Below are 69,371 nucleotides of genomic sequence, written 5' to 3' on the forward strand. Positions count from 1 at the left end.
AATAAAGATTTTTAACACCTTACAAATTTGCCTTTAAACATGCTAACTATTAGTGTCAAAGTTTGGCGTGCAATTCTTTAAAACTTGATGATTATAAGAACTTATCAGCAAAACTTTAATATTATTGATTATCATCAATTTGATTTTAATATAATAAATATACGTCATTCATCGTGCTTAAACTTGACTCGGCTTTATATTCTGAACAATAAAAATAACTTTTTGAGAAAAAAAAGAAGGTAAATTTCTTTGAAAAATAGGTGCTAAGACGAGACATTTGTTTTAAGTCTATTTTAAACTTCAAAATTCTTATTTTTTTCTTAAACAAAACAAAGTCACTGGTTAGTTTGTAGACATATATTTAATGTAGGTAATAAAAAATTATTACTAAATGGACTCCTAAGTGGAAGTACTGGAAACTAAGTTGAATTAAAAAAAAAACATAGCAAAGAAGTTGCAGTTGAGTTTAAGCAAAAAAAGAAAAACATAGAACAAATGCTATAGTACGGTTTCAAACCCAGGTTACCTGGGTGCTAAATCTTTTGACCGACTGCCAAACTAGCGCGCCCGATTGGGCCTTCTGTCTGTTAAGGGCCACGAAATATATTTAAGGGATCCTCTATGTATATACAGATATATAGTAATATATATACACACAGAGTTTTTCCCGAGGCTTGGGGTGGCACATGCCCCCAACCTACAACGTAGGTCCGTCCTTGAATATATAGGTCAAATGTTACTTAATATACATATTAGATTGAATCTTGACTATCCTTATAATAAAATTTATGGGTTCACCACGACATGACACGTGAATATATTGATTTAAGAGAACTATTTATTGTCAATTGCTTTCAGCACTTTTTTTTAATCTATATATATGAATGTTTATTTATAAAATTAGTTTTAGCACATTCTGCAATTTAAGCGGAATTAGTATAAGCAGCTGAAAAGATAGAAGCTCCACGATTAGAGCCATGCGGACCAGTACTCCTTATAAAATCGTGAGTTTGACAAGACAGAATAAAATATAATCACATAAGGGATGTAGTGCTTGAGAAATCGTCTGAGTAGAACAAATTGGTTGAGAAATGAGTAACACAGTCTTGGAGAGAGACATTTATTGAAAGTGCAAAAATTCTATGATTGCCATTCAAAATTGCCAAATGCAACGAAACACTTGGATGTTGGGATCATGACAAAGTCCTTTGCACAATCATATTTGTGGGGTAACATGTCATTCTCGCTGCCCTTATGAAAATGCCATGGACGTTACTTAAAAAACTTGACCAAAAATAAAAGGGAATAGGAAACTTGGCATCCATTGTAACGTCTGAAAAAGCAAACAAAACGTCATATCCGTTATCCCATGTGAGGTATGCAGGGCACGCTATTCAATAAAAACCGACGTCATACACCAACTTTAGCGGTTCCACACACTCGCAAGTTGCAATAAGTAGTGGCGGAGTTAACAATGTTACCGAGTGAATTCAGAATATAAAAGAAACAAGCATACGAAGAAATTCAGGAAATTTAATGTCTATTATATTATATAAAAAATATTTTTGAGAAAAATTTTCGGTGAAGAAAGTTCAGATTAACCCTCTTCCGCTACCTTTGTTCCGGCTATATTTATAAGTTGCAACCTCCTTTTTAATCAAATCGTAGTAATGCATTGTGATAAAGTCATAAATAAAGGTGAAAATTATAAGCGTATATCTGTCACAATTTATGTGAAGATGTTCGGACTATGAGGATCAAAACATTTAACACTGATCAGGAATTCAGGCATAGATTTTTCTATATTTTAAAATAAAAATTTACATATTTGAAAACTACACAAAAAATACTACTTACAAGTTAACATAGCTAATGATATAGAATATTTTTTAAAAGTTTGAGACAGGTAATAATAAAAGAAATTATTTGGCTTCCCAAATACATAAATTAATAACATGTTTGGCCAAGTTTATTTTTCCCCAAAAGTACTTACTTTTTCCAATAAGTACTTATTTTTTAAAAAAGTAAGGTGTTTGACCAAGCTTTTGGAGAAAATAAGTGCTTCCGGAGAGTAGAGTAATGTGAAGCAGTTTTTCATAAGCTAAAAAAATGGTTTTTGTCCAAAAGCACTTTTGAGAAAAATATACTTAGAAACACTTTTTAAAAATTTGACCAAATATTAATTTTATTCAAAAGTGCTTTTAAAATTAATTGGCAAAAAATAAACTGGTTTCCGCCAAAAATACTTTTGGTAAAAACTACTTTTTCAGAATAAATTAATTTTAAAAGCTTGGTCAAACAAGCTATAAGTCGAGGGAGTACATAATTTATCTTTTGAGTTATCGTCAAATTTTTATTATATACCTCTTTTTTCAGGAGAAACTATCACATATCAAGCTTTTCTTTCGAACATGTCTAAAACACACAATTTTTTCTCCACCTAACGTCAATTTGAGGAGATAAGGGAATCTTTATTTAATACTCAGTTCAGTAGTTATCCAAATGGGGTAATTGAGAATTTTCGGCGTTAAAAATAAAATAGTTGAACGGGGTACAAAGCCAGCTAAGCCCTGATAGCAGAATATTTAATTTCTGTTGAGATGGGCCAGAGAAGCCGTTCTATATGTTTATTGAATTAAGCGCCAAACTTTTTAAAAAAATAAAGAAGATCTCTAATCTTTAGATTTTACATTAAAAGTATACATTGTGTGGCTCTTTGAACTTTGAATCTTAAATATACCAAGAAAGAAATTCTATATAAAAAATTATTTAATATAAAATTGATATTTTTCAAAAAAGCTTAATAGCCTGTTTGGCCAAGTTTATTTTTCCTCCAAAAGTATTTATTTTTCAATAAATGCCTATTTTATAAAAGTGAAGTGTTTGATCAAGCTTTTGGGAGAAAATAAGTGTTTTTGGGGAGTATGTAACAATTTTTTCGGTTTAAAAAAATAGTTTTTGCGTAAAAGCACTTTTCTTAAAAGTACTTTTGAGAAAAATACATTTAGAAGCACTTTTTAAAAGTTTGGTCAAACACTAATTGCTAGTCAAAAAAGTACTTTTTAAATTAATTGGCCAAACACAAATTATTTTTCGTCAAAAGTAATTTTTTGAAAAGTGCTTTTAAAAAAAATATTTTTTAAAATAAGCGGATTTTGAAAGCTTGGCTAAACAAACTATAGGTTGGAGAAGTAAGAAAAACATGTATTGAAACACATGGAAATTTTTGATAGAGAAATGATTAACGACGGTGGAGAGAGATTTGTTAAAAGTGCAAAATTTCATAATGCGAAGACACACTTGGAAGTTTGGATAATTACAAAAGGCCTTTCACAATCATTTGTGGGATAAAAATATTATCATTGTCACTGCAATTTGCAGCCCTTAAGAAGCACAGTAGTTCAATAAAAAGTATATATGAAAATTAAAGTATGATAAGGGAACAGATAAGAATGAGAAAACTCGACCATAACAAAGAAAATACAAAAAAAAAAAAAAAAAAAAAACTCATTTGTTTTCACATGATAGAAGTGTGAATCTTAATTATGCCGGTCTTAATCATTAAATATGTTATTTTTATTGTTACAACCATTTAATGAGTCGGAATAAAATCTCTAACAAAGTGCTAATAATATCAATGGAGTGTCTATTCAAGTACTCCTACAAAATTGACAGTTTGCCGATTTCACCCATTCACCGGTACCGCCATCACCTACCATTATCAGCTATCGACACCGTTTACATTTCAACTGCCACCACCCATCATTCTCTGCCATAACTGCCACCGCAATCATTCACAACAATTAGTCGTCATCACCACTAGCCACTGTTTACAATCATATTCACCAGCTACCATTACCACAACATTCAAACATCACTACCGACAATCACAACCACCAACCACAAACCACTAACCACCGTCATCAGTCACCACTATCATTAACTGTCACTATTACTTACCAATACCATCCCCAATAGGCACCTACAATCACCACTGCTACCCATCACCGCCACCCAACCACCATATATATATATATATATATATATATACTAGATGGGCAGCACGGGCCCAACACTTTGGATTAGAGTATATTTATGTGTATGTAGTTGTGTTTGGATAGTGATAATATATATATATGTATATATATATATATATTGATAATAAACATACATACGTTTGTACTGTTTTTATGGATATATATATACTATGTTCAAAACACGATTAATATAACATTGTAGTTTGTGCTCCGCGTCTAAAACTTTATTATATTCGTGTTTGTTATAATAAAAAGTCGGCAAAAATTTATTAATACTTTTTAAAAGAGAAGACTTGTTTAAAAGGAAACTATTTTCCTCTCTTTGAGATAAAACAATAGCAATATTTTTTAAATTTTTGGTAAATATTCTCGGTTTAGCTCATTTTACTTGTTATGTTGTCTTTTGCATGATTTTTTAAGGAAACGTGAATTAGAATTATAATTTGACTAATTTACTTTATTCATTATTTGATCTCCATTTGATATAATCTCTTTTCACATTTATTAGAGTAAGAATAAAAATGAAAAAGTAATTAAATTCTATCTTATTTTAAAATATAAATATTTTAAGTATATTTATTTTAGTAAACATAACAAATAAATGACATGGCGGAATAGCAATTACAACAATTAAATATCTAGATTAGATCTCAGGCTAATATAAATAAAGAAAGAAAATTGTATGTATTTGCCTACTTAACCTTTTGAAGAAAAACAATAATATGAGGTCCATGTGTTTTGCTGTGCAACTAATGGGTTGATACGCATGCGGCAATGAATCCATTATTATTGACTTGATGGGGATACTTTGAGAATTACATGAATATTGTTTGATTTTTTAATATATGGGGTGCACGTTTTTTTTTTTTTTTTTTTTTTTACATTGCTTGTTTTTTTATATGGGGTCCACTTTTTTTTTTCCATGAGTTTGGAGAGGGTGGGTCCACTTTTTTTCCTTTTTTTTTTTAATATTGCTTGGCGTTTTTAGTATGGGGTCCACGTTTTTTTTTTTTTTAAGAGTGACTGACGACGAAGCATGGGTAAACCAATGCTTCTATATAGTAGAAAAATAGAAATATAATAAAGTATTTCTATCTACTTTTTAGAAGAGTTGGTAATAGTATAAAATGTCATTTTTTTTGCCTTTAAATAAAAAAGTGGGTGGGATCACAAAGGATTTTTTTGCCTTTAAATAAAAAAGAGGGATCAAAGGACGGACGACGATCTTGCTTATAAATCGGCTCTTCCATTTATATATATATATATATATTATGTTCAAAACACGATTAATATAACATTGTAGTTTTGTATCCAAAAATTTATTATATCCGTATCTAAAAATTTATTATATTAGTGTTTGCTACGAATACAAAGTTGGCAAAAATTTATTAATACTTTTAGGGATCGTTTGGTAGAAGGTATAACCTGGGATATCCCAACACTAATTTTTATATCATGTTTGGTAGAAGGTATAAATTTATCCCTTAAAAGGAATAAATTTATACCTTGTAGATAAAACAATAGCCAAATATGGTATAAAAATTAATGTATGTGACGAATATCCTAATTCAAATTATTATACCTTCTTATCTCTACTTACTACTATATAGTTTTGGATTATTTTATACCATCTTTTAGATGGTATAAAATAATCCCAATAGATGGGATAATTTATTATTTATTTATATCCGGGATTATAATCCTTCGGATAAATTCGACTATCTACCAAACGACCCCTTAAAAGAGAAGATTATTATATTAAGAGAAAATGTTTAAAACTATTTTCATTGTAGTTTGTCCTCCGTATTTTTTGAGATAAAACAATAGCAATATTTAAGCATTAGTTGAACTTTAAATTTTAATTCGATTAGTTTAAAGGTGTAAAATATTCTATTGTTAATGTATGTAGATGGGACCTAAACAATACCTATTATTTTTTATCAAATTTTGATTTGGATAATTCTAATTCATATTATTATATTAATTTTACATGTTTAAAATGAAACAAAGTAGAAATTTGATTTTCTATTTAAATGAAGAACTACTATATAGTTTTGATATTGCTTGATTTTTTTTTGATTCATTTTTTTTTTTTATTAATGTCAATACTCGATTAACTTTTTTTTTGACTTTATTATATTAGTGGAGATGGTGGTATTTAATATGGGGCCCACATTTTTTTTTTTCACATTGTTTGTTTTTTTAAAAAAAAATATTGGTTGGTGTTTAATATGGGGCCCACACTTTTTTTTAAAATATTGGTATATTTTTTTTTTTTTTTAGTATGTACTATATTCAAAACACATTGATTTTTTATTTATTTATTTATATACGGACGGACGACCCACTTTTTTTTAACATGCGTTTTTTAAACCCATGCTTCTATATAATTTAATATAGCCCATAATTTTTTTAAATACGGTTTAATATATATGACAATTTTTTTTTTTTTTTTTTTTTTTTTTTTTAGTGTTTAATATAGGGCCCAAAAAGCGACGACGAAGAGGGTCCAAACTCCAGTAGAAATATATATATCTATATATATATATATATATATATATATATATATATATATTATTTTTATAGACATAGTATTAGATTAATTTAGTATTTTATTGAATTTTATAATAATTAATCTTAAATTAAAATAAGATCTACACATTCAAATGTGAAAGAAAACAAATAATCTTAATTATTCGGTATTCATATCTTAATGTTTAAATTCAAACCTCTAAACCTTAATATTCAAAATTTTATTAGGAATTAAACGTTTTAATCTTAATAAAAATTACGAGGCCTTACCGTCTAAATATAGTACGTTAGTTCTATATTTATCAATTATTTACTTTACAAACTCTAGCAGTATAGAAAAGGAAGCTTAACTCTGTTAATATATACTATTTCGCTTCATTTTATATGAAATTATTACTATTTAAAGAGTTAAATAATTGTTCTTGTGATCATAACTTAATACTACCTTTCATCTAACTTCAAAATATGCAAATCTATTTTTAAAAATTAAAATATTTCAAAATAATACTTGAATTAGGACTCGAAAATAAAAGATTTAACCCGCCATCTCCAAAGCTGTATATGACTTTTGAAACAAAGGGCATCCTATAAATTACCATTCCCATTTAAACGTGTTACTTTTATGTTCTACCTAATCCTTTCCGCTATTCGCGGAGTTACCAAGTTCAAGGTAATTTTTTTAAAAAGTGACTTATTTTAATATCTAAAAACAACAAAATAAAATATAAAAGCATAGAAAGGGTATATCCGATGAGGCATGCACGCCATTCAACGCAAGCGGACGTCAGGCACCATCATTTTAATTTATAAAAAATTCACAAACTTTATTGTAAAATTGAAATTGATTTTGTGATGACATGAGTGTCACATTTACTATTAAATCCTTTAACTTAGCTAAACTGTTTTAGTACGATTTATTAAATTTTAAATCTTCTTAATAAATTGAAGAAAGGTAAAATATAATTAGCTAGGTGATTACTTTCTCTTAGTATTATTTTTTCTTACCAAAGTTGTATCTTAATCCTACACGTTTCCACCTCATGAACGACACTAGATTTATTTGGATAAGATTTTGGTTAAAATGGAACTTAAGTGTCACAATGTGTAATATGGAAACTGTATCTCTTCAGGCTTGCTTTTTTCTCTTTGTTCCTAAAATATTTTTAGGTTTAATACTTGCGACATGGTAGTTTTATATGGAATGAATTTAAGTTACATGTAGTATAATTTTTTTTGATAATAATAAGATAGTTATTTTTCTGATAAGTTAGTATTTATTACCATTTTTATCAGATTATAATTACTTTAATTTAGTTGATAATTATTTTAACACGATCAGTACATTAATCTTATGGAATAGATTCCTTATCCCAGTAACAAGAAAACAACGAATAAAAAGAAAGAAAAAAAAAGAGGTTTTAATGAAAAGAATAATCCAAAGTAAGCTCTTTTCTCTTTCTTGTTAAAATAGAATTCCCGCTCAACCTTCAAGTCCCTCGAACACCGGTTCCTCAAGTATATGCCGTTGATCATCACTTAGATCATAAAATCCAACGGTTACAAAACGAAGGCACATCATAACTACGATAAATCCGATCACATTTCACAACATCCTCAATCCTCCTCATTTCTCAGTATATAAAAACAAGTATACCTCAGTTCCTCCTACTTAGGAAACCCTTGGAAAACCAGTGCAGTATTCTTCACTTAATTTCCTTGCCATTATTTTTCTGGCGAGTTTTTTTAGGGTTTAGGTCATGTCGACGTTGTTACCAGATCTAGGTACAGAGATAGTTATTCCAGTATGTGCTGGTATTGGAATCGTTTTCTCTTTATTTCAATGGTTCCTTGTGTCACGTGTCAAAGTCTCATCTGAACGTGGAGCTACTTCTCCGAGTAATAATAATAATAAGAATGGATATGGTGATTGTTTGATTGAAGAGGAGGAAGGAATTAATGACCAGAATGTTGTTGCTAAGTGTGCCGACATACAGAATGCTATATCCGAAGGTAAAAAAAAAAAAAGAAGCTCTTATGTGGATCTTTTTATGCTGTTCTCATATTTAGCTGCACCCGTACTTGTATATATGTGTTCTTTTCTCCTTTTTTTTTAGTATAAATCTTTGTGTTGCTGAAAAAAAGAGTGCAAAATTTCGCATTTGTTAAATTTTTTTTTTTTTTTTGTCTAAATTGCGTGATTATGAATCTCTTTGTGCTTGAAGTCTAGTTTCTTATTCACAAGTTTATTTATTTTTTTGAAAATAGCATCTTTTTCTAGCTTTATTTCCTTGTTTTCGAGTATACTACTGTTTATTTTTGTTTGAAAGTTATATTAAACCGTACATGTTGTAGATGCATTAGCTGGGATGATGAACAAAAGGGTTTAGGGTTTATCGTGATAGAATATACGGGTTTAGGGTTGCTCTGTTCAGCTCTTCGGTGTACTGGCGGACAGTGGATCTACCTTTATTCATTTTTAATATTTATGAGCTTGCTGGATCTCGAAGAATATAATCATATTCTATCCATGTGATGTTCAGTCAAGTAATTATAAGTGGGAAACATTGCTGATGCGTTGTCCTATTTTAATAAAGCACAATGACTTTCTTGAGTTAAGTTGCAGTTGATAAATTGAGAATATTTCATTGTCATGCTGCTTAGTTCACAAGACTATTGTGGAATGGGAAAAGTCAGTTTGGCAGCTATACTAGTTGACTTATGCTTTCTTTCTTTTTTCGTTTTGCTGGACCAGTAATTTGCTAAAGATTTCTTTTAGAACTTTTTTTTTTTATTGCTGTTTGAACCATTATGATTTGCCTGGCGTGTCTGAGTGGAACTACTTTAAAAAGTTGAAAAGTCAAGCGGTCAATTCCTGAAAATTTAAGTGTTACTTAAACATTCTTCCCTTTTTCATACTCTCTTACATGGTTTCATACTTTTTGAACTATGCCATGTATATTATAATTTGTGAGAACAATGTGGTTTGTTAGCTTAAGCGTGAAGCCTGTTGAACATTTTGCATAATATGCGTGTTTATCCAATATAGCTCTGACAAAATTCAAAACGAGCACACACAAAAGTCTGTCCCCAGTTAACTAGCATATGCAATGGAGTAAGTTTAGATATTGTTCTGCTGCCAAGCTTCCTCGATGGTTCTATCCGCAACGTCTTCACCTGTTTTGATCAGTGTTTTTATAAATTAGATTGTCTAGACTACATGCACGGTACCTTTTGTTTTTTAGTAGTACTATCTAATATCTGAATTGGTTTTTTATGGCAGGAGCAACATCTTTCCTTTTTACCGAATATCAGTATGTGGGTATCTTCATGATTGCTTTTGCAATCCTGATCTTCCTTTTCCTGGGCTCAGTTGAAAGCTTCAGCACTAAGAGCCAGCCATGTACTTACAACAAGGAGAAGATGTGCAAGCCAGCCCTTGCAACTGCCATCTTCAGCACTGTATCGTTCTTGCTTGGTGCTGTCACTTCTGTTATTTCTGGTTTCCTTGGGATGAAAATTGCAACATATGCAAATGCAAGAACAACTTTGGAAGCGAGAAAAGGTGTTGGGAAAGCTTTTATTGTTGCATTCAGGTCTGGTGCAGTGATGGGCTTTCTCCTTGCTGCCAACGGCCTCCTGGTTCTTTACATTACCATTAATCTCTTCAAGCTTTACTATGGTGATGACTGGGAGGGTCTTTTTGAGGCAATTACTGGATATGGGCTAGGTGGATCCTCTATGGCTCTTTTTGGTAGGGTTGGTGGTGGTATTTACACCAAAGCTGCTGATGTTGGTGCTGATCTCGTTGGTAAGGTTGAAAGGAACATTCCAGAAGATGATCCTAGAAATCCTGCTGTAAGCTAAACTTTCCTCTTCAGGTGTATTTTGTCATCTCCTGTAGAATTCTTGTCAATAATCTACTTTCAATGTCTTTGCAGGTGATTGCTGATAATGTCGGGGATAATGTTGGGGACATTGCTGGAATGGGTTCTGATCTTTTTGGTTCATATGCTGAATCATCTTGTGCTGCTCTTGTGGTGGCTTCCATCTCGTCTTTTGGAATTGAGCATGATTTTACTTCAATGTGTTACCCCCTGCTTATAAGCTCCATGGGAATTCTTGTTTGTTTGATAACCACACTTTTTGCTACAGACTTTTTTGAAATTAAGGCTGTTAAGGAAATTGAACCAGCATTGAAGAACCAACTTATTATATCAACTGTTCTTATGACAATTGGAATTGCAATTGTTACATGGACTTGCCTTCCGTCTTCCTTCACCATCTTTAATTTTGGCACTCAGAAAGTTGTCAAGAATTGGTAAGTGTCAACTTAATGTTTGGAGAATATTATATATTGAATCTGACACCCATTGTTACCAGATGTCACTGAATCAGAAGTGGGCTATTTTTTAGATTATATTGTTAGGTTGAATACGTCTCATAATTTCTTTTTCTTGTCCAGTGTGTGAGTATGTGTTTGCGTAAATAATGTGCACTTAATTATTAAATTGATTGGTTTGATTGTGCAGGCAGCTCTTTTTATGTGTGGCTGTTGGTCTTTGGGCTGGACTTATCATCGGCTTCATAACCGAGTACTACACTAGCAATGCTTACAGGTAAAAGTAATGGTCTGACTGCATCCTATGACTTTGTGCCTGTTATGATGATAATCTTCATATTTGTCTTATTTCCCTTTTCTGGTTGGCTCTGTTTGCAGCCCTGTCCAAGATGTAGCAGACTCCTGCAGGACCGGAGCTGCGACGAATGTTATTTTTGGCCTTGCTCTTGGATACAAATCTGTCATCATTCCTATCTTTGCCATTGCGATAGCTATCTTTGTCAGTTTTTCTTTCGCTGCCATGTATGGTATTGCAGTTGCTGCTCTTGGAATGTTGAGCACCATTGCAACTGGATTGGCGATTGATGCATATGGTCCTATCAGTGACAATGCTGGAGGCATTGCTGAGATGGCTGGCATGAGCCACCGGATCCGTGAAAGAACTGATGCCCTTGATGCAGCTGGAAATACCACTGCTGCAATTGGAAAGGTTTGTAACTTGTTGGTCTTGATTTTCATCTTTTGAGCATTTCTGGATCCTTTTTTTTCCCCAACTTTTCTTGTTGATACTTGTTAACAAGTGGTTAAATCTATGTGGACATTTGGATATTTTTCAATTATGCATGCTGTCTTTCACCTCTACAGTCAATTCTTTCTGTTATTAGATATCCTTTTTCTGCAATCCACATGATGGAGATCTTTCCCGGCATATTCTCTTTTCCTAACTTTGGACGTTTATTTCTTTCCAGGGCTTTGCCATTGGATCTGCTGCACTTGTGTCCTTGGCTCTGTTTGGTGCTTTTGTGAGTCGGGCTGCAATTTCAACAGTTGATGTCTTGACCCCCCAGGTGTTTATTGGTTTGATTGTTGGAGCCATGCTTCCCTACTGGTTCTCTGCCATGACTATGAAGAGTGTGGGTAGTGCAGCTTTGAAGATGGTTGAGGAAGTTCGCAGACAATTTAATACTATTCCCGGTCTCATGGAAGGCCTTGCCAAACCTGATTATGCCACTTGTGTTAAGATCTCGACTGATGCATCTATCAAGGAAATGATTCCACCTGGTGCCCTAGTCATGCTTACACCACTCATAGTTGGTATTTTCTTTGGAGTGGAGACACTTTCTGGAGTCCTTGCTGGTGCTTTGGTATCCGGTGTACAGGTATGATCAGATTCTTCCGCTTTAAGATTTTGGAGTTTTAAGGTTCTTTTTAAGAGTTATATCCAAGTTTTGCTCATGTGTGTCTAATTTTTTTCAGATAGCAATATCTGCATCAAACACTGGAGGTGCATGGGACAATGCCAAGAAGTATATTGAGGTATAGAAGACAAATCCACCCTTATGTGTTGTATTTTGTATGTGTTTCATCCCACACACTCCAGCTTATTAATTTTGCTTTCTCGTTCAGGCTGGTGCTTCAGAGCATGCAAGGACTCTTGGCCCAAAGGGTTCTGAACCTCACAAGGCTGCTGTTATTGGTGACACAATTGGTGACCCCCTAAAGGACACTTCAGGCCCATCCCTCAACATTTTAATCAAGCTGATGGCAGTTGAGTCACTCGTATTTGCTCCATTCTTTGCCACTCATGGTGGTATACTTTTCAAGATCTTTTAGGGGAAGTTGGTTGGAGCTGTAGACTTGTGGCATCCTTTTCAGTCAACATAGCATGGGATTTTAAAATTAGTCTCTAGTCAGAAGTGGAATTTTGGTGAGCTGATGATGATGATAATTGTCACTGTAAGGAGGGTAGAAGAAAGTTGGTCAGACTTGTAAGATAGTCTTGAAGCTAGTGTATTAGCGTTCTTCATATTTCGTAGACATTAACTTCCAATTTTGTCTGTACTATCATTATCCGCGTTCAAGATAATGGACCGACGTTTTAGCTTTTCGTTTGTTACAGAAGAGTAAGTAGTTTTTTAATAACGTTCATAGTTAATTGTTGGTTTGTGTTTTCCATCACGTAGGCTTTTCGTCATCCTCCCCTCCATCTCTCTGATGGGCTTATTGGAGGAAAATAAGCTCGCCAGATAATAATACTAGCATTATCTCTTTGATTCCAAGAAGATGCCATCTTGTGACCCTATCAGCTCAAGATTCTGATCATGCTGAATTAAGGCGAAGTTCTATGTACAAGAATTGGGTCATTTTCCGATTGCCGATCATCTTTAGTCTGCAGATAAGTAAGGAGGATTAGCTTATTTTATGGCTTGAGATTTGGGAGTACTTCTGTACTTGAATTGCGTAATTCTTTTATTTAAGAACAGACCGAGACCTTTGCTCTTAGCTTCTGGCAAAATTTTTGACCATATTATTGATTGACAAATAAATTTTAGGCGCTTCATTCTTCCATTTTGGCAAGGTATGAAAAACAAGAGAAGTGAAGGGAATAATTTATAATACTAACTGTTTTGAATTGTCTTCGACCTATGCAAAAATCAGTAATTCTGTAGATATAGGGGTGGGCATGGTATGGTAGATTCCGATTATCATATCGACATCAAAATTTTTTATACCGCAATTTTGGTATATGGTATGCATTTTTAAAAAGTTTGGTATTCGATACGGTATTCGGTATTTATAAAGAAAATATCGATATACCGAATACCATACCGAAGTATATAATTACATATACAATTCATATATCTTAGTATTATAATACTAACAGATATATAAACTAGTAGTATTAGAAAATTAATTGTTTAAGCGTTGGAACTTTGACTACTCTATCTTGATTTAAATGTCTTTTTTATGTAATTGATTTACGAAGGGAATTGCTTGTACTTTCCTTTGAATATTTTTACATGTGTAAGGTGTTTAGTACATAAGAATTGAGATGTTTCTTAAGTAGTAGAAGTCATAATTCTCCACGATATGAGTATATATAAGTCGAAGTCGGATAAACTATGGTATCGATTTATCATACCGTATATCGAAATCGAATTTTAAAATACCGAACCATACCGAATTAATTTGGTACTGTAATGATATAGTATTTTTTAGAAATCGAAATTACCATACCGAAATTTTAAATACCGTATATATCGTACCATGCCCACAACTAGTAGATAATGTATCTCAAAATTTGGTGAATGCTTGCTGCACGTCTACTAGAACTTACCCTAGGTGCACCCTGTTGCTATGCTGTACTGCACATTTTACGTCTACTAGAACAATCAGGCCTCAATTTGTCAGTTATATCCTTAATTTTGTTACCTGTTGAATATGTCTGCTGGATAGTCAAAGCAATTCATAAAGTTCGTGCATTATCCTAGAATTTTGTGATTATACAACAGTACAACGACAACTTGAGTGATCTCCTTAAAAAAAAAAAAAGGAAGAAGTGATTGAGTATCGCGTTATTATATCCAAATATATTTACTTGTATAACATGGCTAAATTAAAATTTAAAATGTTGGCTGGTTTCCAATCGACATAAAGTGGTTATCTCCCCGTAGTCGAGACTAATGGGCAATTTGCAGGATTGCCTTTCAAAATGGTGGTCTTTAATTTTGCCCTCAAAATGATATTGCCTTTAACTTTTCGCCTTCGCGTAATTTGGGCCTTACAAGGGGAAGAATTTGCAAAAATCTATTTTTTTAAGGCAGGATTTTTTTTGCAATTTTTTTTTTTTACCGAATCGGGGTTCAAACTCACAACCTCTATTAAGATGTCGGCGCAAAACTTAAATACCACCAATTTAAAGGGAAAAAATTAAAGACCACCCCAAATAAAGGACAATCCGCGCTAAAAAAAAGGAGACTAATTAGGTCCATTTGCATCTATCCAACCACAGAGCCCAATTGGTCATAACCCAAAACCAAACGTGATAGAATTAGCTCATAAAAAATAGGGATAACTACATGACATAACAAACATATAGTGGGTATTGACATTTAGTAGCTATATTTTAACTTAATTACTTCTCATAGCAAACATTTGTATATTAATGACATTTAGTAACTATATATATATATATATATATATATATATATATATATATATATATATATATACACACAAAATAGAATACCCATCACACTATTTACTTCCAACCCAACCCTCCCACCTTTCTCTCCCTCTCCCCTACCGTTCCGCCGCCATGGTGCGGCCTATCACCGGAGAAATAGCCGGAGCTTACTTCTCCGGCGAACCACAGCTACTAAACCACAGCCATTCTTCTCACCACAGCAACAACACCAACCACAGCCATTCTTCTCCTCTTCACTGCCAACAGCAACAATAGCAGCCATCGCCGGAGAAGTTGCCGAGCTTACTTCTCGTGAACCCAAAGAACAACACCAAGCGGAGCTTATTTTCCTTTCAAAGGATTTTTTTTTTCGTATCCGAAGGTTATGGTGATGATAACGAAGAAAAGAAGGTGAACGAGAAGAAGATGTACACAAATCTGATCGGAATTTTTGACCGGAAGTTTTTTTCCAGATCTGTGTATACATACAGTGTGTACATACAATGTATACATATTTTTTTGGAGTTTTTTTTTTCCAGATCTGTGTATACATACACGGTATATAATATTTTTCGCGTTTTTCGAAAAAGATCTTTTTATATACAAATGAATAGAGTGAATTAACGCCTGTATACAAATGAATACAATCAATTTTACTTTTTTTTATTCAATATTTTGAGTGTCTTCGTTTTTTTTTTTTTTTTTTTTTTTGTGTACATATGTTGTATACATTGTTGTACATATGTTGTATACATTGTTTTTTGCCTGTTTTTGTTAATATTTTTGGTGTATCTATGTTGTATACGCCTGTATTTGTTGTATCCATACCGAAAAATATGGTGTTTGTTAATTTTTGGCAAATTTTAACTCGCTGTATACATGAATACAACATTGTATTCATGTATACAACAAAAAAACAAAATTTGTATACACGCGCTTTATTGCTGCTTGTTGCTACCAAATGCAATTGGTGAAACATATGCTATGTGGCTTGAGTTAAGCCCATAACTTTGTCATTTATGTAGTTTCCCCTAAAAAATAATCCGCTAAATTTAAGTTTAGATGAATTAATGATATGTTCATTTGCTAATTGAGTTTATTTATAAGTTGTATTGATATAGGCTACATCTATCTATATATAATATAAAGCTATGCATAAATAATGTGATGTGACACTTCTCTACGATCAGGATCCTATTTATCTTTTTTCTCCTTTTTTATTTTACTTTTTACTTCTCATTTTGGTTAAAAATCTCTAATATATTTTCCCTTCATTTCTTAATTAAGTCCCTATTAAATGTATTTATATTTATAATGAAGATAATGATGAGTTGTAGTGCCCTGAAGAGTTATGACCGTAATAAAGAACAATTATAAAGGAAGGATAACGAAAAGTCATAATATGGTCTCACATATAAAGGCATCCTAACTTACAGTTCTGCAACATTTTTAATTTGCAATTACAGGTAGCTACGATGAGAATTTTTGACAGTTTGAGGAATGATTTTTCAGAAAGAATTGGAGATTATCCCAAAAAATGTCCAGGAAGTTTTTATTCCTTAACTTTTTAAATTGAAAGTGTGAAATTTGTTTTGATTCAAAATAGTAACTTTATACTTGTTGGATTCATTTCATATTTGAAGCAGTAATGTTGTCATATTCACTACAATATTATATTCATATTTTATTTTGGCGTGAGGAAGAAAAAAGTTCTTGAATGGTGATCGGTTTGTGGTAGAGAATGTCTACAAGAGCTCGAAAAATTATGCATTCGTTATGTATTTTTTTCCTTCTATTTTACGTATGATTAAGGTCGTTAGAATGATGTGTATGTTGTATTAATTTCTCCTTTATTTCTTTTTTCGTCTCCATGATTTCTCTTGCTTTGATTTTGTATGAATTTCTGATTGTCGTAAAGTATCTAATTGCTTTTGGTTGAAGATAGCAACTTATGACTTTGTTAGAAGTCTGCTAACTACTAACCAAACGGTTGTTTCTATGGGATCAATTGTATGTTTGGTATTTATATAGAAACGGCAAGTGGGTGTAATTCTTTTTGTTGTATTTTTCTATTTCAATTTTTTGCACGGATTGCCCTTCTTTTGGGTGGTCTTTAAATTTTGCCCCTCATATTTGTGATCTTTAATTGATACCCGAGGTTCTAGGTTCGAACCCCGTTCGAGCATAAAATAAAAAATAATAATTTCGCAAGACGCCGGGGGAGAGTGTATGCATACAATCCTTAAGGAAAAACCAAAGTTATGCGGGGGCAGACTTTGCCTTGAGACATTTTTTTTTTTTTTTTTTAAACTTTTCAAGGCACACTTTTAGTTAAGGCATCTTTTGGTTCTTAATTAAAAGTATACCCCATAAGGCATAGTTCCTTAAGGAAAAATTTTGTTAAGGCAAAAAACTAAATTATGCCTTGAGGAAAAGTTATGCCCCTCCGCATAACTTTAGTTTTTCCTTAAGGAAGTTATGAGAAAGGCGACTTTACCTTGAGACATTTTTTTTTTTTTTAAAACTTTTACTTTTAGTTAAGGCATACTTTTGGTTATGCCTTAATTAAAAGTATGCCCCATAAGGCATAGTTCCTTAAGGAAAAATTTTGCCCCATAGGCAAAACTAAATTATATGAGAGAGAAAGTTATGCCTCCGCATAACTTTAGTTTTTCCTTAAGGAAGTTATGCCGGAGGGCAGATTTTGCCTTGAGACATTTTACTTTTAGTTAAGGCATACTTTGGTTATGCCTTTGCCCCATAAGGCATAATTCCTTAAGGAAAGTTTTGCCCCATAAGGCAAAACTAAATTATGCCCCTCCGCATAACTTTAGTTTTTCCTTAAGGAAGTTATCTTATTTTTGCTTGAGACATTTTTTTTTTTTTTTAAACTTTTCAAGGCACACTTTTAGTTAAGGCATACTTTTGGTTATGCCTTAATTAAAAATGCCCTATAAAGCATAGTTCCTTAAGGAAAAGTTTTGCTCCATAAGGCATAACTATGTCTTGAGGAAAAGTTATGCCCCTAAGCATAACTTTAGTTTTTCCTTAAAGAAGTTATGGAGGGGCATACACTCCCCCCAGCCCTACCTTGCCAAATTATTTTTTTATTTTATGCCTGAGCAGGGGTTCGAACCCAAAATCTCAGGTATCCAAGCTAAGGGCAAAACTTAAAGACCACAAATATGAAGGGCAAAATTTAAAGACCGCAAATATGAGGGGCAAAATTTAAAGACCACCCCAAAAGAAGGGCAATTCTGCGAATTGCCCTTTCTATTTTACATTCTTTTTTATATAAGGAGAAATCTCCGAAAATATTGAAAAAATCTTGATTTATATGAGATAAAGACATTGTTATTTATATAAAAAGGAACATAATTTTTTTTTTCAAAATTCAACATTTTAATAAATCAAGAAGATAATTGATATTTTTATATATATATTTTTGGACAGTTTCTCCTACTTCTTTATTTTTTGTTGTACAAGAAAAAATATATCAATTACTATTCCTCCATTCATTCATATTTTTTAATGCAAAGATTTAGTGGTTTTTATTTCCATTACTCACACAAGTTCTTATTACTATAACCCTCAAATAATTAACAGTCATGTTCATGGCATTTGTAAGACTTTATTACAATTAGATATGATCACAATAGTCAAGAATGTCACCCTTCTTGAACATCAGATATTGTAAATTCAGATTACAAATATAGTACATTTAAAAAAGTTGGACAACTAACATCTAACATGTCATATTTCTTGAAGTATGAACTTGCTACCATATTATTGAAAGTACTTTATATCTCCGATTTATCTTATTGTAGTCCGGTCTTTTTCGAATAGTTTACCGGTTGATATATATATATATATATATATATATATATATATATATATATATACCTTTTCTATCTATATTACAATTAATAAATAATTGGTGTCTTTTATGACTGCGCGGACAAATTCACTAGTATATAATCTAGACTGACTCACAAGGAACTTTGTCAAATATTTCTTCAAATATTATTTGTTTGATGTGTTATATATAATCACAATAAAATAAAATATGTTTATTCGTTTTATCGACAATTCAACAAATTATAATTTTTTTTTTTTGAGAAAAATCAAATAACTAAAGTATGACTGATTATTTAGCATATCAATTCAAGTGGAGTAATAATTTTGTATTATCAAGTTATTATTTATTACTCACCATCTGACGATAAATACATGGTGCGAAACAGCAGATCAGGAATCTCTGAGACCTCTAGGAGGTAGGTGATTTCGATAGACAGACATCAAATTCCTCGTCACCTTAGTAGACCCAAACTAGGTCGCTATTAATGTCTTGTTGATGACATAGTTTGCTCAATCCCTACAACTATACTCTTGAGACTCGCCACTATAAAAATTTTGTTACTCCCATTCATCGTGGTTGACTTTATTGGGGTTTTGATTTTTGATGAAAAATCTGATTTTGTTTAGTGGGTTTCTGTTAATTTGATTGGATTTGTAGTTTTGCCAACCAAGATTTGACCATGGGTAATGCTTCTTCAATGTTGACTCAGTATGATATTGAGGATGTTCAAGACCACTGCAACCATCTATGTAATTTTTTCTTACTCATCTACTATTAGTCTTTTTTCTTGTTCCTTTTCTTGCACTGCTTACTAATTTGGGAAAGAAAGTCCAGTTTCACAGCAGGAAATAGTGTCACTGTATCAGAGGTTCTGCCAACTTGATCGGAATTCAAAGGGTTTTATATCAGCTGATGAGATTCTGTCAGTTCCAGAATTTGCAATGAATCCACTCTCTCAGGTGTGCTTTTAGATTTTTGTTTTGGTATTAACTAGTAGATTTTTATGTAATAAGGTATTGGTATATTTCTTGTCGTGTTGTTGGTCTGCTCTTTGTGTTTGATAATAATGTGAAACACATCTTTCCAGAGATTGCTTAAGATGGTGGATGGCTTGAACTTCAAGGATTTTGTGGCATTTTTATCTACCTTCAGTGCTAAAGCGAGCATGGCACAGAAAATTGAACGTATGTCATTATAACTTTACATATGTTGTATTTTTTGCAACTTAAGGAAAGAATATATTGGCTTTATATTTTGTTTAGACCTAGTGACATCTTAGACTTACTACTATTCCCGATAGATGTTATTAAGCATATCCATTAGATTTGGTAATATTCTTCTCTCTACTTTTCTTTACTAAAAAGTGCATTTGCTAATGTGGTTTAAAGAGAAGATCCATCAGTGGTATTGAATCATTTTGTTAGTCTTTCGAGGACTAGGGACTTATAGTAGAAGGTCTAGAGGTTGGTGGTAATAGACCAGCCATATTGAAGAAGGGTTCTTGTAGCAACACTTACACAAATTCTTTTATTGCTGAAAATGTATTTTGAAACAAGAGATTTGTTATTAACCTAATACTATAATTTTTGTACTTCCTTTTCCCTTTTTAGCACTTACTGATTTCTTCACCTACCATTTTGTTTTAGTTATCTTCAAAGTATATGATTCTGATTGCAATGGGAAGGTGACCTTTGATAATATAATGGAAGTGCTTCGGGATTTAACTGGGTCATACATTTCTGACAAGCAACGAGAGGTACTTTACATCTTTTATCCTTTCCACTCTTTCTTTTTGATACAGAGTTTTATTCACAAAAACAACATTTAGAAAGTTTCCGACTTGTACAAGATGTATGAATAGTCTCCTAATCCAACGCCGAAAGATTCTATAGAGTTACAAAAGTGTCAGAATGATTTACCTCATTCATCTTTCACCAAAAAGATGGAGATATTGTACATCTTCATCAAGATGAGTATTCCTGCAAAAGATTGGTAGCTCCTAAAGAGGAGTTTGGATTATATGTATTGGTAGACTTCGTCAACCCATTTACAGTATGTATGACAATCTAAATCATGTGTTGAAGTGCCCTAAACACACTACGGATTTTAATTAGGGAAAATTACGCTCTATGTCTATTGGGAGAAAATATTTACGCCAGGTAGCCCATATTTTGAGTTTGTTACCCGGTTTAGCCCATATTTTTATATAAACACCTTTCACCCAAGGTTGATACATTATGTATAATGCTTTCCCCCCAGGTATAATGTTGTATGATATTGTATATTGGGCTACGTGGCGTAATATTTGTGTTGGGCTGTACATTTTTGAAAAGTTCCCTTATAATTATGCTATTTGACGTTTAGTGCTTTATGATTTTTAATATCCTGGTTCTTCACTATGATCATTTGCTTGTGCTTTTATGTAATTAATTTTTTTTATTCGACGTTGTAGTGCTTTATGATTTTTATTATCTTGGTTCTTCACTGTGATCATTTGCTTGCGCTTTTATGTAAAGGACCATAACTAATACAGTATATAACTCTGCCAAAAGGTAACCCAAGAAGTGTTGTATAAAACATGTCAAAGTGTATATTCAGAAATCAGAATATCAGTCTGAGTCTGAGCATTCTTTTCTGTGTCAATGAATCTCTTTGTGCTTGGTGCTCCTCTCTTATCTTTAAAGCTAATAGTGCTTATTTCAGTGTTATACTTGCCTGTCTTCCCATTTTGAAACCTTAATTTGGGGTTCCATAGAATCTTGTGTATGCATATGTTTTAATTTAAGGGTCTAAAGTGCAATGTTCAAATGTAAGGCTGTCAAGTATATTTAGTTGAGTCATGAACTCTGCTACTTTACGTAGATTTGACTTTGGATCTAGCTCATGACACGCCAGCTTTTTATTTATCTACTCTGGTTTTATCAGGGTCGAAGTGGAGAAAAATGGCTAGAAACTTGGCATAGGTGATGGAGGAGTTTAATAATTCATGTCTGCAAGTAAAATGTTGTTCTTGAGATTGAAAAATTGGGAGGGTGGTTGTTTGCCAGTATCTGTTCAAAAGGACAATTTGAGGAAATATAAAATAAATGTTCATAGTCAGTAACTACCATGTTAAGATTCAAAATTTGAATGTGTTACGGTACCTTGACTTTCCTTTGTATCATTGGTTGGTTTATTTCCTCATGTTGTAGACAATTTGCTGATACATTGCTGCATTCACATGCACTGTAAGTTTGAGTATTTTCTTTGCATCTCTTAACATCAGCCAGTCACTATCCTTGATTAAAGAACCTTTTACTTTCTGAATCTCATGTGATTTTTGTAGCTTCCTGGCTTATGCAGCTGCGGTTTATCAGTTGCCATTTCGTGTAGCTTTTGAATAATGAATTTGATGAGTTCCTCTGCTTTGTTTGATCTGGATTGCAGGAAGTGTTGAGCCAGGTCTTGCACGAGGCTGGTTATACAAGGGACTCATTACTGCTGTTGAATGACTTCATTAAGGTTAATTCACATTTTCTGGACTGAGAATACAAAACTTTAAGTGATTTTTATTAACTATTGTTTTGTGTGTGGGGGGGGGGTGTTTTTTTGGGGGGGGGGGGGGGGGCGCACGTGTTAATGAGAGAGATTAGATGTTACAATTAAGAAGTGGTGTCTATTCTGATCTCTTGAAGTTTAAAAAAGAATTACATATAGAGACACCTTAATGATGCTAGGCAACTCGCTAGTCTCAATGGGTATGCTTCCGCATGCTATTTCGTTTGTTAAAGTAAGACACGCAGGTAATGAAGCCACTATCATTTAAATTGACTTGTTAATTGCTTTTGTGTGGATTGGTGAATTATTGCGATAGCTTGAAGTGGGTTCAAAAGATCAGCTGTATGATTGTATTGCTCAAGCTATCTTTCTCGTTGTAGTGCTCAATATTTCTCTCTCCTTATTGCTTTGCCCTTGTGTTTGTATGTTTTCAGATCATGGACCATCCTGGTTTGAAGATGGAGGTTGAAGTACCAATTGACTAGTTGCGCCTGCGATTTCATTTACTACAATTCAGATGTCTCTGTGTACAAGTTTTGTTGAATTCGTGCACCTGCAATCTCCTGCTGTTTTTTTTTTTTATCTCTTTCTTTTCCTTCTTCTCCCCCACCCCCCTCGTTTAGTGGGGGCTGGGACAGAACAGAGAAACCACCGTGTAATTAAGATAAAAGCTTTCAGCTTATTCAATAGATCTTGAATATGCTATAATTCTCATTTTTTCACGAACTGTGTATATTTCCAAGTTGAGTTGAGCAGAATTTTGCGTGCTTGAACCAAGTGGTGCGTATTGAGCTAGTCGAGTGAACTGCGTACTGTACTTGAACATACTAACTGGCTAGTGAGGCCGGTTAACATACACATATAATTCCTAACAAAGTTCAAAGTAATGAGGTGTTACATTCTCTTAGAAACATTCGTCCTAAAATGCAAAACAAGTTATGCCTGAGGTTTGAAAATTGGAAGTGAAGCGGAACTGGTTTGTCTGTTGCTCTCAGCTTGAGCTCAACATAGTGGCTCAATAAATAAGACTCGAATTCCGATGAAGCGTACAGGCACAGAACTGTCAATAGTTAGAACTACATTAGCAACGGTCCAATGAAAGGATGGGAGATTAATTTGAACAAATCATTCTGAAAAGTGCCAAAAATAGAACTAGTTACAATTAAAGCTACTGCCGTTCTATGAAAACACTGCATTAACACCTTCTGCTTATATGCATCCAAAATTAGCCTCTTTCTTTGAACAGAAGAAATCACACCCTGCTAATTTCAGCTTCAAGACAAATAATTTCTAGTTTACCGGTTTCACCATGCCATTATCAGTTAACAATCAGACCTCAAAATTTCCTATATAAGTAAATACTAAAAATATACGCCAGAAAATTTTGTTAGTAGTTTGAATGAATTGAAGCCGGAAGAACATACCCATCAATATGCTTTTAGGGGCAGCCAGCATGTCAGGCAACAAGGGAAAATCCATCGCGTACTCGCATCACTTGGCTGATAGTTCATCAAGGAATTTTTGTGCAGAAGAAGCTAATTATAGAAATAAGGAGGTTGTGCATGCTGAACAAGTTAAAATACTTGATAAAAGATTGAGAATTCTTGAAGATGAAGCAGAGTTAATCAAGGAAGCTTTCTTGGAGGGTGTGGAAGAAAGAAGAAAGTTGGTAAATGCAACTCAAAACGAAATTCAGGCTGTAAACAACCGGAAGGTATTAATAAGATAATCTTATTATTGCTACAATCAAAGTTGATTGCTTTTATTGAACTTTGCTTGATGATATGTTCTTTTCTTATACAGCGTCATCGACATGGACTCCCGCAACTTCTAAGTGAAGAGTCAAATCCAGCAGTTGTTATCAGAGAACTGAAAGCTTCAGATGCTGTTTTCCAGGATGCTACTGAATGTGTATGTGAATTCTCAGATCGATGATTCCGTCTATCTGTGAAGATTAGATGGCCCGGAGGCTGCAATTTCCCCTCACGTGTGGTGCTGACTTTTTTTTTTTTTTTCATGTACCAAACACGTGAAAAAAAGGCTCAAATATGCCATCCAACTATTGGAAATGGCTCATTTATGCCACTCATCAATAGTTTGACTCATTTATCTTTATCGAACTCGGAAATAGCTCGTTTATGTCATTAGGAAATGGCTCATTTATACCACTCATGAATAGTTTGACTCATTTATGCCATCCCCCATTATCAAAATGACTCATCCATGCCATTTTTCATTAACGCCAGTTTTATAATACCAGATATGACACGTAGCCTCCAATTAGAGGTCTACGTCGTTTAATTAAACCAGCCTAATTTTAAATACCAAATTAATAAAAAATCCGACCCATACACCTTACCCACCCACAATTATAATCTAGTTGGAGGTCACGTGTCATATATGATATTGTAAAACCAGTTTTAATGAAATATGACATGGATGAGTCATTTTGGTAATGACGATGACATAAATGAGTCAAACTATTGATGAGTGGCATAAATGAGCCATTTCCTATAGTTCGATGGCATAAATGAGCCATTTCCTATAGTTCGATGGCATAAATGAGCCATTTCCTATAGTTCGATGGCATAAATGAGCCAAACTATTGACGAGTGACATAAATGAGTCATTTCTGATAGTTGGATGGCATATTTGAGCCTTTTCCGTTCTTTTAATTTGCTTCTTGGGTATCAGTGAGATTTGAACCTCAAAACTTTTTGTCTGCTTTGATATCATGTTGAACTGTGTAATTGTCTCGTCTAAAAACTTAAACTATTAGAGAAACCACACTTTTATCTACTTAATTATATTATGTCTCAAAAATTTCATCATCTGAAATTATATATACTTTGACTAGAAGGCTAGCAGCTAGCAGCCTCATGTTAGAAGAGAAATTGTTACTGTTACTAGACTGATGAAGAAGCTATTATTGTTGCTAGTTGCTACATTCTCAGTGTTAGGATTCTCACGTCAATTAGTCATCAAACATTAATCACCTCTTTCAACTTTTCGAGCAAATCACAAATGAAGATGCAGACCGGTACAGAAAACACTTCAAGATTACCATCTATTTAACCATAAAAACAGCCAACAACATTATTGCACATCAGAAGATACTTATTGCTGCCACAAACCAAACACAAATTTAGGACTCAGAGAGAAAACCAGCATCCCATAACATAGCAACCCTCTAAGCATAGGCTTCAGGGTTCTGAATGAGATAGGCTTCGACAGCTTTGAACATAGCCAAGACCTTCTCTTTGCCTGCCTTGATTTCCTCTTCCTTGAGCTTGAAATCTCCCAGAGTGTAGTATGTGCTAGTCACCTTAGAGATGGAACCACCATCTGCTGACTGCTCAAACTTCACGTCGTAAGTTATTTTCTCAAGATTGTCTACCAGTCCGTCACCTTCGACCAATGTGTACTTATATGTGTATGTCTCCTCGTTAAGCTCATCAACACGATACTTTATGGACTTAAAATTTCCACCTAGACACAAAAATAGAGATAAAACAAGAGTTGTTGTTTCTTCACAAATGTTGTCTACTAAACGAATTATGAGAAGATTAATTTTACCGTCAGGAAAATTGATGGTCTTGATGCTTCCAGCACCTCCATCACCTTGAACTTCAATGCTTTTAATAGCTTGTGGCATCAACTTCGGGATCAAGTTATGAGAATCAACAATGGAAGCCTTGAATATTCTTTTTGGGGGAAGGGAAGAAGTGTTTTCCTCAGTGAAGGTGGTGACAGCCATAATGTTTTGATTCTGAGAAGAAAGTATATGAGTAATATTTCTTGTAGGGGGCAGAGCACTTGTTTGATGAAAAAAGGAGGGGATATCGGAGTTTATATATGTTCAAGTCGTGGAATTATATAATCTTGTAGTCATTTTCATGGCAGGCCAAATATATGCTTTTGCTTGTCCATATGCATTGGTTTCCAGTGTTTGTAAAATTGTCATAGCTGAAGGATCAGTTTGTTTTGTGCGTAGATGCTCTTAGTTGGATTTACTTGTTCAATATATATGGTATAGATGAACTTGGAAATGGTCATTCAATTTATAAGGATTTTGCTTTTGGCTTGTCTTTAAGTTCCCCCCCCCCCCCCCGCCACCCCAACCCGTTCATAGGGTACGATCATTGAGTATTATTTTGTACTAATGAGTCCCAAGATAGATCAGGATTTAGTCATGAGAGGATGATTGCATCAATTTATAATTGTTTCTTTCTGGCAGAATAATCATCAATCTTCAATGTGAATATGAGTGTGTCAAGAGGCATGGACAACCAAGAAAGTTCATAATGACAGCTTATGGCAATACTCTTGCAATTTTTACAATCCTCAACAATAGTAATATGATCCAAAGTGAAGATAAATGTTGATAACAAAAAATTAGACGTTCACATCTGTCTTAACATTGAGATACATCTGGGATTCTGGAGCAAAAAGTTAAGACATCCAAGAAACAGTAACCTTTAGATTAACCATGAATATTACATTTTACATTGAGAAACCAATTAGTAGTAACAATCATCAAAGCTACAAAGAGAAGGGGATACATTTGAATGTTGCGGAGTGCAAATAAGTAAGGGAATTAAATTTCTCCACGATAACCTCCAGAACCGAAGTAGTCTCTCCTTGAATTGGCTATCTGCACGCTCTTTTGGTGCTCTAGCTTGGGGCAGTCCGTGATACGATGACCAAGCCCACCACAATATGCACAACCCTTTACTCCACTTGCATTTGTGATTGCCTCAATGTCATCCATTGGGTCATTGAGCTCTGCAAGGACAGGAGGAATCCTTTGTTTTGCTTCTTGTAACAAGTGTTTCAGATCAAGGAGAGTTGTTTCGCTCTGATTCTTGTTGATAAAGGTAGTGGCTATTCCTGTTTTCCCACATCTTCCTGTTCGTCCAATCCGATGCACGTAGTTTTCAATTTCAGCAGGCATATCATAGTTAATTACGTGCTGAATCTCAGGAAAATCCAACCCCTTAGAGGCAACATCAGTGGCAACTAGAACATCTTTCTTGCCTGCTTTGAATGATGCAATCGCATGCTCTCTCTCTTCTTGATCCTTGCCTCCATGAATAGCCACAGCTTCAACTCCTTTTAAGAGAAGATATTCATGGATATCATCCACATCAGCCTTGTTCTCACAGAAAACCAGAACCGGGGGTGGAGTCTTTTGCAAGCACTCGAGAAGGTAAACAATCTTGGCTTCCTGCTTTACATACTCCACTTCCTGAATCACATCAAGGTTAGCTGCTCCAGCCCTCCCCACATTCACAGTAATTGGTTTAACTAATGCACTTCGTGCAAAGTTCTGGATCTTCGTGGGCATAGTAGCAGAAAAAAGAAGAGTTTGTCTTTGAGCTTTGAAATGATCAAACACCTCCCTAATATCATCTTCAAAACCGAGATCAACCAATCTGTCTGCTTCATCCAGTGTTAAGTATCTGCAAAGAACCAACACTACAGTAGGCACCACAAACTTGGCAGACATACATTCTAAGGAAGTAAAGTAAAAGAAGCAAATCAACAATCAATGAACGGGATTGACATATACAATCTTTGAGAGGACGGACTCAAATTAGCATTTAGCAGTCAGTCAGTAATTCCCACTGTTTATATTTGACTTCGGCTGAAAAAGGAGGTACTCCCTCTATCCCAATTTGTTTGACACTTTTCGCTTTACGAGAGAGTGTGTTTGAACATAGAATCTTAAAAAAAATTTTAAAATTAAATTTACATATTTGGAAACAACTTAAAGAGTATTATAAGTGTCAAACAACTCGTTTGACTCTCGAAAAGCGAAAAGTGTCAAACAAATTAGGACGGAGGGAGTACCATTTCGTAAGCAAATTCTCCCACAGACAGCTTTCCATCTACTTGATTGTTCAGAAGTTAGGTATAAATAAATGAGTCGTTCTATGTAACATCAAACTGTCTGGATCATACAAGCCAGGAAAAACGTTTCGATTACTCTTCATCTGTTCATCTAGTATTTATATTTGAGATAACAGAGATCCCATCCAGATGAACACGTTAGATCCAAAGCATAGAAAACAAGCACGACAACCAGATAGATATCACAAACTACTACCCAAGTATTGATCTAGAAGATTAGGTCTGTACCTGCAATTGTCAAGGTTCATTTTCTTCTTTGCTAACATATCTTTGAGTCTTCCAGGTGTAGCAACTACAATGTGCACTCCCCTCTTCACAACATCAATTTGGGACTTCATATCAACTCCACCAATACACAGCAAAGGCCTCAATTCAGGATAACCATACTCCTTGAGCGGTTCTAAAAATTCTTCTATAACTTCATATGTCTGTCTGGCAAGCTCTCTAGATGGACAGATAATCAAACCGAGTGGCCCTTCCCCGGGAGCAATAGGCATCATAACTTCTTCCTGCAAAGCCACCATGATAAGTGGCAAAACAAAAACCAATGTTTTTCCAGAGCCTGTAAAAGCTATACCTATCATATCACGACCTGTTAAAATAACAGGAAGGCCCTGCACTTGGATTGGCGTCGGCTGAATAATCCCCTTCACTTTAAGTTTCTTCAATATGGGTTCAGGGAACCTCATGTCCTTGAAATTCTTTATCGGTGGAGGAATATCATCGCCATCCACAATAATATGCCACTGCTTTCGAAGGACATCACAGGCTTTGTTTGACATCCGTCTGATGGCTAATGGGGGCTTCCAACCGGTTAACAAAGGCTCCGTATAAGTAATACCTTTAGCTAATTCGCGAACGGACATTAACGTCTTCCGATCAGATAAATGCTCAATCATCTCCTTCTCTTGAAGGACTACTTGTTCAGTGGGACTAATCTCAGGTTGCTCCTTCTTTAGCTGAGTGGCCTTCATAAGCAAACTCGGCTTAGCCTCAACAAGATTCAATTTTTCCGCTTCCTCTTCCAAAACGGCAGAGTTTCCTTTGCGCTGAAGGATCTTTAGAGCCTCCATCGCTCGGCGCTTTGCAACTGGTACATATTCAACATAATCATCCTCACCTTCCATCTCCTGCAACAAAAATGATGTTTTTAAAGAGTTGATGACAGTTGCAGTAGCGCTTGAATCTTCTTTAACACTCTAAAACAGAAACAATTCCAGTCTCAGCTTACAGAAACAGGCTATAACAATATTAAGGTAATAGTCCAATTTATGATTATGAGGATTCATATCTAAGTAAAAATAACACCTGAAAATTTAAATTTCAACTGCTTGATAAGAAAATGGAAGTAAAGATAATTTCTAATTGAGTGACATTGTCAAAGAAATAAAGAAGCGTGCACAACCAGAATCTATAGAGCTAATAAATTCAACAGCAAAGCAAAACCAACTACAGCGAATCATAAAACAATCTGCTAAAATGCTTCAATAAATTGCAGTAAAATTTCCAATCGAAAGAGAAAGGAGGAAGGTCGCATACCAGACTTATCTGGTCTGCCATATGAGCAGATGAATTGCAGAGAGTAAATTCGTGCTTGTATAATTGGTGTTCCTAATTTGCGGGTCCATCTTTTTTTGGTTTGGGCTCAGGTCTGGCCCGAAACTTTGACCCGACGGAGTCCTTTCCCTCTCTTCCTAAAGGTGTAAATTTTGAATTTGATGCTGTGATATAATAGTATTTGATTAAGCATTTTGAACCTTCTGAAATGATGTATTTTTAGGGTGAATCTTCCCAAATTAATTACATTATCAATGTTGACACCACTTAATTATGAATATTTAATATTACGTTTATATTTTATTAACATTTGAGGGCAATATAATTCTAAATAATATCATTTTTCTATATAAAAGGACCAAATACACACATTTTTATAATTTAAGGTTAAAAGTGCTAAATCATCTATTATCAGGACCAAAATCATAATGCAACAATAATTAAGGGACTAAAAATGCTAGTTCCAATTGTTAATCCCTAACTCCGGTTCAAAAAAATTGTCCAATTGACTCCAAAGCAAAACAAAGACCATTGGAAAACAATTATCGCAACCGAAAAAAAAATAGATTATCCATTGAAATGAAGGAATTGAATTCCCCACCCTACCCAAAAAAAAATAAAAAATTATCCATCTTCTCGTGTCATTCTCTATCACATTTACAAACTTGTTAGGTCTAGAATCATGTGTTGCTTTAAGTTATTTATTTCATGAATTAGTGGTAGAACTAAATTAATTCAACATTTTTCCCCATCGTTTATTTGTATTTCACTAATCTACGGTAAGAACACCAAATAATCAGAAAAATGTCACCTAAACAGCATATGATGGCGAAGAAACTGAGGGAAGGGAAAATTTATTCAATTCTCTTCATATCCCATCCCATCCCATCATTACAACTGAAGCTGTGAAAACATAATTTTTTGTCTTTTTATCATTCACAGAGTATAGCTGAAAAGGGTACAAACAGCATAAACTTATTAGACTTGTATTTCCAATAAGGACCAGAAAGTTTTCTGCTGTCTCTTAATTAATAACAAGTCAATCATGTGTAAGGTTCCTCTCCCCTGACCAAGTAACAGTAACACTCACATTATTGTCATCAGCCTTTAAAGAATAGCAACCAGAATCTGGGATTTATGTTAAACAGGCTTTGAAGCCCTTCTCTATTTCCTTTGCGTCTAAGTTCTTCCCTATAAATACTATCTTGTTTGTTCTTGGTTCATCTGACCGCCATGGCCGATCTGGAGAACCTTGGAATATGTCATGAACTCCCTGTTACACCAAAAGGTAAGACACGTTAGCAAATTGACTACTATCATGTGCCATAGAATTTACTTTAGCAAAAATTGAATGAGGCTGCAATGCACACCAGTAAAACATTGATCTTAGTAACTTGAAATCTTCAAAACAAATCAATTATAGCATTCTTCCCCTGAGCTTTACATGGATATTACGGACCAATCAAGCTATTAAAAATGGGCCAAAAGAGTATTTGTCATGACAAAAATTATCCTCACTACGGTTGCATTAATTATATCACCCTTAGTCACTTTAAGGAGCATAACTACTCTATAAGAGTAGCCCTCGTTCTGGGCCTCTGAGGGCAAAGTTTTACTGCAGGGGCTGGATACACCAATGGTTTCTACACTTACACAGATAACCTCTTACTGAATCCCATAGTATGAGAGCCAAGTTGGTATGGATTTCAAAACATATACAAGAAAGGTCTGAGATAAAACTGTCCCACCTCTCATATCTCTACTTACTGTATGGTGCAGATAACAATGTAATTTTTTTATAAGATGTTGCTCAGACTATTTAAATAGGGACCATTCTATAAGGACAGTTCTATAGAAGTGAACTTATCCAAGCACCATTGGGCGTTTAGGTCACTATTTAAATAAGGACCATTCTCAAACTATCTAAGCACCCCTGTGTGTTTAGGTCCTACTTATACAATAGGATCATTCTATAGGATTGAATATTCCATTCCATAGTGATCTTCCGATGAAGAATATGTGGGTAGTAGTTGGAAAAAGTGGTTTTCTCATGTAATAACTAACACCAATCATAATTAACCAAATTGGTGTTAATCTATATCTGGCAATATTCCATATCAAAACAGCAAAATTCAGATGATGCATAAGATGACCTTTGAGAGTCAGATGTACCTCATGCTTAAAACTTACTAGAATATTCAGTTTCCTGGAGTTGTTAATAAGTCGAATAGGATCAATACAAATGAGATGTGAATGGCGAGTTTTAGCCACCAGGTTACAAATGAGTGGACATAAAAAGGAATTGTGCATGGCAAAGAAGCAGCCACGTGACTGCCCCCTTACCTTGGTCCTTTAGTATGAGAATAAGGTCTTAGTTTTGGGCACTCTGAACAGGTTGCAATAAGTCATCAGTCAAATGCCTAGACCAATTAAAGTTCATCAGGTATTGCCTGCTTTGCAATTGATGATGTCCTATTATATAGGTACTGACCTAAACACCCAAGGGTGTGGCCTAATGGTAAATGCAAATCAAATAAATACTATGGGAACCGTGTGCGAATCCCATCAAAGGCCAAAAGACCTAGTTGATTTCTTCTCATTTGCGCAAGTCTTGTTGGACAAAGTTGCCTGGTACCTATATTGGTCGAATGATGTACGTACCCTCAAAAATATGTGCACAAGCTAAGTCTAAACAACACTGTTATTAAACAAACAAACAAACAAAAAAAGGGGTGACTTAATATGAAGGTAAGAACTTGGCTCCTTAAACCGTACATGAGCTAACAAAGAACTTGACGCCCCTTCGTAAATAGAAAAGAACTCATTTACAAGACAAAATATCATGTTATAAACCCCTCAAAAGTAACTCGGTCTATAAGGAAAAGGCCAAGTAAAGAAAGAAGCAGATATGACGTATGATTGTTGTTGTCCTACTGATGGAAAGCCTAATTCACATCCACATTTTGTTTTATCTGATAAGAGTGAAATTCACATCCACATTACAAGAGATATTTCATCCACGTAAAGGGATTTGTAGTAGCAGTTATCACATTATAATATATAAGTAAGATAAGTAGCAGTTTCATCATGCATCTGGTGGACAATTTGGAAGGAGAGGAATGGGAGGTGTTTTGAGGATAAATTTAATACTCTGCAGAAAATTTAGTGGAACTGTATTGCAAATTTTCATTTTTGGTGTAAAGAAGCAAATGTAGAGGGAGCAGAACAGTTGGCAGACTTGTTAGGAAGCATGTAAATAGTTTTTATCTTACTGCTCCTTGAGGATAACTTTTTGGAGGTCTCCAGCATATCCTTAATACTGAGGAATACAATTTACCAGTTTTCCAAAAAAAAAAAAAAAAGTAGCACTAGGCAAAGAATTTAATAACCTGAAAGACAAATCTCTCATCCATTCCCTGAACAGATAAAAGACCCTTCATCCGATATATATCATCGCTTCGTTCTATAAGCAACGTTCCCAGCCACATATTAGCCTGAAATACAGAATTACAATTCCTTAGTTTATTAATACAACTAGCATTCTTGCCCATATTTACAGCTTATACACACTAGTGAATGAAGTATTTATGAAAAAAATGGTCTTTAAAAATGGTCAAACGAAAGACCACAATGCCAACCTTCTCAAGATCCAAGGTCCCTTCACAAACTATGCTGACAGAAGAAACACCAGGGTCATGAGTGTGATCGTGAGAATGATGATGATCATGATGTTCTGCAAAAGATTTGACACATCATATTAACCAAATAGCAGAAAGCAACACCACTCTTAAGGTTGAGGCAAATGTTCAAGATCCAATTATATGAACTAAAAACAGAACTGGTTTTTGAGAAATAATGTGATGTCACAATTATGCACTAGTACATCAAAAGTGGAGCAACAGAAAGAAACACTCAAGAGATTGAAATTTCCATGATGGTTGTGGACGAACAACAATGAAACTGGAAAGTGCAAAATTAGCATGTACGGGTCGCTGTATTTGGGGGTTAAAAGGTTAAGATGCTAACAGAAATAAAGTAGATTGGTCAATACAAACAAAAGACAAATGCCCAAAGACAAGCATTGGGAAGGACTAAAAAAGGGCCTAATGCTGTAAAGGAACAAACACATTCGCAAAGAAATCAAAACTCGACTCATTAATTTATTAAACAGCCGAGCTCAAGTTCATCCTACAACTCGACTCGGCTTGTTTAGGTTCACAAATAGCAACCCCCCTCGCACCCCAAACAAGCCCCTTTTTGCATTTCTCTTTGAACATAAAACAGGTACTTATGCTCCAGTCAGTGGCTCCAATCCCCCAACCCAAAGGTATTCACCAGGAAGATGGTTATTGCAATATTCTCTTAAAGTAAATATTGTTAAGAAACGGGCTCCTGAAGAAGCTCAATGATAAGTAGCTTCAAAATGAATGCAAGCTCGAGCTTGTAGAAATTTATTCAAGCCGAAGTCAAGCTTGACCTTGACTCGTATAAAATTGGATCAAGCTTGACTAAGCTCGTACAGATTGTCTAACCAAGTTAGAATTTCCCCAACTAGGCTTGAGTAGACTCGTTAACAATCCTGCTTGTGATGCTTGGTAAGAAGTTCTGTGTGTAGAAAAGTTAATAGTTCCAATAACTAGAACAGCATACTCATAGCATTACGACTAAAGAGAAGCCATGAAAGCACCAAACACAGATTGCTTAAGTGATTTCTCCAAAATAAGGGGAAATAGTTCTTTGGAAAACTGAACTAACTGATTTTGGTGCTGCATTTTGTTGACATTAGCTGCTACAATGGCTAGTGTAGAAATTAAAACATCAAAGAACGCTTACCATGCTTGTGATCATGTTCATGTTCATGTCCATGGTCATGGTGGTGGTGATGATCATGATCATGATCATGGCCAGTATGGTCTTCCTTGGAACCTTCAGCGCCAACTGCACTCTCAATTCTTTATGAATTCAAAATAAAGTAAGCAATAGTCCGGTAACATAAGAACTTGACAAAGCAAAATCAATCTAAGAGAAGATAGACATCTATAAAAAAGAATACAAGTATATATCTGACGAATATCAGTGTTTCAGCACTACAATTTTCCATAGTTAAAAGAACCATTAAAAGAGTTAAATCAATTATCATTAGCTGAAGAAATTTATCAAGACCTTGACTAAAACATAAAAAAAAGTCTGAAATTATGAAACAGAAACCTACGTAATAGATATTGCTCTTTGTAAATGTTTTATTCACAAAGAAGGATCATATTCAAATCATATTTCCCACAGTTCACCTGAAGGAGCAAACACCCACGTGCAACTTTCAACTTTTCCTTTAATCCTCTCCTATTTTATTTTATTTTTGATAATCGAGATATCCCTGAGGTTCGAAACCTGGTGGATAATGAGCCTACCCCTCTACCCTTCTCCACTTAAACACCAGGCTTTTGATTGAGGCAAGGTTCGAACTCGTTATGTGCGCCTAATACACATATCACAAGTTGTGTTCTTATCACCAGACCAAAGCCCTGGGGGCCTCTCCGTTTATATCTCTGTTCTGACATTTTTCCCTCCCTTCTCCCAAGGACATTTCCTCTGCTGCCAGCCCCTTAGGGATTAACTAGTGCAGGTTTACTGATTCCCCGGGCCCTGTCAAGGATATTGACAATAAAATACTATTCTGGTTTCAGAATGAGTTGGGCATCTGATATACTTCTTCATAATGTTAGGAAGAATACTGGGAACTTGACAAGCAAATCCAAATTTTGAATTTACCTTTTTCTTCTGGGGAAGAGCATGAGCATCAGATTAACATATTATCCGGAATGAACTTGACCAGTCATTTAATTTCTTTTTATACAAAAAAAGAATAAGGACTTGACCAGTTATTAACATTAGTATGACATATATGTAATTTTTCATAAAATGCAAGACACAACAATAGACATGCACACTTAAGAATGTCCTCAGAAAAACATCTTCTTGATACTAATTAAGCCAGTGGATTCTACATGTTAGGAGATCAACTAGAAAAAGCAAGAATCTTAGTGCTCTAAAAGTCAAAGATATTATTTAGGAAGTTGAAGCATGATAATACATTTTACAGGCATGGTACACAAAAGGAAGGAAATGGAAGAAGAAGAAGAAGAAGAAGAAGAAGAAGAGACAAGAAGAAGAAGAAGAAACTATATAAGCACTGGAGATTTACAGAAAAGTATACACAATCAGAAAGGGAAAAAGTCAGACCTTTCCAAATCAAAGCCTCCAATCCCTAGAACATAGTCCAAATCGACGTTTCCAAACTGTGTCCTCTTCAATTGAGCCATACTATTTATGTTCTGTTATTCATCACGAGAGCTTAGTAAGTAACTCTAAGATTGACAGCTAAATATTATGTCAAATGACAACAGCCACAATACCAACCCTTATTCGCTGAATCAAGGAAGAAACTTCGGACTCACCAACAAGATCAGTCTGGCAAGGATATGAAAAACATTAGTCAGATTGCAGCGAGACGGATGTCCAAACTTAATCTCAAGTTCCATAAAACAAACTCAATCTATATCTCAGGTAACCTCCACTTGCAGGTAGAAACCACAAGGAAGCTAAAATCTGTGGAGCACACTGATTTAACAAATAATTTTGACAGGAAGCAGCATTAACAGATATATCCTCTATGCCTTCTAATATTGTTTGGTAAGCAATGATATTCTTTTTGCGATCCTGAAGTAATAAAATACACCAGATCTGGGATAATTTCTGCCTGTGGCAACTCTAAAGCCACAATTACTATTATGGGAAACAGTACCTTACTGGACAATGGGTATTTGAGATGGAATCTACCATTACATAGATAGACATGTACCTTGTTTACTATAATACGGTCAGCATAAGCTATTTGCTCAACTGCTTCATTGACCACGCCTTTTGGCTTAGTCTCATCCAAGTGCAAACCAACATGTTTAGAATCAACCAATGTAACAACACCATCCAACTTAACATCGTTGAAAACTTGATCCTCCGTATAGAAAGTTTGAATAATTGGCGACGGATTTGCCAATCCTGCAAAATCAACACAAGAGAGACAGCATTGGCATCAGATGTACAAGAAAAGAGAACTTTTGGCTTAGTTGTGTAAGAACGCACGAAGATAAACAGATAATCAAATGCCTAAATTATACAGCAGGATTCTCAGCTGCAGAAATTGTATTAGAACAATTTCAGTCCAGAACAATGTATCTCATCAGTCTCTTACCTGTAGTTTCTATGACAATATGGTCAAATTTCCCTTTCTTTCTACTGACCAACTCCGCAATCATTCTAACTAGATCACCCCTCACAGTGCAACAGAGACACCCATTGTTAAGCATCATAATTTCCTCCGCTCCAGCAGCTTTTGCAGCAACCAAAGAACCATCAATATCCACTTCACCATACTGCAAGATATATGATAGATATAATAATTCAGATTTCAGACATTCACTACCTAGCTGAAATGCAAGAAGCTAAAATTGACAAGATAAGTGCAGAAACTGCCTTGGGAGTGGAGAGACAAAATAATATGTTAGACATTGACTGGACACAAACATATCAGCATATAAGAAATAAATAAGCTCTCTAATATTAAGATTATCCAATCCATTCACATACCTCATTCTCGATAACAGCAATACGCTTGCCATGATCTGCGGTCAATATGTGATTTAACAAGGTAGTCTGCAACATCAGATTTGAATCAGATAATTGCAAAAAATTTAACCTATGTCTATTTTGAGTACACAACAAATCTAACTGTGTCAATTGTGTTTAATTGACAGTTAAATTTCCCTTCTCAATAATATGCCCTAATGTGAATGGAAGTTCGGATACATTAATTCACACGGTAAAGTGGACAAAAGAAAAACTTTGCCCCGCAATTGGAACCTCAAAAGATGCCAACGACAGTAAAACATTAAAGCAACACATTTTGCTCATTAAATGGGATGAACTATTAACTGACCAACGTTGTAATGAAGTTAAAGCAATATGAGGCAAACTGAAAATAGCAAGAAGTAGTAAAAAAACATACTTTTCCAGAACCCAAGAAACCAGTGATAATGGTAGCTGGAATTCGATTATCTGGAGGTATCTTGGTTAAGGTATCAGAGTCCTCACTTTGTGGGGTGGAAGTAGAGGTAGCAGATGCAGTAAATCTGCGAGATAATCTGTTTGGTTTCGCAGAATTATTAATTGCAAGAACAATTCTTGAAGATGAAGTAGTGGATAAACTGGATTTTGTTTTCCACAAATTTGGGAAAACAGATGTGCGAAGAGCAGTGAAGGGTAGGGTTTGCCGTTTGGCTAGTCCCATAAAGGTTGTGGCTATGTCTATGGACAAGGAAGCCATGGCTGAAGAATCAAGCTTTTTAGTCTAAGGGGTTTTAGCCTATTCAAAGATGTGCGTATGGAACAGAGCAAGGGGTTTATCTGATTTTTTTACGAAATGTACAGAATACTACCCAAGTGAAGGTTTTGGCCGGACCTCAGAAATAGTGAACCACAAGTTAAAATTTTAACCATCAACAGATAAATCACTGATTTAATCATGAAAAATAACCACTAATTTTTTTTCGGAAAAAAACGATTCACTGATAAGTTCTTTTTTGAACCAAAAATTAAGCTATTTTTGAACCAAAAGGGGTTGCAATATTATGGTTGTTAGTACTAAGAAGAATGTTAGATGTGTACAATAACACTTGCTACACTTCAATTTTAAGTAAAATGGCTTAATGGCGCTTCATTTAAGCATGTTTTCGTCAAAAAGTAATAATGGTGTTGCTATTATTATTAGTTTTTCTTTAAATTTGAGGTTTTCTGCATTTCTAGTGTCAAGTATCAAATAGTAAACCTTTTGACAATATTAAGAGATTGTTAGATAATATTTCTTTTTTTGTTAAACATATACTACTGATATATATATTCATAGCGATATATATCTATATCTTAGTTACATTAGAGTTAACGACCCCAGGGCCATTTAGTTGTCTAAAATCATCACCCACATGGGTGGTACCAAAATTTATAACCCGATTAAAGAGAGTACCACATTAGATTGCTAGATAATATTAAGCCTCAAGTTTATGTACTAACATGACTAAGGCCTCATTTATTTGCCGTAATGGAGGTACGAATCCGAATAGTTCGATTCTTAAAACCACAAGTGCATTCGTTTACATTAAGATCTAAGCACTTATTTGATCTGAATAGGTCTTTAATCATTAAGATCTTGAACAAAGTTTTAATATCATTAAGAGGTATTTTGTATGGATAATTTTTACTATCGGCTCCACTCCCTACTCCCACCACCCTCCACTACCCACCCCAACCCCTACCCCCCACCGACCAACAACATCACCCTAACCCCCTCAACCCCACCAACCTACCAATATCACCCCCACCACTACCCACCCCAACCCCCACTACTATTCTTTCCTATCCTGAAACCTACCCACTATACCCCACAAAGCCCCACTACCCACTATACCCCACAAAGCCCCACCCATCCACCTACCTTACCCCCAACCACCCACCCCACCCTACCACCCGGCACTTAGTTGGCCCTTCACAACCCTCCCACCCCACATACCACCACCATAATTTCGCCCCCCAAAACCCCACCACCACTATATATATATATATATATACTAGCGCGTAAATGTTTCATTTTTTTAATTAAATAATAATTTATTTTATTAATTTGTATTTATTTTCTAATATTTAGTAACTTTTTTATTTGAATTGTATATTTATTATGTTTAAATAAATAAAGTATGCATATTCAGATGCTGAAAATCAAACAGTCTTAATCATTTAGTGTTCAGATCTAGAGACAACCTCTTAATCATCCATATGTGCATTCAGATTCAGACGTCTTAATCTTAATGAAAATAAATGAGGCCTAAATTAAATTTTTACTATTTGTTATTGTAGATTTATCCTTTTCTTCTTGTATATACTACTTTCTGTTATTTCTGTATTGAATTTCAAGCGACTTTATCTTATTTTTTCTACGTGCACTTATTGCAGTATGGTTATGTTTTATAAATTAAATACATAAAATTCTCCCTTAACTTGTACTAAAAATTCACTTCACCGATTTAACATTACGGGTAATTATTTACCCCTAAATAACTTTCAAGTGAATCTAATACCTACTTAAAATGCAGAACCATATTTGTGGTGGGAGTGTTCTACACGCACACATGTCAAAAACTCATTTTTTATATTTTATAAAATTCTTTTTTCCTTTTCACCCACCCCAAACTTCATTCTTCGGAAGCTGAAGCACAAACTTTCCGGCAGCGAATTGGAGGAGGAAAATGGGGAGGATGAGAGTTATTATAGCCCAATTTCATAATTTCTTCCTCCTTTTTTCCAAGATTCCTCAAACCCAGTTGTTGCTTACCTTAAATAGAGTGACCCATCTCCGACATCATATTCAATTTTACACAAAACAGATGGATTACCACTTACCCCTTGCACTGTGCACCCGAACTTTCTTTTCATGGTGAAAGAGTATTTATTTGTTTAACGCAAATGTTAGATGGTACCCCTAAGTCCTAACAGTAAATAAGCCATCAATGACAAAATAAAATAAACAAAAAAATAAAATCAAGCAAATGACGCCGTCATCGATTTGTTGTTGGAATTAATGTCATGCTGGCGGTAAAATGCAAGTTTGGAAAAGAAAAGTTCCCACTGAATAAATATAATTAAGGCCAAAGTCATAGATAGACCCTCAAACTTGTCCATATTTTTCACTTGGACCCCTCAACCGAGCGGCGTACCATATGAACCCTTCAAGACAACCTTTATTGTGCCACTTTGACCCGTCGGTCCAGCTGGTCAAAATAAGAATTATGCGAGTTGGCACGCGCCGCCTACGTGTATAAGCCTCCCAATTAAATGTTGCCATGTCAATTAGAACGCCACATACGCACGGGCCAACCCGGTTTAAACCCATTGAACCCGTTTAATTTTTATACCCAAACATATCAATACCCGATCATTTTCCCTCCGTCAAAATCCATTTCTCTTCCAAATATTTTCACCTCCTAAATTCACCCTAATTCAAACCCTAAATTATTTATTTCGACCGTAAATTCCGACATAGTGTTTAAACTAATTCTAAAAATACGTTGTTCGTTACCCCAAAATAAACCCTAAGTTCATTTTTTTACTGTTGATTTTTGTATGGAGTCATAGTTTTTCCGTGGGTTTTGAAGGTTTTTTCCGTGCATTGACGTTCATTCCATTTCTTTTAAGAAGGTAACTTTTGCTTTAGCCTTTTATTATTGTCAAAATATTTAGTGGATGGTATTGTTGCTATTCCGTGCAAAATTAGGGTTTTTTTTAAACGATTGACAATATTAAATAGTAGATATGTCGATATTATCGAGGTTCATTTTCACCATGTGGTAACTTTACAATAGGCCCAATATATATGTTGATGAGAAGGATATTGTAATTCGGTTTGATATTGATAAAGACCATTTCTCTTTATTCGAGCTATTGTTTTATACAAAAAAAATTGGATATAATTTAGTGGGTGGTTTCCTTTACTTTGACTTGATAAGTAAAACTTTCGTCCAAGTGATGACTGATGAAAAATTGTTAAATATTGTGAGTGGTTTGAAAGTTGGTGATGTGTTACATTTTATATTTCACGTATGTGTGAAAACAATGTGGGGGAAGATGTTGTGGGACTTATTTATGGGTTAGAGGTAAATGATGCATCTAGGGCAACAAATGTGGCTTTTGATGATATAAATCGGAGGAGAAAATATAGAAAACCTAAAGAAAGAGAAGAAGGCTAGCCCGTAAATGCTCAAAGTGTTGAAGAGGTTGAAGAGAGAGGGTCCGTAAACGTTCCTAATGTTGAAGAGTCAACGGTCGAAGTTGAAGAGAAGTGAATGATGAACAAACTGATGATGGAGACTCATTTTTTGGCTAGTAGTGAGTCGAACGGATAAAATGCGATGAAGATGATACTGAACTCGATGAAGAGTTAATTTTTTGAGGAATGAAAGGAGAACCTCGAAAGAAGCAAATACCAGAAGAAAGGAACATATATCTTTCACGAGGTAGCCCTGAAGGTGAGGGAAAAATAGATAAAGGTTTTGAAGATATTGGAAAGAACAAGGCCCTCCAAATACAATGGATGCTTGATCGAGGATGAAAATCTATCCGAAACTTTCCATACATGATATAGTTATCATGACGAGCCGGATGTGATAAGAACTGGTGTTGACTTGCCAACTAGAAGGAAGAGCAACAAATTAAGGTATGATCCTTACGTGGTTAGTATTTTTGAGCTAGGCATGGTATTTGAGAATGTTAAAGTATTTAGAAAGAAAAGAGCTAATTATCGTTGAATACCATGTTCGGTTGAAACTTAAACCAAATGAGCAAAAGAAGGTGAGGTGTAGGTGTAAGTCCAAGATTTGTAATTGGAGGTTGTATGCAAGTGTTGATAAAAAATTAGGGGATTTATGGTGAAAACTTACCATCCAATTCACAAGTGCACTCCATTTAACAAGAATAAGATGTGCAATGCTAAGTTCATATCTAACAGATTTAGGGATAGGATCACTTCTCAACCTACTATTAGAATTTGGGAAATTCAGGACTTGGTTAGAGACCAGTTAGGGTTGTATGTTGGTAGAACTATATTTCATAGGGCAAAACAAATGGTGCTTAATAAGTTTATGGGGGATTGGAGGGAGGAGTTTGCAAGACTTTGTGATTATATAATTAAATCATTTGAGTAATCGGCAACACTTGCATAGTGAAAACGGATAGAGAAAGTTACTGGAGTGAATTTGTTTAAGTATTTTTATGTTTGTTTTGATGCGAGGTGAAAAGGGGTCGTTGGAGGATATGAAAATTATTGGGTTTGATGGTTGCTTCCTCAAAGGTGCATGTAAGGGTGAAGGTGGTTGTTGGAAAAAAAAATCCAGAGATGTTTCCCATTACTTGGGCTATCATTGACAATGAGTCAAAAGAGTCACTTTATGGTTTATTCTTAACTTAATCAATGATTTGGTCGGGAATCGAGATGGAATTACAAGAATGTCGATACGCAAAAGGTAATTTTACTAACTGCTTTTTGCATTGTTAAACTTTTTTTTTTTTTTTTGCATATATATAGCGTACTTGTTGTGTTGTATTGTAGGAATTGTCGAGCATCCTTCTAAATCTTTTACCAAACGCCGAGCATAGAAATGTGCTAAACACATATGGGCTAATTGGCAAAAAGATTAGAAAGGTGAAAAAAGAAGAAAACAATTCTGGAGGGTCTCTAAAGCATCATTTGAGGTAAAGTTGAGAGAAGAACTTACAAAATTAGATAAACTTGGAAAAGACATCTCAGAAGATTTATTGCATTTAACAAAAAGCACTTTTGAGCCTATTTTGGGAACGCCTAAGCGTGATGTAGTTGAAAACAATATGTGTGAGACCTTTAATTCCGGATATTAGCGACTAAGCATAAGTCTATCATTACCATGCTAGAAGAGATTAGGCATAAAGTAATGACTAGGCATATGAAATGAGAAGATTTTCGGAGACATGGATTATCGATATTTCACCTATTGAGGGTGATATTGAAAGAAAACAAGAAGCTGTCTAACAAATGTGAAATGTTGTGGAATGGGCTAGAAGGGTTTGAAATTAAGGAATATGAATATAGGTTCATTGTACACTTATGGAACAAAACATGCTTGTTTTTGTAAGTCATGGCGATTAAGAGAATCCCGCCAATATGCAATATGTGCATTCTACCATCTAGGGGATGAACCATATAATCATGTGGAACATTGGTATACAAAGGAGATATTTATGAAGGCATATTCATACTTTCTTGACCCACTTCCCAACATGAAGATGTGGCTTAAGACTAATAACATGAAGATTGAACATCCAGCACCAAAAGTAATGCCTGGCAGACTGATAAGTTGGTATTTTACCAACTTATCTCTTCTTTAATCTTATATTTTTGCTATGTTTGATTGAGAAAATAGTGCATTTAATATCATTTACATCTATTTTACAGGTTTTATGTGATTTAGAAGTGATCGGAAGAAAGCCAAAATGAAAATAAAGTCAAAAAGAGGCTAAATTGGACAAAAAACCGTCTGTGTTTGCAAAAAGGGGACACGTATTTGCAAAAAAACGAAAATCAAGTGGACTGTTTTGGTCTAATTTTAAGTGGGAAAATTTTGGGACTACAAAAGCAAGATTGAAGACATTATTTCTCATCTTTGGCATAAAACACAAGTCTTGGAGAGCTAGGGTTCCAACACCCACACTTGGGGATTGAAGATTTGAAGTTTTGATGAGAAATTTCTTAACCCTTTGCTCATTTCTTCAATTTCTTGCTATGTATTGAATATCTAAGTGTGTAGTATTTCATTTCTATACTTTAACCTTGTTTATGGAAGTATACATTGTTAAAGTTTGGATTGAAACTCTTGTTTTGCTTATGTATTGAATGATTTTTATTCCTAATGAAGTGAGTTAATGTTGTTTTAATTATTCTTGTTCTTTAATGTTTCTTAAGGGAATTGCTAACCCTAGGACTCGCCCATTTATTTCGGTTTAAACTTGGAAGAGGCAAACTCCGAGATCGGGAAAGAATAATTAACAAGAATTTGCGTGGCGTTAACCCTCATCTAATGGAAATCGACCTAGGGATAGGAGACACCACTTGTAGCCATATTCGGGTGTTCTTAATGCTCCTAATTGCTTTAGGGATATTCAATTAGGTAGTCTAGTTAGTCTTCGGAATAAGCTAACTTAGAGTCATTATCTGAGGCTAAGTAATATAAACTTACCATTATTTGTAAATCATGAAATACATTGGATCGTTACTTGAATGTAGTTTCCTTTGCATCCATTCTTGTGGCCATTGATCATTTTACTTGCTTTCTAGATTATTTTTAGATTTATTAGTTTTTAAATCAAAAAACCAATATATTATCAAGTGTCTGGCTTAGCTTAGGAAGCGATAATTCCTTACTTGTTTAAATCGACTAGTATATTGTTCCTCGTGGGATCGACCCCGACTCATAGTTGGGTAAATTATATTGCGACGACCGTGTACACTTTCTCTTTGAGGAGTGGATTTGGATGTTATCATAGACCAAAGAAAAAAAAAAGGATAAAGATGAACCAAGAAAGAAGTATGGCAAGCTGTCCAAGAAAGGTGTGCAAATGACATGTTCAACATGTCACCAACTAGGCCATAACAAAAAGTCTTGTCCAGTAATAAAGGTATGCTTTTGTTTGTTGATTTATTTCGGTTTAATACCTTATTATTGAGAACTACTCCTAACATTTGATTTTCTTTTAGGGTGGAAGTGGTTTAGGAAGTGGTCAATCAAGCTCTGCATTAAAAGGCCTAGAGGAAGTGATGAATCAAGCCTCGCATAGAAAAGGTGTAAAGTGGTGAATCATTGGGTTAAAAAGGGTCGGGGTCAATCAAGTTATATGAAAAGGCCTAAAAATGCAGGCCTTGGATGCTACATAAACCCAACAACTGGAAGAACTGTCATTAATGTAAGGATTCAATGTTTACAATCTAGCATTTAGCACTTTATTAAGTTAATCTAATTTATGTTTATGTCAATTGCAACCTGGTAGTTCAAGTGAGAGAGTTGCGAGGCATGAGACTATGAGGGACTCTACGAACATTGATCTTGGATTTAAACCTCCGGGTCCAAGTTCAAAGGTAAAAGTGTTGTCACAACCACACAAGATCCTTTCGATCTAGAAACAAGAGAAATATAACCACCAACAAGCCTTCTACCCAATCGAAGCAAGGAAGAAGCAAATACGGTTTTAATGTCTATTCAAACAATGTAGTTCCAATGTACAGGAAGAACAATTTACGCTTTTTTAGCCAAGTACTTTTATGTTTTTATGTCCTTTAAAATCATATTTTGCATGTAGTCATTATGTTATTTTGATGGCTAACGATTTTAATTAGTAATAATTTAGCCGTAGCCAAGTACTTCTATTAAATGTAACTATTTTTTTGATTAGTTAAATGGTAGTTGGATGGGGGTTGAATGAATTAATTGGAGTAATTGAATGGTTGAATGAAGAGTAATTGAATGGTTGAATGAATCAATTGGAGTAATTGAATGGTTGAATGGTTGAATGAAGAGTAATTGAATGGTTGAATTTATTAAATAGATGAGTTGAATGAATTAAATATAGTGGTTGGTTGGTTGTATTATCCCTATATAAATTACCTCCACGCTTCCATTTTACTATCCAACAAGCTCACAAACGACTTCACTCATAGTCTCTCAAACAAAATGCCACCTATCCAACATTACACTATTGCTTGGTTTGAGAAAACATTGACCAAATCCTATATACAAAACGATGATTTCGTAAGTCCTTATTTTTTAGTTTTTGTTTACCATTGTTTTGTTATTGCTTTTAATACTACCTGTTTGTGTAGATTCTTCCAACTATGGATGTTCTTCCACAAGTTGACAAAGAAACCGTTGTTTTATACCAAAGGCGCTTTCAAAATGAAATACAAGATCGGTTGAAAGGCGCCTCAACAATGAATGGAAAGAGTTTGTTGATGCAAAACCAATGGAAGGGATGAGTTGCGTTTTCAAGTTTGGATCTAAAGGATCGCCTCTACTTCATTGTTACAAAGTGGAGGACTTCTGAGATCATAGATATTGATTAGGTTGTCTCTTTCTATTTATGAAAAATGAAACTTTGGTTTGGTTTGGTTTGTTTTGTTTTCGTTTACTTAATGACGTATGGTTTTGATTTATGTTAGTATCCAAATATATATTCATTCAATTCATAAAAGTGTGGCCATATACCATTACACACAAAATCACAAAATTTGGCCAACTTTCAGAGATTAACCCATATCATAATATACTAGTCCCTAAAACATTCCTTAAACGTCCATAAAACTCGTCCATAAATTTTAAAACATCAAAATGCACATGCAATTTAACCTACTATAATTACTAAAACTAAAAATCATCGAGTACAATTCCAAATTGGAACCAAATTGCAAACAACAACACTACACCAAACACCAACTTCTTCCTAGTTCGTCTTGCACGAGCCTTTAACCCTCTTCAACAACCCATAAATAACTTTACACTTGCTCTAGATGCCTTGGTTCGTACCAATTGAAGTAATTACATCCACCTCTAGCCTTCAAAGAATAAAAAGAAGAAGCTTTCTGAATCAATTACGAGGAAGAATTAAGTAATGAAATAACCCATAAATAGTATACGCTTACCTCACCAATTGGGCACGAAAAAAATCTCCTTCCGGATTATTTGGACTCCATGAAATTTTCAATTAGCAAATACGCCACATCGGTAAAACTCGATTCTTGAAGTGTTAGCCATTGTTGAAGCAAGAGTAAAAGCAAACAAGAGAGATAGATTAGAAAAAAATTAATGAAACAACAATTAGTTTGACCGAAAATTAAAAAATTTGGAGCGTTAATGGTTTGGAGTATTTAGGGTTTAATATTATGAATCGGGGAAGAAGAGGATATATTTAAAAGTGGGTGGGGCAAATATTACCATTGCTGGGTCCATTTGGCCGTTATTTTTTGTCCAGCTTGGCGTGTTTAAGAGCCTCACGCGTGAAAAATTACGCACACGTTGTAGTCGGACCGACAGTCAAAGTGGCACAATAAATATATATATATATATACGCCGCTCGGTTGAGGGGTCTAAGTGGAAAATATGGACAAGTTTGAGGGTCTATCTATGACTTTGGCCTATAATTAAGTCAATATCTCCGATGAGAAAATGTCATGTTAACTCGTTTTTTACTTTATTTCCTCTGTCACGTGCCTATAAGAGGTAGAATCACATTCTTTGCCACATCATCTCTGAAGGGATAATAATTTCACTGCGAATAAGAATCGGGGGAGTGGGACGGGGTTAAAAAAAATTCCATAGATTTAAAGTGGTATTCTGGCGCTTCAATCTTGGCATATATATCTTTACGTTATTACTAAGCCTTCTTCAATCCCACTGGTTGATTCCAAGTTTAACGGTGATTAGGGCCTTGATTACTCGACATACCGTTTGAGACGGGCCGGTTACGGGTTAGTAAAATTGGAACTTGTGTCAATTCGTTTAAAATCAACAAAATCGAATGTGTCGAATATTTTTTTTTTTTTTAATTCAGCCAAAACTAGTCGTTGCCCAACGGACCAATTTGTAGAAATAGTCGTTGGCAACAGCCAAAATCTGATTTTTTGGCCCCACACCACCCCAAACCCACCAAATTTTTATTTTTAACACTTTAACCCTCCCCCCCCCATATAAACCCCTCTCCATTTTATTTCATCCACACCAGTTCTATCTACACTTTCTCTTAATTTCTCTCAATTTATAGCTATTTTGCAACAACGAGCCACTTTAAAATTACAATTTCTCTCAATTATACACTATAACATTTCCTTCAAGTTTCAATTTTATATTTTGCAATTATACAAACAAAGTGTTGGTTGAGTTGGAGATTTTGCAATAATCCGAAGTAGCTTCAAAGCTTTGGTGGATTTGCAATTCTAACAGCCTTCAACCGTGGAAATGAGCGACAAAGTGGACATCTTAGCATGGTGGAAGAAATGTAAGGAGAGTTATCCGGTACTTGCAAGAATGACTCAGCATATCCTTAATGTTCAAATATCAACCGTGGCCTCGGAAAGTGCATTTAGCCAAGGAAGACAATAAATTGGAGACCGTAGACACTCCTTATCCGGATTTAGCTTGCAAGTACTAGTTTGCATTTGTGATTCGATTAGATCGGAGCGGCGCAACCAAAGTGTAGCGGCGGTGGAAGGTGAAAAGGAAGAGATTGAAGTTTTAATTGCAAGTGAAGAAGACCAAATTGAAGGCATGAAAGGTATCCCAATGGATGAATATGATATGGCGGAACTTATCGAAATGGCTGCAACAATGTGATTTTATTCTTGTACTACTTAGTTGCAACTCATGGATTATTTGCAAGTTAAAAAAAATTACAACTTGCAAATAAATGTTATCCATTAATGAATAAAATATATGGCTCATTAAGCTTTCTTCTATTTGCTTGTATTCATATTCTTACAAGTATTCAAGTTAATATTACTTATATTAAGTTAGGAATATACCTACTACAATATACTTATAATATACGTCTACTTAAATTATAAAATAGAAAGTTATAACTATATATATTTATAAATATACAATCTTGAATTTTATAATACTCATGAGTTATTGTAAATATAAAATTTAAGTTATAATACATATAACTTAAACATATATACCTGCAATATACTTTTAATATACTTATAATATACATATGATTGAGTTATAAAATAGAAAGTTATATACTTAGAACCCAACCGGCTAACCGGTTTTTTGAAATCAAATCAGCTTGCAATTACGGGTTGTAAAAACCCAACAGCTAACCGGCCCAGATTACCGTAGAAGCCCTTGGCCATAGACGATTTTTACCCAGCAACCGATCGGTTGGGCAAACCGGTGCCGGTTCCGAGCCGATTCAACCCGTTTGACAAGTTTAGTTATTACTCATCTTATGGATATGTACATATTGGATGCTCAACATTCACTCACATATAATATTATTTTCTTACAATGGTTATATAGTCTTTCAATGAGCATCATTCGTGAAAATAGGAGTTCTTGCCCTCTTACAATTTGAATAGAAGAAAATGGTTTCTTCAAATCTCTTATGTGTTTTTTTTCCGCATCTCTTACAGTAAAAAATGAAGATATCTCTTATAAAAAAAGTCGTAAAACTAAATAAAATTTGTAAAGGACCAAAAATCCAATTCTCCCACATCATTCCATCACATAACACAGGTGAATACTTTTCGATTTCCATGATGTTTTCATTATATGTGTAACATTCTAATCTATCATACTATAATCTTTAATAATGCCAGCACACTTTTTTTCTTAATAAGCTTCTAGGATGCCTTATTGACTTTTAATTCATTCATCTTCAAGTGTTACATTATTCTATTTAATTTCTGGCTAGTTAAGTTAAAAATGATTAATAAGAGTGTTACGTAACATTGCCGGCCATATGTTGATGAAATGTCGTCTTCCCTTGGTGGAAAGAAGAAAGGAAAATCATTTGCATCTAAAGAGTAAAGATGGACTTTCAAGTACGCCAACTTGTAGGTAACACAAACCATTGTTTTCTTGGATAGTTTAATACTTTTAGCTAAAAACTATGATTGATACTCTGACACGTTAGTTCTGAAAGTTGCTTTCAAGCGGGGGGGCCTCAGAAGGAAAGTAGAAACAAAAATAAAAGTCGAGAGAAAATGAACTGAGAAATAATAAATATCTTGTGAAACAGACAAAAGTAACATAGAGCCTGTTTGAATTGACTTATTTTAGATGCTTTTAAGTTAAAATAGATTTTAAGTATTTTTATAGCATTTGAATAAAATAAAAAAGTGCTTTTAAGCATTTTAAAACAAGCCAAAAATAAACTTAATTTTTAATTTATTACTTTAGTTTATAAATCAAAAGCCCAAAATCCAAAAAGTGATTGATTAGAATCACTCATGTTTATACTTTTGAAAAAATATATAGAAGTGTGTGTGGAGAAGAGAATACGAGCAATAAGACTGATATTAACCAAAACATGAACTATATGATAAATCATTTTACACGGCATTAGTCATATGAAATGTATAAGCAAAAAGGAGAAAATTAAAGATAATAACACAAGGCGAAATGAAAGGAGCACAACGTCAAGTTTCTTATTTGGCGCTTGGCTAAGAAACAGGTTTTACCAAGCAAAAATAAAAAATAAAAATATATATATATATATATATACTATAAGCCCATCCAAACGGATTGATAAGCAATAGAATCACTCATGTTTATACTAATTTGATAAAAATATATAAGTATAGTGTCAATATATGAAAGCAGAATATGAGCTTTAATATTTTAACTTCTATTTTGATGAAATTAACAAATCAAAACATGACATTTATATATGTATAAATCATTTTACACGGCATTAGTCATATGAAATGTATAAGCAAAAAGGAGAGAATTAAAGATAATAACAGAAGGCAAAATGAAAGGAGCACAATGTCAAGTTTGTTATTTGGCGTTTGATATCGAGCACCAAACAGAAAATCAAAGAACAAAAAACAGGTTTTAGCTTTTGAAAAGTAGATCTAAAAAAACAAAAAACAAAAAAAAAAAAAAAAAAAAAAAAAAAAAAAAATCTAAGTTTGCTCTTATTAATATAAAAAAAAAATCTAATTGAAGCTTTTCTTATAGTCTAGAACTTTCAACGAAAAGCTAAAATCATTCACGATAAAATCAAACGATTAATAAGAGAAAATTCTCAATGGCCGGCTGCAATTAGGATTAAACCTTGACATGACATTCGTGTTAGGCCAATTATTGGGGTTAAGGTCGGATCTATAACACTTTAAAATAAAATGATTAAAGAATGTAATTGATGATGATTATTTTTCAATTAAAGAGTTTAATTCAAGTCATTCAAAATATATTTACCTATAATTTTTTTATAATTAGTGAAATATATTACTCCTTTTATCCCGATTCATGTAGTATTTTTCGTTTATCGAGATCCAAAATATGTAAACTTTGGCTGACATTTTATAACGCATGTGTTGACACGAGAATAGATGCAACTTGTAATTTTTTTAGAATAGTTTTTGAATATCTAAATTTTTAATTTTAAAATATTAAGTTGTCTAATTTAGTTTCAAATTGTTAATAGAAAAAATTCTTTCTATTAACAAAAAATAATAATATATAAGTTAAACTCATAATTAGAATTAGAATGGTGTTTGATTCTCAACAAACTGATTGCTTATAGTTAATTAAATTAGAAAAGACAAGATTTAATCGCAAACCCCTTAGATTAAGAAAGGCATTTAAGAAACCTTGTGCACTTGTTAGTAATCGAAAACATTGCGTACACTATCTTCCATTATGTGGGACCCAATCAAACTCAAATGGATAAAAGCTACCTTGAAAATGGTAGCAACCCATAGGACCCACACCCGAGCCTCCGCGCCTCTCTTATCTCATCACTACAAAGCAACTTAACCAAACCTAAGTTCCTTCACACGTGGATCTAATCCGTTGGTTCGGACTCTGGTTCGGCTAGACGCCTCTCTTCTTTATACTTGTGATACTTTCCAGTACTTTCTTATACTCTCTCATCTTCTCCTTTTCGTCTTATCTTACACTGATCGATACTTCAAGGTTCATTTTTTTTCTCTCTTCTAGTTATTGAATTTCATAATATAATTAATAATATAAGTCACCGTGTTTACAGTTGATGATCCTCTGATGATCTTTGGTTTTATTGTTTCTGTGTTAGTTTGGATGGAATTTCTAATAAAAAGATCACAAATTTCATTTTCTTTTTAATTTGTTTCTGTGTTCCTTTATGTATTAACTGTATTTAGTCCATGAATTATGTTTAGGAGATATTTTTGGGAGGTGCTTCATTCTAGACTAATCATCTGATTACGACGAGACAAAAATAGTGTTCTCTTATAATGAATTTTAAGCTCTATTTGACCTGAATAGTATTGCTGGTTTCGATTGTTTGCCAAAGTTTCTAAAAAGGTTTTTCCAAAATTCAATCAACATCTAAATATCTTTTATGTTAGTGGGTGGTTGAAAAAGTTGGGTACTTGCTTACATATTTTAGTTCTTAGCAGCTTTGTGAAATTGGTGTGATGCTTTGCTTTTCCTTCTGCTTTCATATTACTATTTGAACTGATGTTTCATGTAAATGTATGAGTTATTTTCTTGATATTTCAATGAGTTAGTGTGGAACAATATATATTTAATGCACAAGGGAAATTCACGTGTCTTTAGTATAGATAATTGCACAGCAATACGTTATATCTGCATTCTTCTATATGTGTATGTCGTTTGGATTGGCTGAAATTGCATTGAAAATTTTATCAAAAATACATCCAACCGTAATTTAGAATTATTTCATGGATGGTATTAAATTAAATACAGTGGTTGTACCATTTTCTTCATTTTAATTTCTATTGGAGGTTTTGTCAACAAAGGCAAAATAGTGTGGATTCGTTCTTTTGTGGTGTTGGGGTATGACCACTTTTTTCATTTCAAAATGTGCCTCCCAAGGAGTTTCCAAATAAGCAGCTAGTTGCTTTTATGTGGAATAATAAAACTTTGGACTTAACATATATGGTGACTTTGCAGTTACGTTCGATTGTCTGAGTATTCTTTTAATTTCTAAATGTTCTTCCTTGTGTTCTTTGAGTGAGCAGCTCTAGTATGTGCCACTTTGTTATGTCTCACTTTCTTGTTTCTAATCCTCACTTTTGGGCATATTGCTATGTTTGTAGCTTTTGGGTTCCTCATCTGTTGTTGGGCCATCATCTGCACTATTACTTCACAGGGAATCATCTTTTGGCAAATTGCTTGAAATCTCTTGAAAAGTTACTTGTCTCTTTTAGGTACTTCTAGTGTGAGAAATAAAATTTCGTTGCAACATTAGAGTTAAAAGGTAAAACAGGAAGAATACGTGCCTCTGTTTTGGCAAATAGTCTCATCGTGCAGTCACTTGAATAAGTCTTTCAGAGTTTGTTCTTCTTTATTAGGCATGTTTCCGGGGTCCTTCAAAGCTGTACAGTCTCATCAGATGTAGGTGCTTATATCTGTATATATGTAAATAGTAATATGGGGGTGTAGTCATTCCTTTATGTATGGATGCTCTAAAGATGTCAAGTATTTCATTCTGTTGGTGTGGCCATTTTCCCCCCTTAAGATATGCATGATTTTGTCATCATCCCGCAGGCACTGATATGGCTACTTATTGCCTTATTGATCCACACACGTGTCCATCATTTCTAGTTTTAAGCTTATGTCTTTAATTTACTTGCATAATTAGAAAGGTATCTGGAAATCAGTCTAAGGCTTTCGTTGTTTTGTTGGCTTGCAGGTTATCGTGATAAAGGGCAACCTGAAATTTAGTTGACCCCATGGATTTCCGCTCCATCTATAATCTGCAGTTTTGCTAACATAAAGAAAATCCAACACCTATCAAATGGGAGGAGCATGTTCTAGGAAGCGTGACCAGCAGGTCAGTGAGGATAGCCTACATAGAGGAGTTTCTGGACGATATTCCAAAAGTGCAAGTTCAAAATGGTTGGGAACTTCGTTTTCTCGAGGAGCAGATGCTAAACAGGGAAAAGGAAAATGCCCATCTCTTATGGAATTGTGTATTCGTAGAATCTGTGAAGTATGTCTTCCCATTAAAAATGATTTATCAGGTGAAACTAGCCTCTATTTTGCAAACTGATTTCTCCTGCACTTTGTTGCAGGACATTGATAAATACAGTACCTTCTCTGTATTGCCTAGGGATATAAGTCAGCAGATCTTTGATGAATTGGTTTGCTCGCAGCGTCTTACAGATGTCTATCTTGAAGCCTTTAGAGATTGTGCTCTTCAGGTGTCGTCACGCTTACTTTTCTAAAATAGAGTAGAACCACTAGATAAGGAATATTCGGCACCTGATTCTTTTATGTGACTTTGAGGTCAGACTGACTCTTGATGAAGTGATTTTCGCATTACAGGATCTGAATATGGGAGAATATCCTGGTCTGAGCGACCGTTGGATGGATGTCATTTCTTCACAGGGTTCATCTCTACTTTCCCTAGATCTGTCGGGGTCTGTTGTCACAGATTCTGGACTGACTAATCTCAAAGATTGCAAATATTTGCAAGCACTAAATCTTAATTACTGTGACCAGATTACAGACCGTGGTGTGGAGAATATAAGTGGTAATATTCTTTCTCCGACGATGTGCAGTCTCATGGGAGGAATGTAGTTAAGTCAGCTAGAATATTCACTCATAGCAACTCCTTTAGCAGTGAATAGTGATAGGGAGAGGACAGAAAATCGAGAGAGAAAAACTTAAAAGGCAAAAAGTTAAAGATGGAAGGCTTAGTCCTTGAACTGCAGGAGAAAATTGATTACCTTGGGTTTTTTCATAGTAATACAGAGTACTTTATGAGCTGCATAATACATAGAACAAATTTCTCTAAAAACAATATAGGGGTTTGATTTTAAAATTACATGTGGTATTCTTACAAATTATTTTATACATAGAAGGTTCCTTTATTCATTTGGTTTTGTATTCGCTTGTGCTTCTTTACAAATACTAATGCTATCTATGCAAATCTATTGGAGTATATTCCTTTTCCTTTTGTATTTCTGGAGTGGCTGCTAATTACACAATGATTTCAGGTCTATCAAACTTGACAACTCTGAGCTTTAGGAGAAATAATGCACTCACTGCTCAAGGAATGAGTGCACTGTCTGGGTTAATTAACTTGGTGAAGTTAGATTTGGAGAGGTGCCCAAAAATTCATGGGGGAATGGTTCATCTTAAAGGTTAGTTCTTCTCCTTAATGGTGCGTAACTGTCCATAGTTTGTACAGCAGCTTAGTATTTTCAAGCTTGAAGATCCAAAGTTTTGTTGCGATAACATCAAAAGTTTGTACTCTTAATTTGGTTATCGAAATTCTTGCTTCCAAGACTAAGAATGGATAAACTTCCTGTATAACTGTTCAAAATTCATTTTCTTTTAATTGAAATACATTTACTTGATCAAAAAAGAAAACTTCATTTTCTTTTAATATGTGGCATTTCTATGTGTGTAGATGGATCATATAGGATTTTTGGAGAAGAATCTGTAACCAGTTGTATGTGTGGGGGCTCCCCTTCCATTTATAGATTAATAAAATATCGAATCTAATTTGAAATAAAAATATCTTTGCTCTTTGTATATGATGTGATTGATCCGACTGTAAGATTGTGGTGAACTGTAGAATAAATGTCATGATAATGGTGATATAAAATTTGATGTTAGCTTTCTACATGCTGTCTTATGGAGATCTCAAGAGTGTGCTGCGAATAATGCACTCGTCAAGAATTATGAACAAGTTCTTTATAGATTGAGAGTTGTGATCTGTTGAAGTTGAGTCACCTAATTCTTGATAGAAATTGTTGCTCCAAAATCTAATTCCCAACACCTCTTGCTTGAATCTTCATTACTTATCGTCACTCGACTTCTTCTTTAATAATCAAATACTTTCCTTTGATATATTTTGTACCTTTTTGTCAAGTTTTCTCTTGAGCCGAGGGTCTTTCGGAAACAGCCTCTCTATCTTTCAAGGTAGAGGTAAGGTCTGCGTACACTCTACCCTCCCCAGACCCCACATTGTGGAATTTCACTGGGTATGTTGTTGTTGTTTCCTTGATGTATTTTGCATTTTCTCGGGCTTTTTCACCTTTATCGTCTAACGTTGAGTCTACAACTTGCCTACACATCACAAACCACAAAAATGATTTCTAAATAATATCACTGAAATTACCTACCAATGATTAATAATAATACAAAATAACCGATTCAAACCCCTTGATGTGAACTCATCGGTGCAAGAAGTATACCCAAAAGTACAGAACCTATACAATAGTACGATTCTCTACAAATTGCACCGAGTCTTCTATGCATGCTTACTATATTTAATTTTAGCAAAAGCATGGTTTCCTCCTCTAAGTTTCTGTAAAGAAATATACTGAACTTGATTCAAGGATTTTTATTTGCGGCAGGTCTAAGCAAGCTTGAATCTCTTAACATCAATTGCTGCAACTGCATCACGGATTCGGATATGAAGCCTCTTGCAGGTGTGTCTGCCTTGTTCTGCTCTTCAGATAGCCTCATTTCTGTATATTGAATAAGAAGGCAGTTAATGGGGAAAGAGTTCGACAAAAAGGAGGGCAGAAATTAAGGCTTAAGATTTGGGCTGCTATTACTGAAAGATTGATGATTATTTGGATTTGGAAGCTTTAGTTAATGAACTGAAAGTCTGGGCCTCCTTTTGCAATGTCAATCACAATCAGCTTATTCTTTGAAGACTATTGATGCTGTGGACACCGTCTAACATTGCATATGCTTTGTCAAAATGGAAAAAAGAACAGGTCTTTTAGTATGCGAGTTTCTTTTAGATAGGTGCTTCTATTTATGTTAAGACAGGACCAGTAAGGATTTAGGAAATTGCAGTATTGTTATATGGGAAGTTTGTATTTTTGTTTTTTTAAGCCTATTATTCTTTCTCGATCGATACAAGTGATAGTCGCATAGTGGTTTGATATTTCACCTCAACTTTTATGATTTGTTTATGGGGAATATTCATTTCTTTCGACCAGAAATGGGCCTTTTTGGATATAGTAACAGTATTATATACTAAAGCTGCTTAGCATAGAAAGATAAAAAAGCTGTTATGGATAACTGCTTGATTTCCCTCTGAGATGCTCCTTGTCCTAGTATTTTGATAGTAATCCTTGCAGTAACACAAAAAATTGTGCGTTGACAATATTGAACTATAGTCTCATGGTCAATGAAGTGAGTGTAAACCTTGGAGACCGATGTTCAAATCCCAACAGAGACAAAAAAGTACTTGGCGATTTCTTCCATTTGCCTAAGACTTGGTGGCAATAACCCGGTACCTCTGCTGGTGGGAGACAACAGGTACCCCTTGTATAGTCGAGGTGCATGAAGGCTGGCCAGGCCACCACCATTAAAGAAGAAACGTGACAAAACCGTGCACATGCCTAAATACTGTTCTTTCATTTTCTTTCTTTGCGATGGTAAAAATTAACTACTTATTTGATGTAACCTATCATGCACAGAAAGTTGACTTTTCACGATAGTGTGTGTCAATTTTTTTTTTTTCACTTATAAATATTTGTGCTGAATATTTTTGTGTTCATAGTTCTCTGTGATGAAGTTGTTTTGTGTTCATATTTCAGGGCTGACAAACTTGAAAGGATTGCAAATTTCATCCAGTAAGGTCACAGATTGTGGTGTTACTTTTCTGAAAGGTACATATTCTACCATCTTGAATAATGTTGGTTCTCGCTTAATATCCCATGCCCTTACTAGATGGAGATGACAAAGGTATGTCCTTTTCTCTCAACCTAGCAGTTCTGGACCTACAGGGCCACCTGATTATTAACCCCAGTGAGATTTGAAATTTAAGGTATTTCTATGTGGGGGTTGGGACTTATCTTGGCTATTGAACTACCTAATGTTAGACTTCATTCAGTGCTTTAATCTTTTTCTGTTAATAATCTTAGTTTAATATATTTATGCTTTACTTTTAGTCAATAGTACCACTGAATCTATAACAGTAAGGAATGTGGTACCTGAGAAAGTTATATATACTCCCTTGTCGATGTTGATGCTTGAATGAAATCCTTGTAGACTACTTGCTACTTGGGAAGACGGTATCCTCGTACAAAAAGAACCAATCTTGTCTGTTTTTTGCTCCTGAAAAAAAAAAAAAAAACAAGGTTTCTTTTTTGTGTCGTCAAGTGTTGAGAGGTGAACCTGCATTTTATCTTAGTAAGGACTGTGGTACATGAGAAAGTTATATATACTCCCTTGTCGATGATGATAGTTGAATGAAATCCTTGTAGACTGCTTGCTACTTGGGAAGACGGTATCCTCGTACAAAAAGAACCAATCTTGTCTGTTTTTTGCTCCTGAAAAAAACAAGGTTTATTTTTTGTGGTGTCAAGTGTTGAGAGGCGACCCTGCATTTTATCTTAGTGCAAGGTCTCAACCACCCAAAGGTTTAATTGCCGCCTTAGATTAGCTCTGAAGTGTGATCATGGAGAAATTCTATATATATATATATATGTGCAGGCATATAGAGGTCTTTTGCAATATAACTTTTTATCAGTATCTGTACTGTGTATCAAGCTTAGAGCTGTGAGTTCTCGGATCCTCTAAGAATTGATAATATTTTTATCTAAGGAGTAAGGACAGTGATTCGATCCCCCCTACTGATATTCATGGAACAAATGAAGTGGCACCGAGAGGTTGTTACATAGCTTCTATATGGGGCTGTCCCACATTAATAAAATTGTTTGCCATACTGATAGGGAATTACATCTGTTTGATACTGCACTAACCATATCATTTTTAAGCAAAATGCTAGATTTTTAATGAGTTGATGACTAACATAAATAATGTTATGTATAAACCCGAGTATACTGCAAGAAATACCAGTAGACTTCTAGTTGATGAGCTGGCGCAAGCTGCTATATTTGTGTGTGATTAGATCATAAGATACCCTTTCCAATCCACAGATCAGTGAAGAGATCTGTCTTTCCAACTCATATACTGGTATTACCTTAGGCTATTTAATGCCACACATTAGCTGGCACCTTTGCCAGGATTAAGTTATATGTCAGCCTCTGAAGTTTTCTGGGATTTGTGTGCTACTTTGTCCCCAAGCTGCAGAGTAGTAATAACTGGGTATAAAGATTTAGACCACCACATTTCTGTTGGAGATGGGGAGTTTAATTATTTAACCAGCCCAGTCACCTTGAAATCTGTTTGAAGCCACAAGACTCTTCCCGTACTCTAATGTTGTAGCATGAAGAACGACAATAGTTCATGTTTTTTTTTTTTTAAGGATTCCATTTGCTAGATGACTAATTGAATGAAGCCAGGCAGAGCACGTATCTTTATTTCAATTTTCGTGTTATTTATGTGGTAATCTGCACTTAAAACTTTTGTTCAGCCTCCTTATTCATTGCAAGTACATATAGGTTCTCGTACTGAAGCTTTTGTTGTTTCTTTTGTTCTTGGTCAGCTCTGGAAAAGCTTACTCTGTTGAATATGGAGGGTTGCCCTGTTACAGCAGCGTGCCTGGAGTCTCTTTCTGGTATTGTCTCAGGGAAATTAAATTGTATTGGAAATATATACTATACTAGGATGTCAGTTAGCTACCTGGCAACTCCAATCACTAAACCTATTTACAAGTCCTATCAATGTTAAAATCACGGTAGTAGGAAGGTTTTTTCCAAGTCTGAGAAATCCTTGAATAAAGCTTGTTTTCTTTGCCACCTTTCCATTTTTAGTTCGGTTTTTGACGTCTCTTTTTACTGTTTTTGCAGCTCTTCATGCTCTGCTATATTTAAACCTGAGCAGATGTTGTTTAACAGATGATGGGTGTGAGAAGTTCTCCAGTGAGTTATATATTTATGATTTATCTATCAGCTCTTATTATTTAACTTGTCATATCATTTCAGATTGATGAGTTATTGATTTCATTCTGATTTTCAAAAATTTAAGTTAACTCGTGTACGTCATTTGTCATTTTTTGTAGGTTTGCAAAGTTTGAAAGTTCTGAATTTGGGATTCAATGAGATCACAGATGCCATTCTTGTGCACCTGAAAGGTGATCTTGTATTTGACTTTTGTATGCTTCTCTCACTTGGTTGGTACATTCCCTGCTCCTTCTGGTTCTGCTATAGCTTTAGGGGGGCTTAATGTTACTTGAGGAATACATCCGTTATTTTTTAAGAACTTTGTTTCTAGTTTCATAGCTTTAATGTACATGGCGGTTGGTTACAGTCTGCCTAAGGATGGATGATAACTTTACTGAGTTGTTGTGTAGGGATTTTTAATGGTTGTCATTCGATAAGTTTGTAGGCCTTCTGCTTCATGGATTAAGTTTTAGTTCTGAGTGAGGAGGGAATATTGTGGATTGAATTGTAGGTTGGGTTAGGGAAAAGTGGTAGGGATATAATGGTATCACCTCCACTTCCATGACCCATGACCCCAAAAAATGAAGGAGAAAAGAAGAGAAAGGGATTGCTGGTTCGCTTATTAGGAAGGTTAAAGGGGTCATGGTGTGAGTTACGCAGAGCCACTAATGGGGTAATATTGGTGGGTGGGATTTGTGCTCCGCCTCCCCCCTTTGCCATCCTTACTGGTATCTATAATGTAGTCATGTAGATTTTGAGTAACAGACCGAACTTTAAATCTAATGGTGTCTTTAGTGCTGAACTTGATTTCCATGGGACTTTAAGTCGGATTTTACCTGTCAAAAGAAACAAAAGCATATAGTTCTGATGTTATAAATTTATACAAGCTTTTGTCTTGCTTTGAACAGGTTTAACATACTTGGAGAGCTTAAACCTGGACTCATGTAGGATTAGAGATGAAGGGCTGATTAATTTGTCAGGTTAGTGTTTCACTATCAATATGAATCAACTATGCCTCATTTCCAAACTAGTTATGCTTTTATTAGTCCCCGCATCATGCAATTTAGAAACAACTTTCACACATTAATTTAATAAAAACTTTTGCTTTAATGTATTCTTAACTAAAAAGGGAAACTGAAAGTTAGCTGTGATTGTTGCCCTGGAGAGTATTTTAAGCCTTCTCGTCCTGACAATTTTTGTGTATGATCCTTGTCTGAAAACAATCTTGTGCCTCTTTATAAATAGATGTCTTGCCAAATCTTTTGGGTCATGATTCATACTTAAAAGTTTTTACCGACTTTGTTTGGACGACTTGTCTAATTTCAGCTTGTTTTATTTGCCAATTTCCCTCTTTTTTGCTTTTCTGTTTCAGGTCTTCATCGCCTGAAGAGTTTGGAGTTGTCTGACACTGAAGTTGGAAACAATGGGATCCGTCATCTCTCAGGTTTTTCTTGTGCCTTGTGCTTATATTAGAAAATTTGAACTGTATTCTGGTTCTTCTTCATTCGGTTGAAGCTTTCAGAAATTCAAGGACAGGGCTGGACTGGGTTTTGTCCCACTAGTGATGAGATGATAATCTTTAGCTTTCTGTTCTATTTCTCTTTTTCGGGTGAACCAAAAGAAATTAAATGTTCAATAGGTAAAACTAAGAGATACTAAATAATAATTTGGCTATAGTCAAGAGTTAAATTGGATTATGGCTGCACGAACTTTGGTCTTACTCTAAAGCCTCCTAAAAAAAGGAATCAAGATAATTCCTTGGAAACCAAATCTGGGTAAAATTTCCGGAAACAAAACCTGAATTTTCCATGAATTGTAGTGTCGAAACTGCATTACAGCTGCATGAAGCAGATTGAGAGTAGTGACAATGGCTATTGAAATTTGAATGTTATGACTAAGGATTTAATTGTTCAATGTGACTTAAGGATTTAATTGTTCTGTTTCCTTTTAGCCGCCCATCCAAATCCACTTTCTGAATGTTATTGCCGTGGAAAATGCGTTGGGAGCACCTTTTGGCGAACCTATGTCATAATTGGATAAATAGACTCTACTAGGCATTTTGTGCTGATGCAATTTGTTTGGTCTTTTGTTGTGCAGGGTTAAGGAGCCTAGATACCTTAAACCTGTCCTTCAGTGTTGTCACCGACAGTGGTCTAAGGAGGCTTTCTGGGCTATCCTCATTGAGGTCACTCAATTTGGATGCACGCCAAATAACCGATGCTGGGCTTGCAGCACTTACAAGTAAGAATTTTCCCATAATGGTATCTTTGGTGTTACTTTCATCTCAGTTAACTTCCTCATGAACCAGAGGTCTCAAAACCTGCAAGTTGAAGCATTCGCTCAAAGTAAACTTGAGACCCAAAACTTTGCACACAAAATTAGCTGTGAAATTTGGAAAATATTTGGCGAATGTTCTCTAATTTTTCCAAAAAACAAGTCTCAACATCCTAATAGATTTTGAACGTTATCTAATGATGCCTGATGCCCAGCAACGCACGAGAGGTACTATAACCTTTCAAACCTACCAAAAGTTTCAAGTTGGCCAGCAGGTAAACGGTCCCCTAACCAGAAGAAATTTCAGATTTCTGTTTTCTTCTTGTTAAGTTAATGGATTGGGTAGAACTTAAGGAACTTGGATTTGTAGGAATAAACCCAAGCCAAAATCCTGATACCAGATGACAACACCCAAAAATTTACAAGAAACTGAAAATCAGAAAGGAAAAGGACAATAGAATGGAAATGTAGAAGATAGAGATAAACTTGACCCTAAGAGGCCTTATGTTACATGATACTCGATTATGAATTTTGTTTAGAAGTGTATAATTTAGATACTAGAGTTGATTTGTCCGGTCTGATTTCTACAAAATGCAGGCTTGACTGGGCTAACTCACTTGGACCTCTTTGGAGCTAGAATCACTGATTCTGGAACAAGCTATCTTCGACGTACGTCTTATCCGTCTCTTTATGCAACATCCGGTGCTCTCCCTTCCATTTCAATCTGTCTTGTGGAACTTTTAGTGCTTCCCTCACCCCTGTGGCCCTGCCCATACTCTCTTTATTCCCCTTCAGGGTGTGGGCTTTAACTTCAGTCCTATTGCTGGTAATACGAAGATTATGTAAAATAGATCCATTCCTGTTGCTTGTGGCTAATGGTGATTTGTTATCCATGTGAAAGAAATTTTAATCCTGATATGCCGGTGTTAATGCAGCCGTGCTACTACTTTATCAAAGTGTTCAAGCTCCTGCTCTGCTTTTTCCCCTTTATGAATCCTAATAAAATCAGATTTCATAGGTTTATATCTAGAGTAATTCAGAATGTGTGTAAATCAACATTGAAGCGTTTCAATTCTGACTATGGTTATTCTGGTCAATTTTGATGATAGATTTTAAGAATCTGCGATCTCTGGAAATTTGTGGTGGAGGTTTAACTGATGCTGGTGTAAAGAACATCAAGGACCTGACGTCCTTGACACTGCTAAATCTTTCTCAAAACAGTCACCTGACGGATAAGAGCTTGGAAGTGATTTCTGGTATTGTTTCGTGTCTATTTGTGCTTTTCCCCCCATACGTGGGCTTTGTTTGTTCTCTTTTATTTTAGAGGTGTGGACAATCTCTAATATTATTCGCCACTTCAAGGCTTTTTTTTATTTTATGCTTTTATCCAAAGTAGCTGGATTAGCCATTATGCCGGGGGTTCTCTTTAATTCCTCCTCCCTTTGATTATCCAGTGCAACTAAACAATTGCTGCACCAATCTCGTGGTTCTTTTCAGAATTAGTCAAAACTATTCATTTTTTCCCTTCCACATAGTGGGCAGTAGTTGCTGTCTGACTTTTGGTTTCTGAATTTCTTATGGAATCAACTTTTGTCTGGACTGAAATGCAGGGTTGACACAGCTGGTGTCTCTGAATGTTTCAAATTCTCGCATTACAAGTACAGGGTTGCAACATCTGAAGCAACTTAAGAACTTGAAATCACTTACCTTGGAATCCTGCAAGGTAACTGCAAATGACATCAGGAAACTCCAGTCAACTGAGCTCCCGAATCTGGTGAACTACAGGCCCGAGTAAATGGTGCAAGGATACTTGTTTTGACCAGCTAGTCAGTGCTGGGAAACTGCTGTACATAGATCAACAATAAAATATGTTATTTCTTGAATTGTAAATAATCTGTCTGTTGAAGATTTGGCTGTATGTCATTCTTCAGTGTATGTTGGTCGGTCTTTTCAACGTGCCATAGATGAAGCCTTCTCTCATATTGAGCACTTCAGTATGAGGGAAAATGTAGATAAGCTTCCTTGGTACTGGGTGGAGGGTAATAGGTTTTGTACATATTTTGTTGTCAAGCCATTAAGAAACAGCAACCATTTCTGAATTCTGAATTGGTGTTGCGGGTACTTTGGCGGTTCTGGTTAAATTTCGGCTTTGGTAAGCTGTCAGTGTTCGACTAAGGTTCAGATATGGGAATGATTGATTATTTCCTCGGCAAGTTGATGGACAGTTCATGAAAATGTTTGGCTTTTGTATCATTTCTGTTGCTTATGAACACCAAGGAACCTTGTTTGAATGAATATTCTGTGGACGTATTTGTGTGCTCTATTCTTAGTTCAGCACTCAGTTGTGGTTCAAGGCTTCACTACTGGTCGTGTGATCCATTTTGGTTGTTATATTCTAAATAAATGTTATATATGGAGCATTATGTTATAATTGACCTGCTGGCTAGTGCATTATAGTGGTTTATTTACATGTTGGTATGGTTGCACAATCTCGTGTGGAAGTAATTGCATAATCTGCCCTTCAAATGACTGGTCTTCAATTTTTGTCCTTCAAAATCAAACTTATACCTAGCGGGGCATAAGTTCTTTGAAAGACAAAAATTAAAGATCATCACAAAATAGGGACAAAAGTGCAAATGACCCTCTCATATGACACGTCCTATTCTCGATGTGTACTATTTTTATTTAATGATATTACATTTTTTAAGTACAGCTTTATATGGGCAGTCTTAGGTGGATATATTCATTTCTCTGAGATTCATCTTGTGTACATGTTATGTCTTAGTTTTAATCCTTGGGCAATTTTTTCTATAGAAGATATTATTCATTTCTCTGAGATTCATCTTGTGTACATGTTATGTCTAAGTTTTGATCCTTGGGCAATTTTTTCTGTAGAAGATATTATTCAATTTGTTTTTTGTTTCTCCTATTGCATAACATGCATTCAGCATACTTGTATTCTGGCTCTGATTTACTTTTGTGACATTTTCATCTCTAACGTTAATTGAACTTAAGCTTATTGACCTATTATTTTCGTATCGTTAATAGCGCAAAAAGAAGGGCGGCAGCAAGTTATTCAATAATGGAGGCGCCTAGTCAACCAATGAATTATGAGTTATGACTGACCTATTCCCTTGTTGGGACTCATGCCGTCGGGAGTAACTAGAAACTTCAGATTGAAGTACCAAGATTATTGAATCACTAGAGTTGTATCGATATATCTTTTTTATGTTTTAGCCACACGATCTCTTTCATTTTTTTTAAAAGTTTTTATAACAGTAAAACTATATGGCAATACAAATTCAATCAAAACAAAGTGTCATTTCTGTTTCTACTTTTTTTATTTTGTGTTTACCGCCTTTGAGATACTGATGCGTGTTCTTTCTTTCTAAATCTATAGAATCATATATGAAAGAGGTAGACAATAAGCCCTTTAAAAATTGTCTATTTGCCCCTCTATTAGGATGTTTGAACTGCCTGCATTTGAACACCATAATCTCTTCATTTTATAGGGATGTCATATCAGTGTCCTAGTTTTCTAGGGCTTTGACTTTTCATGGCATCCCTTGCATTAAAATATACTCTTATGAAAAATCACTTCGAAGGGAGCTAGAATAGTATGAAACAAATTAGAGCACGTCATAAGGTGGTTGTTTCAGTTTGATCAACATTATGTACTGAAACAAGATGGTCACTTCAGAACCATCTCCACTCACGTTCATTTCAGAGTCCGGAGCATAAATGACACAAAATTGGACCAAAATTTCCAAAAGGGATTGTGGGCTACACAATAAACCAAAAGGAGTTTATCGTGTAGCCCTACACAATTTACCCACTTTTTAACTGTTTCCGTCTTTCCATCCGTGAAATTTAAAAAAAAATAAAGAATTAAAGGGCAAATCGTGTACCACTACACGATTTGCCAAAAGTACTTTTGCAAATCGTATAGATGTACACGATTTAACCTTTAATTTTTGCAGACTACTCTTAGCGCAAACTTTGTTTTCTAACAGGTACGAAAGGAGACACTACTAGAAGAAAAGCCCTAGCAGCTTATGATAAAAGGTGGACTTCTTATACTCACTCTTTCATCAGGAAAAAATACCCTTTGAAAATCATATTAAAGCTAAAACAGTTTTGTAATTGGTCGAAAGTTAACTATACATGTTTGAATAATGAAATATGATACTCCCTCCGTGTCAAATTATTTGTCGCTTTTTTGTTTTACACGCCCCTTAAAAAATATTAATTAGGAGGGAGTTTTAACTACTTTATCCTTATTTATGTTTAAGTTATAATCTATCTTCATTAAATGTTTACTCTTATATATGTGTGTCATCCATTAATAGCAAAATTCTACTAAGGGTAAAATGGGATAAATTTAATTAATTTAGCCTTGAACTTCTAAAAAGACAAATAATTTAAGACAACTATTTTTAGTAGTCACGACAAATAATTTGAAATGGAGGGAGTAATAGCAATTTGTTTATTGTACAAAGTGATTAAATGAAGGCATAAAAGTTATTGTTACATGTCGAATTTAAATTAAATGGTGTATTAATTTATAGATTCTAATCACTCTTATCCCAAGATTATTAATGATTCTACACCGAGTTGATATTAAATACTCCCTCCATCTCATATTAGTTGTCGGTTTGAAAAACTTTTTCGAAGTCAAGTTGACTATTTCGGAGTTAAATTTGATTAGATCAATTCAATATTTTAAAATTATAAATTAAATATTTAAAAACTACATGAAAAACACTACCAGTTACAATCCTTCTCATACTAACATGGTGGAAAATATATCTCAAAATGTTGGTCAAAGTTTATATAATTTGACTTTTAAAAAAGAAAAATGGACAAGTAATATGGGAGGGAGCGAGTAATCATCTACATTGGAAATTGGAATATGAGGTATTTCAATTGAATTAGCAGTAAAAGGATACTTGGTGAGTACAACAGTAGTTTACTTATTATAGTCAATTGTATATAACCGATTAGGCAAACTGATGTACAATTGTTGCGCTGTAAACGTATGGAAATCATATTCCAAGAAAACTAAATTGCTCGGTGAATTCATTGACATGGGATGAATTAAATCGTGTACATCTACACGATTTTCCCTTTAATTTTTTATTTTTTATTTGTTTATTTTTTTTTAACTTCACGGACGGAAAGACGGAAGCAGTTAAAAAATGGATAAATCGTGTAGGGCTATGCGATAAACCCATTTTGGAAATTTTGGTCCAAATTTGTGCCATTTAGGCTCCGGACTCTTCACTTCACATGGCCAACCAAGAGCTCAAGTTTGGTATATGATACGTTATCTTTTCTCACAAAATCTTGCCCGTTTTTATGAGCTAAATCGGAGAATCAAATCACTTCTTTTTTGTGCATTCAATTGAATAAATAGCACAATTTCAGGGCTATATGAGTTAACCAATTATGAGAGTCACCGGATATCGAAGAAACAATGCACTTTATGTTCATGATGAGAATGCCGCAATATGTTGAGGTCGAGAAGATGTCACAGTCTCACAGATCAAAGACAATTCCTCACCCTTAAGAGGTGAGACTTGCCAAAATCCAATTCAAGAATCACTCGAATTAGAAAGCTGATAGGAGGAATTCCTCACTACACTAAAGATTACAAAGAGTAAAGTATTCATTTTACATTACATCTTACCTCATGAGTTGGAGATTTACACGTTGGAGAATGCTGAGCTAAATTATGTCCTGCAGCTAATAGAGTACCACAAATGAAAGCCACAATATTGGTAGAAAAACCAAGTCGGCTGCAGCTAGTCCTAAGACTCCTAGCCCCTAGCGAAGATATTTCTTCCCTTCCAATTACAAAGAACACAAATTTTTGGGGCGTTACATACACTTCGTGTTTTGACTTGGAGGATTCTGGTTAGTCTCCTAGAACGAACATTTACTCGTCAGTGTGAACTGAAATTCGGATAAGATCCAGCAAAACAAAACGCAAGCCTTTTTGCTCTCTTTGTTATCTTGGTGCTTGTTCGGAGCCTGAAGCTCCAATAGATGGAGCGGTTGTCATGCCATTTGCTGATCCATTTTCAAGTGGTGGAGGGACGCCCCATTTGCCTTCAGATTCAAGTGGTTCGAAAACATGAACACTACCATCTGACAGACCTAATGCAAACTGGTTCGGATCTTGTGGATGTGCTGCAACTACAACTGGGTGGATATTTGCACTGCTGCAGAAAAATGACAAGGTTTTCGAAATATTACTTCAAATATCAGAGATGAAATATGTTTGGTGAACTGAATATGGATCCTCTCAGTACTTCCTGAGGATATCAGACACAGAGATTTACTTCTTATTTAGATTCATGATGCAGAGAAAATGACCAAAAAAAAAAAAAAAAATCAAACACCTGAAACATATATTAGGATGGATATTCCAGTGAAGCTAGAAATTTTAATCCTGGCAGTCAGACGCCCCACTTCATTTTACTAACATGATTTTACAAATACATATTTGCACAATGAATTATTTTGGAATTTCTAACCCACATGGTCAATATTTTGGAGAAATTAGATGGCGTGTAGGATGGTGAATTTTGTAGTCCTCTCGTCAACATAGCCTATGCATTGGTTGATATTTTTGTACCAATAACCAAGCCTGTGGAAGTTTTTTTTTCTTTCTTCGAGGACAAGTTGCAGTTTAGACTTCAGGCATTGTTCTGATACCGACTTCACTATTCTATCTCAAGAAAGTCTAACTAATTAGAAAAAAAAAGACAAGAATTTTGTTTTGAATAGTGGAGGCAGCATATCTTACAATTAAAGCAGTAAATAAGTTAGCAGGGTAGCAAAGAATACCTAATACTGGGTGATAGATAAGCTGAAGGAATAATACGGCATCGCATATGGAGGTGCCCTGCAGTGAATACGCACACAGTTGCATCCAAGAAACTGGCATATATTAGCTGGCT

The 69,371-nt window shown here is 34.7% G+C and overlaps 8 protein-coding genes across 14 annotated transcripts in view; 4 read left to right on the forward strand and 4 right to left on the reverse strand.

Annotated features, from left to right (window-relative positions):
- Positions 1–8,219: 8,219 nt before the first annotated feature.
- On the forward strand, positions 8,220–13,012 carry LOC132055596 (pyrophosphate-energized vacuolar membrane proton pump 1). 2 transcript variants are annotated; one of them, XM_059447503.1, is made up of 8 exons: positions 8,220–8,579; positions 9,850–10,424; positions 10,508–10,887; positions 11,099–11,185; positions 11,287–11,617; positions 11,877–12,287; positions 12,385–12,444; positions 12,535–13,012. In XM_059447503.1, exons 1-8 carry the CDS (start codon positions 8,327–8,329, stop codon positions 12,739–12,741), a joined length of 2,304 nt encoding a protein of 767 aa, XP_059303486.1. In that variant the 5' UTR covers positions 8,220–8,326; the 3' UTR covers positions 12,742–13,012. The 2 variants fall into 2 exon arrangements, with proteins under 2 accessions (XP_059303486.1, XP_059303487.1); XM_059447504.1 differs by lacking the exon at positions 8,220–8,579 and adding an exon at positions 9,470–9,681.
- Positions 13,013–19,326: 6,314 nt separating this feature from the next.
- On the forward strand, positions 19,327–23,212 carry LOC132055597 (uncharacterized). Of its 2 annotated transcripts, none has more exons than XM_059447506.1 (6): positions 19,327–19,702; positions 19,788–19,912; positions 20,041–20,137; positions 20,600–20,709; positions 22,380–22,494; positions 22,925–23,212. In XM_059447506.1, exons 1-5 carry the CDS (start codon positions 19,633–19,635, stop codon positions 22,476–22,478), a joined length of 501 nt encoding a protein of 166 aa, XP_059303489.1. In that variant the 5' UTR covers positions 19,327–19,632; the 3' UTR covers positions 22,479–22,494; positions 22,925–23,212. The 2 variants fall into 2 exon arrangements, with proteins under 2 accessions (XP_059303489.1, XP_059303488.1); XM_059447505.1 differs by having other exon boundaries at positions 19,331–19,702; positions 22,380–22,454.
- A 124-nt stretch (positions 23,213–23,336) lies between these two features.
- LOC132055598 (uncharacterized) lies at positions 23,337–24,520 on the forward strand. Its single transcript, XM_059447507.1, has 2 exons — positions 23,337–24,204; positions 24,294–24,520. Exons 1-2 carry the CDS (start codon positions 23,923–23,925, stop codon positions 24,423–24,425), a joined length of 414 nt encoding a protein of 137 aa, XP_059303490.1. The 5' UTR covers positions 23,337–23,922; the 3' UTR covers positions 24,426–24,520.
- A 974-nt stretch (positions 24,521–25,494) lies between these two features.
- On the reverse strand, positions 25,495–26,273 carry LOC132058118 (major allergen Pru ar 1-like). Its single transcript, XM_059450681.1, has 2 exons — positions 26,067–26,273; positions 25,495–25,979 (listed from the first exon to the last, which is right to left on the reverse strand). Exons 1-2 carry the CDS (start codon positions 26,245–26,247, stop codon positions 25,681–25,683), a joined length of 480 nt encoding a protein of 159 aa, XP_059306664.1. The 5' UTR covers positions 26,248–26,273; the 3' UTR covers positions 25,495–25,680.
- Positions 26,274–26,950: 677 nt separating this feature from the next.
- On the reverse strand, positions 26,951–30,110 carry LOC132055599 (DEAD-box ATP-dependent RNA helicase 35). 2 transcript variants are annotated; one of them, XM_059447509.1, is made up of 3 exons: positions 29,943–30,110; positions 28,632–29,533; positions 26,951–27,952 (listed from the first exon to the last, which is right to left on the reverse strand). In XM_059447509.1, exons 1-3 carry the CDS (start codon positions 29,961–29,963, stop codon positions 27,088–27,090), a joined length of 1,788 nt encoding a protein of 595 aa, XP_059303492.1. In that variant the 5' UTR covers positions 29,964–30,110; the 3' UTR covers positions 26,951–27,087. The 2 variants fall into 2 exon arrangements, with proteins under 2 accessions (XP_059303492.1, XP_059303493.1); XM_059447510.1 differs by lacking the exon at positions 29,943–30,110 and adding an exon at positions 29,712–29,936.
- Positions 30,111–30,786: 676 nt separating this feature from the next.
- On the reverse strand, positions 30,787–38,479 carry LOC132055600 (uncharacterized). Its single transcript, XM_059447511.1, has 10 exons — positions 38,023–38,479; positions 37,605–37,670; positions 37,210–37,390; positions 36,820–37,016; positions 36,378–36,428; positions 36,201–36,292; positions 34,794–34,912; positions 33,599–33,693; positions 33,350–33,454; positions 30,787–31,233 (listed from the first exon to the last, which is right to left on the reverse strand). The coding sequence occupies exons 1-10, from the start codon at positions 38,338–38,340 to the stop codon at positions 31,096–31,098; spliced, it is 1,362 nt and encodes a 453-aa protein (XP_059303494.1). The 5' UTR covers positions 38,341–38,479; the 3' UTR covers positions 30,787–31,095.
- A 13,648-nt stretch (positions 38,480–52,127) lies between these two features.
- Positions 52,128–64,716, forward strand: LOC132055601 (uncharacterized). Of its 3 annotated transcripts, none has more exons than XM_059447512.1 (16): positions 52,128–52,282; positions 54,006–54,305; positions 54,388–54,516; positions 54,641–54,848; positions 55,315–55,461; positions 56,683–56,757; positions 57,883–57,954; positions 59,736–59,807; positions 60,040–60,111; positions 60,252–60,323; positions 61,041–61,112; positions 61,505–61,576; positions 62,230–62,373; positions 63,004–63,075; positions 63,516–63,662; positions 64,017–64,716. In XM_059447512.1, exons 2-16 carry the CDS (start codon positions 54,111–54,113, stop codon positions 64,199–64,201), a joined length of 1,734 nt encoding a protein of 577 aa, XP_059303495.1. In that variant the 5' UTR covers positions 52,128–52,282; positions 54,006–54,110; the 3' UTR covers positions 64,202–64,716. The 3 variants fall into 3 exon arrangements, with proteins under 3 accessions (XP_059303495.1, XP_059303496.1, XP_059303497.1); XM_059447513.1 differs by lacking the exon at positions 52,128–52,282 and adding an exon at positions 53,299–53,520; XM_059447514.1 differs by lacking the exon at positions 52,128–52,282 and adding an exon at positions 53,686–53,707.
- Positions 64,717–67,994: 3,278 nt separating this feature from the next.
- Positions 67,995–69,371, reverse strand: part of LOC132055602 (protein TOPLESS-like) — a 6,844-nt gene continuing 5,467 nt past the window's right edge. The window contains exons 18-19 of one of the 2 annotated variants that reach the window (XM_059447516.1): positions 69,259–69,371; positions 67,995–68,627 (exon numbers count right to left, since the gene is read on the reverse strand). The exon at positions 69,259–69,371 is cut by the window's right edge and continues 54 nt beyond it. In XM_059447516.1, coding sequence (XP_059303499.1) covers positions 68,417–68,627; positions 69,259–69,371 — 324 coding nt within the window. In that variant the 3' untranslated portion in view covers positions 67,995–68,416. Of the gene's footprint in view, positions 68,631–69,258 lie in introns of both variants that reach the window. The other variant, XM_059447515.1, reaches the window with a different exon arrangement.

This window comes from Lycium ferocissimum, chromosome 5 (genome assembly GCF_029784015.1).
Source record: "Lycium ferocissimum isolate CSIRO_LF1 chromosome 5, AGI_CSIRO_Lferr_CH_V1, whole genome shotgun sequence".
Taxonomy (NCBI): Eukaryota; Viridiplantae; Streptophyta; class Magnoliopsida; order Solanales; family Solanaceae; genus Lycium; species Lycium ferocissimum.

What these genes read in the sequence shown, in the direction of transcription:
- LOC132055596 (XM_059447503.1), top strand. Translation starts at nt 8,327, where the DNA reads ATGTCGACGTTGTTACCAGATCTAGGTACAGAGATAGTTATTCCAGTA. An exon ending in CTTTGGTATCCGGTGTACAG is followed by an intron (nt 12,288 to 12,384) that starts GTATGATCAGAT and finishes AATTTTTTTCAG; the next exon opens with ATAGCAATATCTGCATCAAA. An exon ending in ATGCCAAGAAGTATATTGAG is followed by an intron (nt 12,445 to 12,534) that starts GTATAGAAGACA and finishes TTTCTCGTTCAG; the next exon opens with GCTGGTGCTTCAGAGCATGC.
- LOC132055597 (XM_059447505.1), top strand. Translation starts at nt 19,633, where the DNA reads ATGGGTAATGCTTCTTCAATGTTGACTCAGTATGATATTGAGGATGTT. An exon ending in AGACCACTGCAACCATCTAT is followed by an intron (nt 19,703 to 19,787) that starts GTAATTTTTTCT and finishes AAGAAAGTCCAG; the next exon opens with TTTCACAGCAGGAAATAGTG. An exon ending in CATGGCACAGAAAATTGAAC is followed by an intron (nt 20,138 to 20,599) that starts GTATGTCATTAT and finishes ATTTTGTTTTAG; the next exon opens with TTATCTTCAAAGTATATGAT.
- LOC132055598 (XM_059447507.1), top strand. Translation starts at nt 23,923, where the DNA reads ATGCTTTTAGGGGCAGCCAGCATGTCAGGCAACAAGGGAAAATCCATC. An exon ending in AGGCTGTAAACAACCGGAAG is followed by an intron (nt 24,205 to 24,293) that starts GTATTAATAAGA and finishes TTTCTTATACAG; the next exon opens with CGTCATCGACATGGACTCCC.
- LOC132058118 (XM_059450681.1), bottom strand. Translation starts at nt 26,247, where the DNA reads ATGGCTGTCACCACCTTCACTGAGGAAAACACTTCTTCCCTTCCCCCA. An exon ending in GACCATCAATTTTCCTGACG is followed by an intron (nt 25,980 to 26,066) that starts GTAAAATTAATC and finishes TTTTGTGTCTAG; the next exon opens with GTGGAAATTTTAAGTCCATA.
- LOC132055599 (XM_059447509.1), bottom strand. Translation starts at nt 29,963, where the DNA reads ATGGCAGACCAGATAAGTCTG. An exon ending in TGGCAGACCAGATAAGTCTG is followed by an intron (nt 29,534 to 29,942) that starts GTATGCGACCTT and finishes TTTTTGTTGCAG; the next exon opens with GAGATGGAAGGTGAGGATGA. An exon ending in ATGAACCTTGACAATTGCAG is followed by an intron (nt 27,953 to 28,631) that starts GTACAGACCTAA and finishes GGTTCTTTGCAG; the next exon opens with ATACTTAACACTGGATGAAG.
- LOC132055600 (XM_059447511.1), bottom strand. Translation starts at nt 38,340, where the DNA reads ATGGCTTCCTTGTCCATAGACATAGCCACAACCTTTATGGGACTAGCC. An exon ending in GTTTCTTGGGTTCTGGAAAA is followed by an intron (nt 37,671 to 38,022) that starts GTATGTTTTTTT and finishes CTGATGTTGCAG; the next exon opens with ACTACCTTGTTAAATCACAT. An exon ending in GGACCTTGGATCTTGAGAAG is followed by an intron (nt 33,455 to 33,598) that starts GTTGGCATTGTG and finishes TCTGTATTTCAG; the next exon opens with GCTAATATGTGGCTGGGAAC.
- LOC132055601 (XM_059447512.1), top strand. Translation starts at nt 54,111, where the DNA reads ATGGGAGGAGCATGTTCTAGGAAGCGTGACCAGCAGGTCAGTGAGGAT. An exon ending in TGGGTGTGAGAAGTTCTCCA is followed by an intron (nt 60,112 to 60,251) that starts GTGAGTTATATA and finishes CATTTTTTGTAG; the next exon opens with GTTTGCAAAGTTTGAAAGTT. An exon ending in GAGCTTGGAAGTGATTTCTG is followed by an intron (nt 63,663 to 64,016) that starts GTATTGTTTCGT and finishes ACTGAAATGCAG; the next exon opens with GGTTGACACAGCTGGTGTCT.